Source organism: Lycium barbarum, chromosome 3, assembly GCF_019175385.1.
Source record: "Lycium barbarum isolate Lr01 chromosome 3, ASM1917538v2, whole genome shotgun sequence".
NCBI lineage: Eukaryota > Viridiplantae > Streptophyta > Magnoliopsida > Solanales > Solanaceae > Lycium > Lycium barbarum.
Genome location: NC_083339.1, coordinates 118,333,049 through 118,405,137, shown reverse-complemented (window position 1 = coordinate 118,405,137; position 72,089 = coordinate 118,333,049). Strand labels below are relative to the sequence as shown.

At 38.0% G+C, this 72,089-nt stretch overlaps 4 protein-coding genes and 1 long non-coding RNA gene across 5 annotated transcripts; 4 read left to right on the top strand and 1 right to left on the bottom strand.

Moving 5' to 3' along the window:
* The first annotated feature begins 9,296 nt into the window (after positions 1 to 9,296).
* LOC132632013 (uncharacterized) lies at positions 9,297 to 11,609 on the top strand. The gene is made up of 3 exons (XR_009579216.1): positions 9,297 to 9,853; positions 10,373 to 10,419; positions 11,183 to 11,609. It is a non-coding gene; the product is annotated as an uncharacterized LOC132632013 (long non-coding RNA).
* A 13,871-nt stretch (positions 11,610 to 25,480) lies between these two features.
* Positions 25,481 to 35,623, top strand: LOC132631183 (uncharacterized). The gene is made up of 2 exons (XM_060346781.1): positions 25,481 to 25,929; positions 35,593 to 35,623. Exons 1-2 carry the CDS (start codon positions 25,481 to 25,483, stop codon positions 35,621 to 35,623), a joined length of 480 nt encoding a protein of 159 aa, XP_060202764.1.
* Positions 34,785 to 41,761, top strand: LOC132632007 (ABC transporter C family member 10-like). The gene is made up of 12 exons (XM_060347787.1): positions 34,785 to 35,072; positions 35,669 to 37,740; positions 37,872 to 38,192; positions 38,271 to 38,357; positions 38,494 to 39,081; positions 39,183 to 39,347; positions 39,677 to 39,971; positions 40,089 to 40,303; positions 40,376 to 40,681; positions 40,810 to 40,873; positions 40,946 to 41,185; positions 41,275 to 41,761. The coding sequence occupies exons 2-12, from the start codon at positions 35,692 to 35,694 to the stop codon at positions 41,385 to 41,387; spliced, it is 4,443 nt and encodes a 1,480-aa protein (XP_060203770.1). The 5' UTR covers positions 34,785 to 35,072; positions 35,669 to 35,691; the 3' UTR covers positions 41,388 to 41,761.
* A 1,707-nt stretch (positions 41,762 to 43,468) lies between these two features.
* LOC132632012 (uncharacterized) lies at positions 43,469 to 46,626 on the bottom strand. Its single transcript, XM_060347791.1, has 2 exons — positions 46,063 to 46,626; positions 43,469 to 43,788 (listed from the first exon to the last, which is right to left on the bottom strand). The coding sequence occupies exons 1-2, from the start codon at positions 46,458 to 46,460 to the stop codon at positions 43,683 to 43,685; spliced, it is 504 nt and encodes a 167-aa protein (XP_060203774.1). The 5' UTR covers positions 46,461 to 46,626; the 3' UTR covers positions 43,469 to 43,682.
* Positions 46,627 to 47,581: 955 nt separating this feature from the next.
* On the top strand, positions 47,582 to 51,754 carry LOC132632008 (uncharacterized). Its single transcript, XM_060347788.1, has 3 exons — positions 47,582 to 49,984; positions 50,109 to 50,300; positions 51,052 to 51,754. The coding sequence occupies exons 1-3, from the start codon at positions 47,847 to 47,849 to the stop codon at positions 51,602 to 51,604; spliced, it is 2,883 nt and encodes a 960-aa protein (XP_060203771.1). The 5' UTR covers positions 47,582 to 47,846; the 3' UTR covers positions 51,605 to 51,754.
* The last annotated feature ends 20,335 nt before the right edge of the window (positions 51,755 to 72,089 follow it).

Genomic DNA, 72,089 nt, shown 5'->3' with positions numbered 1-72,089 from the left:
AGCTTCATCAAATAAAACCGATCCGGGATAGCTTCAGTGTTGAACCTGAACCTGTCCATGAATTCCTGGGCCATCTCTCCCCAACTGTGCCATCTCTGCGGGTCTTGGTATGTATACCAATCGAGTGCTTCTCCTGTTAAACATCTTATAAATAGTTTCATTCTGATAGCTTGATCTTTACCCACTCCGACAAGCTTATCGCAATATGATCTCAAATGAGCCCGAGGTTTCCCTTCCCGTCGAACATGTCAAACTTCGGCACTTTGTATCCAGCGGGTAATACAATGTCAGGGTGAATGCACAGATCTTCATATTCAAGCTCTTCACATCCCCTGTTGGTCTGGATATTTCTGACTGCTTCCCTCAGACTGCGAAGCTCTTTTGCCACATCCTCGTCTGTTCTTGCCCTGGCTTCCCTTTCCAACTCTTCATAAAGGTCAACCTCTGGATGCTGCAAGGCCTGTATCTGGGTAGTGAAAGGCTGAGCTTCTGCCACATATTGCGTGTTATGGCTAGCAATACGCGCCAGTGGTGTATGTTGAACTGCTTGGTAGTTTTGGGTATGTGGGTTAATTTGGGTAACTGCAGGTTGAGGAATGTAAGGAGTAGTGAAAGGTTGCGAATTGGTTTGTTGGAAGTTAATTTGCTGGAGGTTGGCTTGTTACTGGTCATTTGGTTGTGAGGTAGTTTGTTGTATGTTGGCTTGTTGCGGGATGGTTTGCTGTTGGACAGTTTGTTGTGGGATGATTGGTTGTGGGTGGATCTGGTGCGGAATGGCTTGTTGTGGATTCGATTGTTGTGAGGTGGATTGTTGTTGGTTAGTTTGTTGGGGGTTGGAGGTATTTGGATGGACTGTGTAAAGCGGAGGGTTTGAGGGAGAAGGTTGTGGAGCGGGCGAATCGACAGGCGAAAAGGATGGTGGAATTGTCGTGTTTGTTCTTTGTTCAGGGTGAGGGGCGTTCAGGGTGATGGACAGGTTGGTGAGATTTCGCAGTCGCTCAATTTCGGTTTGCATATTAGGCATTTGTTGCAACAGTTGGGCAATGAGTTCATCATTTCCCCCGCCTGCAGCCTCAGGTTCGTCTCTTAGAAGGGTGACGAGTCCCAAGCCAGTTTGTTCGGATGCCCCTGAATCATTCATATCGCCGGATGCTTGTGATTTTGATCTCGTGAAGTATGGGTGGTCTGCCAGTTCGCAGTCAACGCGAATCAACCTCTGGGGAATAATAAAAAGTAAAATAAACCTTTAAAGAATGAAGAAAACTGCGTTAGTATGGTGTGAATGATTGCTGCTTAAAATAATGTGAAAATTTAGCAAACAACGTTGAAAGAAGCACATATTGCATAGCAAACAAAACACATATTGCGTAGCAAACAAATCACAGAATAAAGGAAGATACACGGCGTCCTATTATGCAAAGGACCTCTCTTGTGCCAGAGGTAAGCCTAACGCCACATATTCGGAATCATGATAGAGTGATCCAAGCCATTTAATTATAACCATTCGAGTTTGGGGATAAAAAGGCCAAATACCATTGGATAAAATAAAAGCGAGTACAACAAAACAAAGATAACATAATACAGAGCAATCCATAATTTGGCCTAAATTTGATCATGCTGGTGGCTGAGCTGAAGATGATGCTCCATCACCGTTAGACCGTGCTCCCGTATTTCTGAAATATTGCATGATGTTCGTCATTTGATCCCACATCTCGGGAGTGACAACCATGGTCCCCAAGCGAGCATGTCTTATCCAGATTGTCTTTCGCCTGTCTTCAAAACCTGATTCGCCCGCTGGGCTAGGCTCTATGCTACCATAATCTTCTTGCAGCCATGCACGATATTCTGGACTACCTTCCGCCGGTCCAACCCCAATGTCTATTGGATTAATGTTAACCCATTCATCGAAAATTAAGCCAGCTCTAGGAATTCTAAAGTCCTGCCCAAAAAATATTTCAGAGCCGCTCATGTCAGCTTGGAGAGGGATTACCTGATCTATACCGAACTGCCGAAGCACGCGCACCGGGGCGTATGGCTGGATGCCCTTTAGTCCAATAAGCTTAAAGTAATAATTTTCCTTTCCTCTTACGTAAGCCGTGGTACGGGGTAACAAAGGATACTTCCATTGGATTTGATTTCCAGTGTGGGAAGGCAAGAACCCATACCAGTCGCGAGTGCCAACTGGAGATACGAACGCCTTCGTCCTTTCATAAAAACTAGTAATTCTGTTTGACTCACCTAAGCATATATCTGCCATATTCGGGCGCTGATAAAAATGTTCCATTGCCCACATCTGCAGGAGAGTATTGCAACCCTCAAAGAAACTCGTTTTTCCTCGTCTACATTTCCCTAAAGCCCGAAATATTTCTGCCAAAATCATTGGAACTAAAGCGAGTTGCGCACCATCAACCCCTTCAAAAGTGCTCGAGCCACAGAGCAAATGCAGGTGCTGATCTGGCCGTATTCACGTGGGAATACCAAAATCCCAAGTAAGGCTACAGCGAATACGACGGGTCGTCTAACTTGCCAATGAGCGGGAGTGCACGAAAATTATTTTTTGAACAATTTATACCCATCTTAACGTCCATACCTCTCATACAAATAGTCCAAAGATACCCAATTACCTTCGAAACACCGAAGTTCCTTTGTGTGGTTCAAACCCAAATAGCGGAGAAATTTCTTTCCCGATTGACTGTGCGGGATAATCTGACCCTTCCCTTGGTATTTCAAGTTTGTAAAGTAGCTTATCTCTTCTAGTGTGGACGTTAGCTCGAAGTCTTTAAATTTGAACACTACTCGGTCAGGGTCCCAAAATTGGAGTAAAGCCCTAATTATATGCCTGTCTGGAGTGATCTGAAACAACGAAGGGAGGAACTTTAACATCCTTGTGACCGCCAGTCTACCACCTAAGTCTAAATCTTCCCACCATACTATCAACTTGCTTGGGACGCCACTAACCATCTTGATTTTGGGGATCTGCGGGATGAAATCCATCCTACAAAAAGAAGAAAAAATAAAGATTTCCTCCAAACTCGAAGAGTCATGTTTAAGCTTGGACCCTTCTATCATTATCACGTTACACACAATATGCTTATGGTTGTTGGGTTATGAAACCCGTCAACATTCTGGTAGGTTTCCTAATCGTGGAGTCGATGCCAAGGACCGACCCACCTAAGGCTTATGCATGCATGATTTAAATAAATTGGTGGCAAAGCTCTATCTTAAGGTTTTCTGAGATTTGGCTTACTAGACACAAGGTTCCCGAGCGGACTACTCGAGTGAGAAGGCTACGCGGTCCCCGTTACTCGGGCACCCCGCGCATACGCCGACTCTCCTAGAATTTGGATTCTACGAAGAAAATTTGCGGGTGCGCAAAACACACCTCGCGTGTACGTGTGATAGTGTGAGTTTTCCAGAAGTGGAGGAAATATGAACGGAATGCCAATTTAAGGAAAGCAGTAACATATTATTACATAGAAAATTTCACATAATAAAACAATTACTTAAAACATAAGAGAAACAAATAAGGCAACAGTAAAGGCAAAAAATAAAATAAAAAACCAAACATCCAACGAATCAATTATTAACCTAAGTTGTTATGGCTAAGAACCTACTTAATCCCCAGCAGAGTCGCCAAGCTGTTATACCCCATTTTAACCGGGTTGAAGCGGAGTACAACATATTGGAGATTCCTATATTGCTTGTTTTAAGGAGTCGCCACCTAATTGATTTTACGGTGAATTAGGACACCTAGATATTAACTAAGGTAAAGCTAAAGCTAAACCTCTGTTAATGGTCTACTTAACCAGTGTGATTCTAGATAAGGGTTCTATATTATCCTAAAGGGAAGGGGTTAGACATCCTTTAGAATCCGTTAACTTACGGTTATCCGACCAAACTTGGGTTAATTAATCAATGTTGGATATAGTATTTCAATTTTAAGAAAATAGCTTGTGCAGATAAGACTTGTAAAATATAAAAGTTTGTGCAAAAGAGGATTTTAAATGTCATTTTATAAAAAAGGGACTTCAAATAATAATGTTGTTAAAATGGGACTAGTAATTCGCATAAAAGGGGATTTTAGAATGCTATTTAAAATAAAAGTTTATAAATGTTGCTAAGGTTCTTAAAATAAAATGCTAATAAAACCTATAGGAAAGAATATAATAATTTGTATAAAAGAAGATTCTAAATGCCATTAACAATAGAATTTATAAAAGTTGAATAGAATTTATAAAAAAGTTGATAAGGCTTTAAAAAAAGCTATTTAGAATGAGATTTGTGAAAAAACATAATGATTAGCATAAAAGGACGTTTCAAATACCATTTAAAATAAACTTATAAAATAACGCTATTTAAAATAAAATTTGCATAAAATAATAAATAGAAGAAAACGCAAGTTTGTGCAGCGTTTTGATGAAGATTTAAACAATTCTGAACGATGATGTATTAATTGACTTTGAGTTTTAAAAGTATAAATGAGATACAAAATAACTGATAAGCTTCTTCATCCCTTTTGTTATTTTTTATGAACTATGCTTAATTAAAGACATGCATGATTGATTCAAACTTTAAAGGGTTATTTAAAATATGCCTGAGTTTATATTTGCACATTAATGACTTCTTGGAAGTAATATAATAAGAATAAAATGTGATTCCTTTAACTCAAAATGAATTTATGCCACTAATTATTCTTGGGGTAACTATTATGGGTACCGTCAATATAAAGAAGAAAGATGAAACTTATGGGAGATTGATTTGTGAGTTTTTCTCCTAAATTTACTACCCAATATGTTAAAATTAACTCACTAAATTTACTAAGTTCATCTAAATCAGCAAGGATAAAACAAAAATACAAAACGTTAGTCACATAATACACAATCAAACGAAAATGAAATAAAAAAATGGATCAAATGGGCCCAGCCATTTTGGGGCTGTTGGGCCTTGTTCGCTATTGGGCTTCGGCCCAGCAGCTCTATTTTTTGCTGGGCCGCTGCTGCTTATTACTGGGTCACTGCTGGGTTTCGGCCCAGCAGCCTCTTTTTTTTTTTTTTTTGAACTGCTGTTGGGCTGACACGGAGAGGAGATTTACGTTGGGCCTTAGCCCAAACCGAATGCGGAGTAGAACGAGTCCCCCGGACTCATACGTGATGGTCATGCACAAAAAAATGGAAGAAAAGGGATTAGTGTATAATCAATAAATAAAGCCATATATAATGCAAGATTCAAAACAAACAGTTCAGCAACTTGTGTGAATACTATGTATATCCAGGTATATTTCATATATACACATTCGTACACAATACACTTGCAACACACGGATTCTCAATCTTTTTTTTTTATAGCCAATCGCACAAAATTAAGCAAAGATGAATACGTTAAGTTCATATATGATGGAACCAACAAATTGACATTTCAAGCAGCCTTAATCAATACAAGCAACTTCGATATATCTAAATAACTGCCAGTCGCATATAGCCTGTGAAAACACCTAAATCAATATTTCAGTTCATTGCTTCAGGGGCAGACAAATAGACCACAAGCATTTTATACCATAAATATAGAGACAACAGTTACAGATGGACTAGGTTCCTAATTCAGATCAGATTTAGTTAATCTATGCTTGGTAAAATAATACACAGAGCTGAGAGATAGTTATATTTCACCCAATAGATCTAAATGAAGATAGAGGGGCAGAAGTGCTCTAAACATTACTGGGCAAAATAAAATCAGCGAAAGAAGAGCAGAATCCAAAGAACATGAGGATCATTTAGCCTATACATGACATCCATGAAACTAGCAATTAAACAAACTGCATCGAAGTGACAGTGAGTAAAAGAAGGCAATCCCTGGGGCCTTTGAAAATGTTTCCATGAATACAACAATGAATCTTTAAGGCTCATGCTTATGATCACAATGTCTATTTCAAGAGGTTAAGCAAATCAGACCAGATTTCACCCTTTTAAGGTAACAACAAACCAAATTTCAATCATTTTTACCACAAATTATCATTCTTATCATAGTGCAAGACTGGATATACTTAACAAGTTAGAACCAGATATATGTATATCATCAAAGCTGCCATTTCAAAGTAGATGAGCATAGAAGTTACAAACACAGATTAATACAAGCAAGAGAGGAGAAAGGCATAACTAGTTATTTCAAATTTATCTTTAACACGTAGCGAACCTGAAGGCTAGATGAGATTAATATCTAATTCCTATTTGGATCATGGTTAACGAATGAACCAACAGAAGTCCAAACCTTTGTACTTAGAACATGCTTGCATAGACACAAGGTTTTTAACAACAAGTTCCAAAATAGGCAAATTAGGGTTCAAATACCTATATAGCTAATTAAAATTCCAGTTTAAATCTTCAACATGATCATGTCAAGCTATTTAATGAATGTCAGACACCAAATACAACAAAATAGGAGTGCTGCCAGCTCCAGAATAGCCTAGAACAAGGTATTAACATGAGCATGCATTTGGAAAGAATAACCAGGTCATTTTTTAATGGCAATATCATCTGTAAGCTAATGTGGATTTTCTGCAAGAAAACAGAGATGGCATGTTTCAAATCAAAACTTGACATTACCAGTTTAAGATTTTCTCTTTCAACCTCTCAAGAGAAATACCGAAAATGATTCAAGGTTTCTAAACTTTCTTCCAGAAAACAGCATTCGAAATTCAAAGAAAAAAAGAAACAAGTTGGAGTTCTTATTTTGGAAGAACAAATATAAATTAGCTTTAGATTAAAGCAGCCTCATACTAAACTTGTATATAACTTATCATCAAGGCTTAATATACAACAAATTTAAGCTCCTTAAGAATTAACATCATATGGAATAATCATTCTATATCGATCTACAACCAGACATACACATGCTTAACTATGACTTTATGCTATCAAATACCAAACAACTATTTAGGAATCATGTAAATCATCAAAAACAGGCTACATAAGTATTTTCGATAATCCTGATCAAACCAGATTTCAAGCTAACACAATATAATCAAAACCAGTCATTTACACAAGTAAACAAATTTCTAATGGACAGGGTGATAAACGCAGGAGCAGAAACAGCATACCCTTCTATATTTTATATGAGTTCACACAATTCCAACAAAAGCCATACACAAATTGGTTCTAGCTCATTAACTTAACTAACATGCAGATTCAAGTGATTCAAGACCAAACTTATACTTAACAAAATTTAAAACTGATAACGTCTAACCCATGTCACATAACAATTTAAACCGAAACTTAAACCATACTTAACCATAAAACATATTAATTTAACAAAAGAAAAACCAAACTACTAATGACAAAAGAAATTGAATGATAAAAAATGTAGAATAAATGAAAGGGGTTTACTGACCTTTCGCAGGTGCAGCGAAATGGGTACAGGGCTTCCAATCTACACTCGAAACATTTCAGATTTGACGTTGCGAAATTAACTCAAATTCTGGATTTTGTGTATTCACGGATCCGCGAAAATAGAACAAAAAAAAGAAAGGCGGTTTGGACTCGGATTCGGTATCAAGATGAGATTGCTACTGCTGAAGAAAAAAAAAATGATTTTTAGGGGGGTTTGGTTCAAGATCTGGTATATTTTTTAGGAGGTTTTTCAGCCTTTCGATAATTTCTCCCCCGATCGTCAAAAGAGACAATTCCATTGATGTCACGCCCCAAAACTCACCCTAGACGTGACCGATATCTGACGTCATGAACAACATCGGAAGAACCTAACAATACAATAATAACACTTGAACCCGCCAGGTTCAACATTCGCCTCCAACAGTTTATAAAATAAAGGTAAATAATTCATGCATATAAGAATTAAATCAGCGGAAGTCTTTAGTTATCTATACTTGTCAAACATATCGACGTGCCTAAGAGTTAATCAATAACTCAATAACTACCCACAAATGTATACTAGGGAGCTTTTAAGATAAATGAGTAATAGTCTGAATCATCGGGACGCAGCCCGAACAACTAATGTAATGAATAAGTAAATCAATAGGGTGTCCCACGAATGAATATGGCGGCTCACCAAATCAGCCGCAATAGCAAGTCCTTCCTAAACGCCTGGAGTATCAAGAACCTGCTCTTCTCCGTTACCTAACATACCATAAAAAACAACAATGGTATGCCTGAGTACTTCGTACTCAGTGAGTGCCTCGGGGACAATGAATAACACAAAAATAAAGTAAAATAATACATGAAGAAATCAGTCTTGAGAATCATATGAAACCAACGTAAGAACAATTATTCAGTCTATGTATCTCAATAATAAGTATCAAAACCCATTTATAAAGCCTCTTGTCAAGTTACAACTTCAAATATGCCTTTTAATCAATTAAGATAGTCATCAACAATTCCATAAGAGAATAAGAATGTCACACATGTCAATACAGGCCCAAGAATCAAGCATATCGCGCATAGCGCACCACACCGGAACATATAATTCTCGGTGGCTATCCTTCCTCCCGAATAGCTAGGCATAAATCACACCGGAATATGTAGTACGCGGTGGCTATCCTTCTTCCCGAATAGCTAGGCATAAATCACACCCCGGGTAGCGAACCCAGCGGTGGCCACTCTTCCTCCCGAAGGCAATGACACTGTAACACCTCGTACCTTGGCGTTAGGATATGTCGTAAATTTCGTACATGATTAAGGTCATTCATGAGGTTATAGAGGGTTTATAACGGTATTATTATAAGACCCAGTATGTTTGACAACCTTGATACCGTTAGATGTTATTTTGATATGGCATATATATTTTCTTTTAAGTAAAACCTTTTAGTAAATATTTGGCCACTATGATTTCGGGTAGTTACTATTATTACTACCTCCGAATATGTTTTAAATTATACACATTATATGAGGAAGATTATAAATGGGATTTCCTTTATTATAAAGGTAGAAATGATTTTCTCATGAGAAAAGAAAGTACTTTTTTCCATTTTGAGAATTTATAGAACAAAATTTGTACACTTGAGATCAGATTGGAGAATTAAAATGTGATGAAATATTTTTTTTTTGGATATAATGTTAGTATATGTGTAAATTTTTATGAGATATTTTTGAACTATTAGTATTTTAAATTGTGAATTTATTTTGTTACAATGTATAATAATTATCAATTAATAGATAAATTATATACATATATTATATGAGTAAGTGGGTAGGTGGAATTATATGCGTGCATGTAAGTGTAGGTGGCATAATTAGTAGTGAGTATTAAAGGGGGTTGGCCAAAAGGATGCCATGTGTAAAGGAAAAAGGACTTCCATTTATCTCTTTTCACTTTACTGAGAGGATTCATCTTTCAAGCAAATATAGGCAATATTTATTTCATAGTAGCATTAGAACGTGAGCTACATTTTCTTGGCAGTAGCACAACACAATCACGTCAATAGTGGGAGCTGATTTCTCACTTTGATTCACCAATCTACTTAGCAACGTTTTCCCCCACAAATACCTTGATAATTTGTGTTTTCTTCAACAAAAAGAAAAATAGATGCCACATAGGAGGGCACGTGTAAACAACAAGGGCAACACCTAAATACCCATTTGATGACTAAGTGGATCCATTATTTCATTCACAAAATTGGAATTTGAGAGAGAAGCAATTTATTTCCCAAAGTGAGCTAGAGAGAAGGACTCTCGGCCATGGTTGCTCTTAGTTGAGCTCAAGATTTTGATAACAAATAAAATGGTTTCTAAGGTGCTACATACATTCAAAGGGGGTGGCAGCATGAATTTAATTCTTGGAGCAACAAGAATCCTTGCAATCTTAATCTACAAAATGCAACAACGTTAGGTGTTCTCAATTTGCTAAGGTAAGATTCAATCCTTTCTACACATTTTGGAGAATGTTTAGACTTGTATAATTGATAGATGTATGTTGAATATGAAGTGTTATATATGTTGATGTGGGAGTTCAAGTTGGACCGTGTAGTAGGGTTGTGTTGAGTAAGGATGGTGAATTGATTTTAAGTTGCATTGTGGTTGTTACTATCATGGATTATATAGTAAAAGAATGAAAGAATTGGATAGTTAAGGTTAAAGTTGTGTTGTTATGAACATGTTGTTATCCTTGTCAAATTGGAAGGATTGAAGATATGACTATGTCCATATGTTATTGTTGGTATTTCTGTGTTAACAGGAGGATAATTGGAAAATCGGGTTAGGCGAATATATAGGGGAAATGCTGCCCGATTTTCATTAAGAATTTAACTAATAGAAACCCCTAAACGAGGAATATAAGTTAAAAGAATAAGTTCTATAAGAGATGGCCTACGGATTTATAAACTAGAAAATATAGTTACTAACGATAACGTTACTCTTATATTAAATAGGCTAAAAGAGCGACGAGGCGAACGGATTTACGAATAGTCGCTAACAGGTATGTAAAGTTAACCCTTCTTTCTTTTTGGCATGATCTTTATGAAACGAACAGACGATGTGTATATGGTTCCAAGGAAATTCCTATTCTTAGAGCCACTAGGATGGCTAATGTTATTGATTCCCAGAACTTACTTTATTATGTTTTGATACGTACATATGGTTCCAGAGTTCTATTTTGATATAATTCACAGTGACATTCGAAAAGTATTTGCTATGACTATTGTCTTGATTTGCAATTGATGGTTCGTTTTGATTATTCCAGTAAGTCTCAGATATGATTTAAATTGCATATAGTTGCTCACTACTCTGCTCGTGCGTGCCTCAATATGTCTTTCACTGAGTCCCGGGCCAGGACACGTTTTCGTGCACAGTTTCACTGCATTGTTCACCGAGTCCCTCACTAGAGGGCCGGGACACGTTATATATATATATATATATATGATGTGATGATATGATGGTGTGATGGTGTGATGATGTGATGGTGTGATGATGTGATTATGGCGCCAAGGATGGTATGTGGCAACCTTATTCACCGAGTCCCTCACTAGAGGGCCGGGACACGTTATATATATGATATATGATATTGATATGCATGATTTTCATTTCGTAAGGCAAGTGTATTGATGTTTAAAAAGTCATACTTGTTTATGGTAATCTCTATTTCAGTTACGATCCTTTGTACTGTATTTCATGCTTTATATACTCAGTACATATTCCGTACTGACCCCCTTTCCTCGGGGGGCTGCGTTTCATGCCCGCAGGTACAGATAGTCGGTTTGGTGACCCTTCAGCATAGGACTTCCACTCAGCTGTCTTGGAGAGCTCCGTTGTTCCGGAGTCTAGACTTTTAATACAGATCTCATGATATATATATGTATATGTTTATCCAGGGGTACGGCGGGGCCCTGTCCCGTCATATGTTACTGTTGATACTCTAAGAGGTCTGTAGACATATGTGTGGGTTGTGTATAAGCTCTGTTCAGCTGTGTCTATACGTTGTGCTATGTATATGTTCCTCTGTAATGACAGCCTTGTCGGCTAGCATATGACATGATATTGATGTGTAGTGGCAGCCTTGTCGGCTTGCGTATCGTTTTATTATTTGATCAGTTGTGACTCCTCAGGAGACAGTTTATCTCTGAATATACATATATGACGACGTTATGAACCGTTGGAGTTCTTTTGCAAGTTTCCATATTATTCATAGATTCAGTTTGATTATATGTAGCAGGTTCGTATACGGGTGTCCAGTTCGGGCACTAGTCATGGCCCACGGGGTTGGGTCGTGACAGACACACTAGGATCCATAGTGGCTACCCTTCCTCCCGAGTAGCTAGGCCAAACACAACACACAACAAAATTCACAGCATAGAAGCCGATTCACAAATTGTCTCAAAGTTGTCACACCATCAATAACATTAACGTTCATTATGCATATCGAAAGAATAAGTCATTTCAATCAATGTTTTGAAAACGTACAACTTCTTTACAAAGATTTCCATGTCTCAATTCATCAATGAAAATGTCATTACCAACTCTTAACTAGCATTAATAAGCATCTTTCATAGAGGGAAACATTCATAATAGCTCATACATATATAGGGTTTGTTACAATCTAGGTTTAATGTGGGTTTGTCCCCTCACACACATTAACCACCATTTAGACATGAACTAGGGTTCAAAAAACATGAAAAGATTATTTTTCCTTTCATTCATTAAAGAATCTTGAATAAAATTTATAGTTACCAATAATATTTTCAAAGAGTGATTTTCATTCAAAATAAGTTTTTAAAAGAGAGACATACATTAGGGTTTTGTATGAGAAGTCTACCTTTTTTATTCAATAAAGAACTTTCAAGAAAAGAAGTCATGCATTCCAAGATAAGATTTTTCAAAAGAGATATACCTTAATTTGTTAAACAAGGTTTAACAATTCACTTTTCTAATGAGAACACCCGAAAGCTTGAATCACTTTGGAAGGAATTATGTTGCAAATCCTAGTTTTTTGTCACAATAATCATGTTAAGAATCATGAATTTGATGTTAGAATGAATTAGTAATGTTAGGGATGTCCTTACCTTTGATTTGAAGACTTGGGGGAATGATTTTTGTCCTTAGGGTTGTTTAGAAGGTGGAGGAATAAACAAAACAAGGGTCCTTTTTATAATTTTCTGGTGAAAACGGGCCAAGGGACGCTTCTGAAGGATGGACCGTCCTTCGTGTTACGGACCGTCCTTTGGACCGTCCCTTTGTGAAAATTTTCAGAGAGTTTCTGGAAATTTTGGAGACGTTACGGTCCACATTACGGCCCGTAACACGTGTTACGATCCGTAACGTCTCATCGTAACACAGACAAAATTTTCAGCGAAGACAGGCTTCAGTAAAACGGGCATAACTCTTTGTAAAAAAACGTTTCTCGGGATGGGAGACCTACCGTTGGAAAGCTATTTCAAAGATCTACAACTTTCATTGAGGAAGTTTTTCTAAATTCCCAACACATTTTCACGAAAATCACCCAGAAGACAGACCTATCAAAACTTAGGCGAATCTAAGAGCCCTTAAGAACTTCACTAGTTGGTTTGACTTCAAAACGACCATTCTCCACCCGAATTCATCAAGAATGGATTCATATAGATAAAGTATCATCTTAATACTAGATTTTTTTTTACAAATTCACACCTAGTTCAAGTTTATGAGGTATTACAATTGATTTCTCATTTATCCCATTAAAAAGGAAACTACAAAATTCATGATGATAGTTATGGTATCCACTTCGAAAGTATATCTATCTACACTGGTTGAGTAACTGTACTTTCACTATTAGTTATATTACTTGAATTGTGTGAAGAACTAAATACAAACGGGTTAAAGGTTTGGGAAACATCCTCCCCAGGTCACTTTTATATGGATCCAGTTAACTTACAAAGTCACAACTTGTATACAATTTTTTTTACAAGTGTACAACAACAACAATCATATACTCATTGTAGTCCCACAAATGGGTAGTTATATGAAAGCAAAATTTTCATTCCACTCCTTTAATATTTTAACTTCCATTTTGATGAAATTATTTACTTCAAATCAAATGTAGAGCTAGAATTTGACATTTATAACTTATGTATCCTAATTTTCTGAAGTTATTTAGTTCTAAATAAATAATCTATACATAGTTAATGAACTTTTAAGACAAATACATAATTTAACTTGTGCAACAGATGGAGCTACTCCTCTCTTAATTAGGGATTAGGGGTTCGAACATGGATATGAAAAAAATCTTTGGAGGAAGCGCTCCCCCCGAATAAGCGTGATACAGTGCGAATTATCTGGATTAATTGGGCTCAAATGCGGATATCGAGCACCAACCAGAAAACCAAAGAACATGACAAATGGGGCAGGAGGTTCGATAGCTTTTCAAAAGTAGACCTTAAAAACAAAAAAACAAAAAAATTGACTTAAATAAATAAGATTAGGACCTAAAAGTAATTAATTAAAAAGTTTAAAAAAAATTTGGAAATTATTGTGAGGACTACAAAAGTCCCCAGGTTCGATAGCTTTTGAAAAGTAGACCTTAAAAATAAAAAATAAAATTGACTTAAATAAATAAGATTATGACCTAAAAGTAATTAATTAAAAGGTTTTAAAAAATTGGAAAATTATTGTGAGGATTACAAAAGTCTCCATATATATATATATATATTAGTAATGTGATCGATCTCAATCACGAAATATATGAATTGAAATTAATGTAAGCTCTGCTCATTCAACCACCTACATAAAATACAATCTGGACCCATGTCGACTGAATACAATAAATATATTAGTAATGTGATCGATCTCAATCACGAAATATATGAATTGAAATTAATGTAAGCTCTGCTCATTCAACCACCTACATAAAATACAATCTGGACCCATGTCGACTGGAATACAATACAATATTTCTAACTTTCTTTTGGGAAGAAAGCTACTTGCATTGTGTGACGACTTTGCAGTTATTTTGTCTTTTGAGTTCATTTATCATCACTCTAATGATTGAAAAAGAAATTATATCTAATTAATTAGTGTTTAAGCTAACTAAATAAATATACCTTGAGTGGTCGAGCCAGGAATTTAAGTAAGGGATTCAAAAATAAAATAAAATTTTTTGATAAGGCAATTCAACTACATATATATATGCAAAAAATTCATTTTTGCCCTATCTACACAGCATAATTTTTCAGCGAAAGGGGGTTCAATTGATCCCTTTGTACTCCTCTGGCTCCGCCGCTGACTACGTTATGTATAAAAGTTCTTACTACTTAATGATAATTGAATAATATTTTTTATTTGATTTATGACTCTTCACAATTATAATCTTCGCCACAAGTTTACCGTCTAGAGAATTTTTCATTTTTTTGTGTGAATAATATTGTTTACCTCGAATTTCGGTAACAATTGAATTTGTAAGTAAAGTATAGGAAATTGGATGATTTTTAATCTATTTTGGGTTTATGAGAAATTTTATGGATCTGCGTGTTGTAGTATGTGTATGTGAATATATGCATTAATGGCTTGAATAAAGATGTAGATATTTATGTTTAAGCTAATTATTTTGGATGAATAGGCATAAATGAAACATCACTGATCCGGACCAAAAGAGAGAGAGCTTCAATATATATACTTTCTATTACCATATTCTTGATCTCCAAAGCTAACCACTAAAAGTAGGGAAATGTCCTCTATTTATAGTTTTGCTTTATGGGCCTTACATACAACACAAAACCCTTTTAGAATAAAGAAGCCCTAAAAGGATAAGGTAGGACCGTACGGTTTGACACCCGTACGGTTATCAGTACAACGTGATAGAACGGTCTTGACGCGTGACAACTCTGCAACTGGTTAACCGGACCAACGACCACGATCAATTCGGTCATGGAGAAACCGGACTAATGGCCACGATCAATTCGGTCGTGGAGAAACCGGACTAATTGCGATGCAGAGTTTGGTTCGGAGATATCGGACCAAACAGATTTACTTCAATTTTTTCGGATCAACCGCATCTGTGCAATCCCCCCGGTCCGAAGGAAAGACTTCATACTCGTGCTTGTTTCTTCCTACCCTCGGTCCCCGATTTTACCGATTTTGCATAAGTCCGATTTTTACTGTATACAAATATGCTTCTACATAACCGGCTATTTTACTATATATTATTTAAAAATAAGAAGATGATGTATACCGATGAAAAGTTGAGATTTCATAATTCAAAACTCACGAGTTCAAATTTTTGGACAACTTTTGGAAGAGCTTTTTGAACAACTTTCGGGAAAAGTTTTTCGACGAAGTTAATGTTGTAAAAGAAACTTGCTAGTGCATACTTTTAAGTCTAAGGCCAATTCAGGAATGAATTTTAACTTTTATATTATATTGATAATGCAAGAAATTTACGGTAATAGATCGTTTAAAAAGTGATTACATATAATTACTCATAATAAGTGCATTTAATAACCTACAAAAATGAGATAAGTAACCTGCAGTAGATATTGTACAATTAGCACTGGTGATGCATAAGTTTGATTATATTATTATCCGTGAATAAATGTTGAAATCCGTAACAATATTAAACATTTACGGTAAACTCATACTCTCTTTGTTTCACTTTATTTGCGACTATTTTTATTAATCCGTTAAGAAAATGACGCATTCCTATATTTGAGAATAATTTAACCTTAGCTTCACATTTATTCTCAGTAGAAATTTTTTATAGTCATATAAATGTTATGATATGTTGGACTTCACAAGTTCTAAAAGTCTTATAAGCACACAAATCACTATTGAAAAATTACTATTTTCCCATTGATTTCCCACTGAATGTCGGTGGGAAAACCTAAATAGTAGAGTTTTCACACGAAAAAATTAGGAAGTTTCCCAGTATTTCAATGAGAACCTGTTTTTCACCATGCATTTCCCAGTGAGATCGTTCAGTGAGAATAAGGTGGGAAAATCATATTTTATAGCACAAATTCCCATAAAATGTTAATGGGAAAAACTTCTATTTCTAGTAGTAAACTAGTATTTGTACCCGCGCAATGTGCGGTCAATATAAAAAATAAGAATCATATCATATGTAGTTTGGCTTATTTGTGTATGTTGGATCATATTTCTTTATCAAAATCTCAATATCATCTTATTTAATACACTGTACTTAATAATAGAGCCTTTACAAAATTGCAAGAAGTGAATCATATCAATATTGAACAACTTTTATTATGTTCCTTATTTTTGTTTATTACATTTCTAATAAAAACTTTGTATTAACTTATCAATTGACTTTATATATCCTTGTCCACTGCTAGGGGTGTACAAAGTAAACCGACAAATCACACCAAATTGATAATCCGAGTCAAATCGAGAAAAAAACTCGACTAGTGGTTTTGTTTGACTTGGTTTGGTGTTGAAAAAAAAAACCCGACCATAATTGGTTTGGTGTGATTTTAGCTAAAAAAAATCAAACCGAACCAAGCCAAACCGACATTACATTTATTCAATTTTTAAAATATTTATTTGTAATGTAATTTATAAATATTTCTTAAATTTTTTCGTAGTTTTTAATCTATTATCATATTATTAAAGCTTGAACTTAGAATTTTGAATGCGAATAAGTTTTATATCCTATGGATGTTAGTAACTCGTATAAAGTCTAAACCAAAATCAAGTCAACACTAATATTAATAAAAGAAATTCAATTTACCACTAGGAATGACAATAATGTTGGATATCTATTCTTTAGTTTTGCATAATTGATTTAGAGGGTGAAAATACATAACTTAAGTTTTTTTTTCTTGTCATGTAAATAATACTTATTAGCCGTACTTATTTTAGTATGACTTAGTATTTTTAGATTATGGTTATTTTCTTTATGGTTTATTAATCAGCAATATTTATTTTAACCGATTTTGTTATCTTTTGTTGAATATTTTAATACAACGTCATCACTCTTCTCACATTTTGTGTTATTTTCTTATGAAACACCTTAATTACATAGTTGTATCTTACTAGGACTAAAGAAATATTTGAAGTAAAAGTTATATGTTTTGTATCAAGAATATTCCGGGAAAAAAAATCCGAATAACCCGAGACAACCCGAGGTTGAAAAACCCGAATCTTATTGGTTTGGTTTGGTGTATAAATTAAAAAACCCGACGCAATTAGTTTGATTTGGTGTTTTAAAAATCCGAACCAACCCGGTCCATGTACACCCTTATCCACTACACTTCTTATATAAATATATATTTCCTTACGTACCTCCTAAAATTTCTTTTAGTTTCAAACTTTTATTGTATTGTTTACAATGCATCAGTTTGTATATTTATGAAGAATATTTTTGTTCATTACTTACTTACTCATAGAGTTGTCTTTGCTTATTCTCGCCATGGTATTCACAATGCCTCCTTTCTAACCATACATAAAGAAGAAATAAATAAGAATTTGTATGTCTTGTAACTTTCATTTTTATTCAATTGTAACTTTCGTTACCTTTTTTTACCTTGCATTGTGCAAATCGATGTTATGTATAAAGTTTGAGTATTTTAATTAGCCAATTTCGTTTAACATTTTCCTCCAATTGTTTTCGTTTAATGGATTTTATGATTATATTCTTGCGATATTTTTCTCGTTATTTAATTTCAATTGTACCGATACTAAAATCATCAAAAATGAATAGAATCATATATAATGATTCATAATAGGATATAAAAAAGCGCACATACTCTTGAAGAGCTGTCGTGATTTTATGGCCTCTTCCAATGAATTTTCCTACCATTATAATAAATCCTTGCCTCCACTTGTGATATTATGGCACTTCAAATTCATTTTTTCTAAAATTTCAATTTGCAGAAAACAAAGAAATAGCCAAGTACGATTAATCATTAACTGACGGAAGGTTTTTATTTCTTAGAGTAACGGTGTAAGAAATAGAGAAATATGTGTTTTTATTTCTTACATGTATATTACTCTATATACAAATCAGATTTCAAAATTTTTATTTCTTACATGTATACCATCTCTATTCTCTATATACAAATCAGATGTCAAAAATTTTCACCAACAAATCACGAATACAGCCAAGTTGTAGCTAAACTTAGAACAAAATCTATGTGCTAGTAATGAACTACTTCCTCCGTTACTTTCATTTTACAATGTGGTGTTTGCCTGGTAAACGATATGTAATTAGAAAAAGAATGAAAAGCCTTTTGTCATATGACATAAATATTGTTAGAACTTGTGATATATTAAATATACAATGACAATTACGTGACTATAACAACATGTCATTAGAAGAATATAAAGTCGCCTTTAATAAGAAACTTTTGCACTTAAAGTAAGACTTCTCAATACGATTTCAAATTAACAGGGATACTGAGTGAAAAATCACAAAAAGATCAAATAGAAAGCTCATATTAAAGAGTTTTCAAACATAATAATATGTCATTTTTTTTAAAACAACCTAAAACGATAAAAGTGTTACATAAAATGAAACCGGCAGAGATAATTAGTTTTGTAAGACTTTGCTTATTTTGGAAGCCAATCCGCCGGTGCTTTTATGGAAGGACCATCTTCCAGTATGTTGGTTGCTTCATCTTTTAAATTTCTTAGATCTGTTGCGTACTCCTTTTGCATCTTCACCTTTCGTCACTTCAGCAACTTTAGTTGATATTTTCTTCTCTCCATTTGAGTTCGTGCTCCACTCTCATTTTTAGTCTCCCCGAATCAATCACTTACCAACAAATTTGTACTTTTTTTCGTGAAACTATACTTATGGGACAAATCAGGGGACTTTGAATATGGATGAAATATTGCTAGTGCATGGATTAAAAAAAAAATCGGACATGGATGCACTTTTTTAATTTTTTTTTTAATTTTTTTATGTGGTAGAGAATGTTTGGATATACTGGTGTTACTACTTCTCCAACGTTTTACTACTTGCCGCTTATAAGTTTGATTTCTTGAAATTTTCAAAACCTATTTTTTTTTTTTACAAAAATGTGTAATTTAATATCAAACACACCCTAAATATGGATTAGAAGAAATAATGATTTTACTAAATTTAAAAACAAATAAAAATCAGAAATATTGCTAATGCATGGATAAAAAAATAAGATCGGACATGGATGTACTTGTTTTTTTTCATATGTGGTAGAGAACGTTTGGATATACTGGTGTTACTACTTCTCCAACGTTCTACTACTTGCCGCTTTAAAGTTTGATTTCTTGAAATTTTCAAAACCTATTTTTTTACAAAAATATTTAATTTAATATCAAACACACCTTAAATATGGATTAGAATAAATAATGATTTTACTAAATTTAAAAACAAATAAAAATCAATCATTGGAGTTAGTTAATCTTCTTATTTATCAATCTCCTTATTCCTGAAAATACAAAATTTGGAAAGAATAAATCAAAACCAATTATAAAAAGTAAAGTCATCATAACAGTGATAAACACCATAATTCAAGTGCAGCAAGTAACTTAATTATGTAAACATACCTAGTGAAATCCCACAATGTGGGGTCTGGGGTGGGTAAAGTGTACGCCGGCCTTAGCTCTATCTTCCGAGATAGGGAGGCTATTTCCGAAAAACCCTCAGCTCAAGAGAAAACACAACGAGAAAGGTTAGATAAGCACAAGCAGTTCAAAGCAAAATGCAAATGAAACTAAAGAAAGCGAATAAGTCAAGATAGAGCAGATAAAAGGAAGCAGTAGCTACCACAAATAAATAAGATAAAACTTAATTATATTAAAAAAGAAAAAGTAAATTAATGTCAAATACATTAACCAAAATTGACATTAGAGTACCTTGAGAGATTTAGCACCTCGGGAAGTTGTTCAAAAATTACAGAAACTACTCGAATTACTGAGTCCGCAATCTATAGCTATGATTTTGAAATTGAAGTATTAATGTACCACCTGAGAGATAAAAGACTTGAAAAAGAATATAAGGACTATGATAAAGTATGACTTAGGCAGTGGACATTGTTCCAATTAGTTATAAACATTGAAATATTTAAAAATATCATTACCTTATCAATATGGTCATTATCTGCTCATATTATAGCACTATTTTGTTCATTAGGGATGAGGTCATGATGCTGCAAAATTACTTTAAATTTAAGATCTTAGTACAACAATAGTATTTGGTTGCACTTTCACTATAGAATATGTTCCTCTGCACAATTGGATTTTTCTTAACTTTCTCTGAAAGGAGGAAGAGAAAGGAATTTAATTAGATGTTGAGATCTCTTTTCAGTAGATAAGGCGGCTTCATTTTCTTTTCTTTGGAAGTGCAAGAGAAAAAACTCTGGACCTTCACTAAGAAAAGCACTCAAGGACGCTACCTTGGAAATTGGATGTAGCAGTTGTTGCACGTGTACATTTTATTTTAAAAAAGGTATTTTTGAATTTAAAAACTCTTACAATTACGATGAAATGGGAAAGTTATAAGCATTTCAAAAAAACTTTAAGTATTAAATTTTTTAATTTTAAATCTTTATCTGTCAATAAATTTTTATTTATCTTGGTGTTTGATTAAAATAATTCTTTTGCGAAAGGTATCTTTAAATTTTAAAACTCCTATAATTACGATAAAGTGGGGAAGTCGATGTTTGACCCGGTGAAGTAATTATCCAGACCAAGACAATTACCTAAGCATAGCACTACAAATATTCTTATAAATAATTCTTTATTGAAAGTGTAGAAAAAATAATTTGCTACAAAAAGGAGCCAAAAACGTATTTTTTTTTTACTTGTGCAGTTATCGTTTCTTAATTTTTTTTTTATCTTTTCTTTTCATTCCTTTTTCGTTTATTTTTTATCATTTTTTAAATACGAATTTTTTAGCGATACACTTGTTATCATATCATGTTTTTGTCTCTTCTATTCTATATAGATAGAATATAGATAGATATTATAACATATTTAAACTAATATTTTTTAACAAGAAAAATTTAAAATTGCGTGTCGTGTCAAATTATTCTCAACAAAGTAAAACGGGGAGAACACTAAATTCGCTAAGGTAACATTAGAATATTATTATGTGAAATTGGCCAGTAATCTAAAGAGTAAGACAAATTAAAATTCCATTGTAATCATCAATGAGGAGGTGCCAAGTGCCAACCTGCGAGAGGTTGGCAGTACTTTCCTTTTTACATTATTTTTTGCAAAGCTTTTGCTCTAGTAATTATGAAACCTGTATTCTTAAAAAACTTTTGGACTCCATTTGTGAGATCACACTGAGTAAGTTGTTGTTATATAATCATTAATGAATATATGTTAAAATCCTTTCTTAATTAGAAATTTCATTAATGATCGTCAGCAGAGGCGGAGTCAGGATTCGAAGCTTGTGGGTTCGGGGTTCTAATTCTTTAAAGTTGTTGGGTTCTTAATTAATAATTTGTACATATTTGACAAAAATTTTAATACAAATATATGGTTCGGACAAAAGCTACTGGGTTCGGCCGAACCCCCACCCGAAGGGCTGGCTCCGCCCCTGATCGTCAGCGAATAATATACAAGTTAAAATCCTTTCATAATTGTACATTTCGTCATAATCATCATTGAATATTGTTTACCCCGGATTCGGGTAATCAATTAAATTTATAGGTGGGTATAGGATATGTGTTTTGTTCTTGATGTGTACTAGACAAGGAAAACAAAATATTTGAAGGTTAGCGATATATAAAGGTTAGTGAGCAATGTATGATACTTGATAGATGAAATGCACTAATCACAATGACAGGCGGCCTTGGCCGAATTAAATGATGGAAGAATTAGTATACAAGAGTTCCTCTATTACAAATGTTCTTGGAAAGTAAGAAGAGTCCAACCCCCTTAAGGGAGGTGGATATGCCCTATTTATAGCAGTGAGCCCATGGGCCTCATACAATATGAATTAATAAAATAACAATAAAAAGGATAACCCCTGCACGGATTTGGTGGGATTGGACTGACGGCGCCGTTTGACACACGCATAGTTGGTGACCGACCATGACGTGACACCACTGGTGCGCTTCAGCAACGGTCATAACGGACCAACGGAAACACGGGAAAACGGTGTCCGGATCAACGGTGATGAACCCTCGGGAAGAGTCCCCGAACCATCGGTGGCATAGAGACCGGACCAAAGGGCGCCTCAGCTCAACTTCGATTAAAGCGCTTATCCGGGAAGGTGTGACGCCCCCCGTGCGAACTCCCGACCCTTTTCTTCCTCCGAGCCATAGTTTCTCCGGATATGACTCATATCCGGTTTTTACCGTATACAGATAGCCCCCACACTTCCCGGGTCAACGATCCATCGGAGTAACAGGAAGTGAATGAATCATACAACCGACCTCCCGGATGGCCTATTTTTATCTCCTTATTTTGGCGGGAATAGTTGCGTCATGCCTTTTCCTTCGACGGCCACGTGTCCTGCTCCGGATGGTCCGCTCCTGCCAACCGCCTTTTGCACGTCGTTTCGGGTCGCTTCGCATTAATGATGGGGCACGTGGCGATCCCCGATTGGCCCTCCTCGATAATCGTTCCCCTCCTTATGCCTATATAAAGCCCCTCATCTCCTCATTTTTTCACTTTTACGATCTTCCCTTTTGTTTCTTCTCTCCTCTGCGTTCTACCTTCATCCTTTCTACAGCAAATCTACTACCAAATCTTCGCTTATTTTTACGTGAAAGGGAGATTAATTTTGTCATCATTCTCGCCAACTGCCTTTTGCTCCAGTCGCTCTTCAAATCACCATTTCCTCTGTTTCCTTTGCATTATCTTCCGAAATTCCCTTCCCTTCATTCCTACAATATGTCTGAAACCACTTCTCCCGAAATTCCCTCCGTTTCATCCCCGAGGGCCGAGACTGTGTCTCCGACTAAACAAAGGAGCAACCCCGAGACCACGGCCTCAGATATTATACCGGCCAAATTTAACTTCAATAAAGACCTCGAGGCGGAAAAGCCCTCTGCCGTCTCAGACCGGGGTTACGACGTGATGCGATATCCTTCTTCCATAACCGAGGATAAGCTCGATACAGTCCGGGCAGACTGCGGGTGGAACACACGTCCAGTGAGGGTTTTTGCACCCGGGCCGGACGAATCCATTACCGACCACCGGGAAGGGTTCTTGTACGTGTACTCTTATCCCTTTACCCTTAAACTCGACCCCCCGATTGATACGGTCATACTGGATATGTGCCGGACCTATGGTGTGACTTTGGCACAGATCGGCCCAATCGTTTGGAGGGTCGTTGCTTGCCTCCGGCTGCTGGCCAACAGAGCCGAGAAGGAATTCTCGCTGGGCCACCTAATACGCCTGTATTGTCCGAGAATATTCCGGGGCGGTGTCATAAAACTAACCAAGCGTAGCCGGAACCCGTTCTTCTCGAAGATGGACGAAGACCGGGACAGGGGATGGATAGAACGCTATGTCCGGGTAAAAACCGAGGACATAATCCCGGCCGCCCATCTACCTTTTCCGGAGAAGTGGAACGATAAGCGTAAGTTCGATCCTTTGAGCAATCGTCCTTACTTGTTTAGCCGTTTTTAGTGTTGTTTCCTTATTGCCCTTTCCTTATTTTTCGCAGCAAACGGATTTGTTCCCCCGGTTATTCGTGATCTGAGTGAATGGGTCACGACACTCCTCGGCCAGCTTCCTTATGAGGACCGAACATGGGCCCATTTGTCACGTGGTCGATGGATTGCTCAAAATCATGGTAACGTTTGACTTTCCTCCGTTTCTGTTGCATCTTTAGCCATTCGCGGTCGTCAGTTTTCTCAGCCCTGCCTATGCCTTTGTCGTTCAGGTTTGCCGAAGGGCTCGGTGGCATCCAGATCGGAGTCGGGGGTAGCTTCCCCTGCTCCGGCGTTCGCGTTCGACACGGCGGGTTTTTCCCGTGTTCTTGCCGAGGCTGCCAAAAGGAAACGGCCCTCCGAAAAGGGGGAGCCGCCCAAACGGAAGAAGGCAAGAGGTGTTGCCCGGCCCCCGAGAGAAGGAGCGGAGCCCGACATCATAGTTCGGAGGGTAGACCCGGCTCCGTCAACGGCTTCAGTACCCGAGGAGACCGCCTCCGTTCCGCCTTTGCCTTCTGTCAACGAAGGTCTCTTGATTTCCGTTTTTCCTTCAGGTGCGGAAGAAATCCTTTCCCCGGCTCCTCTCCGGTCGGTTGACTTTGTCGACATTTCAGGCGAAACTTCTCCGGAAGATACTCCCCTGCAGAGGAGGAAGGGACCGGGGGAAACGGCTGTCACTGCAGCCGATCAAAGGATTGAACCAGTTCCGGAGACCGAAGCCCCCATTCACGCACATCCGTCTCCCGACCATGAACCTGTTTCCACTGCGGAGCCCCCGGTCTTTGCTAGAAACATTAAGTCCACGCCAAGTTCATCTACCCCGGCTCCGAGAGCTGAAGATTTTGAAGATATGTTTTCAACCACTCCTCCTGCTACCGGTGAAACTGCGGGTTTCGGACATCTGCCAATTCCTCGAGCCACGAGGCCGGCTAACCGACAGTCAGAATCTGGCTCTAGAGATAACCTGGTGACCATCTTCCCAGCCCCGAGCGTAGAATCAAGAAGGACTAGATCGACCGTAATCACCGTCCCCGAGGATTGCGGCTTTCTATCGCGCCCGGTGGGAGTAGCAAGCTACTTACGGCCTCTTGTCTCCGACTCGGACAAGCGTAAAATGACCGGGGTCACCTGGCAGTGCCTTATGAATGAAGGCATGCACGCGGGCAACCGGGTAAGACCCTCAGCCACCCTTATATATCATCAGACTTTATGCTCACTTTGTTTGATTCTTCATGTTTGTTTTTCTTGCAGAGTGTGATACTGGTCAATGAGGCCTTCATCCGTGCCCAACACGAGAGGGACGATCTTCGAGGCCAACTAGATGCCCAAGGCCGAGAAACGGAGAAATATAAGCATCTTCTCCGAGAAAGAGAGGAAGAGTTGGGTCGGGCGGCTGTTCTTGCCAACCTTCGTCCCGAGCTCGATGCGGCCAAGGACGAAAATCGTCGTTTGAAGAGCGAATTGGTCGCCATGACCGATTATAACCGAAGCCTCGAGGTTGAGAAGATTGGCCTTAGCCAAGACAAAGCCCATTTTTCGTCGAGGCTGGACGAGCTGGAGACCACCGTATCCCAACTCCGGGGGGAACTGGATTTGGTGAAGGCCGATGCAGCGGGCCTAGCCGAGAGGAACCAGCTACTGGAATCCGACACCGCTCTGTATAAAGAACGTATGAGAGTTTTTGAAGGGAAAGCCGAGGATCGGTCTCGGATATGTGAGGGCTTGAAAGCCGAGATGGAGGAGGCGGTGAGCGCCAACGATGTTCTTAAGGCTGAGCTAGAAGCTGCTGTTCACATGAGGAATATTGCTGTGGCGAACCGGGCCGAGCTGGAGACTAAGTTAGCTAAAGCCGAGGCTGATTTAGAAGAAGCCTGGAAAGGCGTTGAGGCTGCCGAGGCTCATACTGCCATCTTCGCCGAGTACGAGAAGTGGAAGTCTCGGCGGCTCACCCTCGAAGAAGCCGAGCACGAATTCTCCGATCTTCCGGCCCTGATAAACCAGGCCAAAGGAATGGAGGAGGAGGCAAACCACGCCCTCGGGTCCGATTCAGACGATTCCGAGAGAACCGAGTCCGATCATTCTGCCTCCAGTCATCTAACATAGGATTTTTACTTGGCTTTTGCCTTTTGCCTTTGCTGGCTTTTTGACCTTTGATGTGAAAGTGTTCTTTGTAAAAGTACCTTTTGTATATATGAAAGTTGCACTTTTCTTGTTTCTTCATTTGAGTGCTCGTTTTTATTTTTCTTTGAATTATCGGTCCATTTTTCGGACAAGATGACCCGTAGTCATTGATTAATTCTGCCCGTAGGGCCTACTAAGATGTTTTGTGACCTCGGATCTTTCCGTGCCCGTGACAGGCGCCTCTTTAAGACCGGCATTTTTTGTGACCGGTTCGTAATGACCTCGTTGACCTTGTTGAATTTCGACCACAGTGCCTGGTGTAGGGTGTATAAATTGAACAACGCCGAAATACGACCAATGCCATGGTCTTTGTATTGTAAATGTTCGTACATATGAGAATTTTTAATTCTTGTATCTTTGCCGCAGCAAACACTAAATGGGACACGATTCATTATGATCGTTTGGTCCTTACATTGAAGGCGATGACCGGTGGCCAGCCTTTATTTTTGCCGTGGCAAATGCTGAATGGGACACGATTCATTATGATCGTTTGGTCCTTACATCGAAGGCGATGGCCGGTGGTCAGCCTTCGTTTTTGTCGTGGCAAATGCTGAGCTTCTTCGTTTCTCTTTATCGTGGCGTGCTTCGATGTGGGTGTTGTGCCCCCCCCCCCCCCCCTAACACTTATCCGAGCTTCGAGGTCGGGTGAGTGTTATCAAGCCCCCACTCGGAAGGTGTGACCTCGTGTGTCCGAGTGCTGGCCCTTTATCTTTGTTGCGTAGCACGTTGTACTTGTTGACTCATTAAAAACTTCGTCAGAAAACCCATTTCGGGACAAAACCGCACTAAGGATAAGAGTGCAACACGTGCTTTCAGTCCTAAATTTCTGATTTTGTGTTGTCCTTGATTTCCTGCAAAAGAAAGATACGGTTAACAAAAAGCATGTGGGAAGATCATACCTTAGCAGTAGTATCTTTTTAGATGGGCTATGTTCCAGTTGTTGCGCAGGCATTGCCCATCCATGGACTCCAGCTGGTATGATCCTTTGCCCGTTACACCGGTTACCCTGTACGGTCCTTCCCAGTTCGGTCCTAGCTTTCCCTCGTTGGGGTTCTTTGTATGTAATGTGATTTTTCGAAGCACCAAGTCCCCCACTTGGAAATGCCGAAAGTTGGCTCTTCGGTTGTAATACCTTTCCATCCTCTGTTTTTGTGCCGCTATGCGGACCGACGCTCCTTCGCGTAGCTCATCCGCGAGGTCGAGCTTCACGGCCATAGCCTCCCCGTTTGATTCTTCGGTGGCATATCTGAAACGGAGGGTCGGTTCGCCAACCTCCACGGGGATGAGGTCTTCGGCTCCGTAAACCAATGAGAACGGGGTTTCCCCCGTGCTTGATTTGGATGTGGTTCTGTAAGCCCAGAGCACCTCCGGGAGTATTTCCCTCCAATTATGCTTCGATGCCTCAAGTCTCTTCCTCAGATTTTTGATTATCGTTTTGTTTGTTGATTCTGCCTGCCCGTTTGCACACGGGTGATACGGGGTTGACACGATTTTCTTGATCTTCAACCCTTCGAGGAAACTGTTGACCTTGCCACCCACGAACTGGGGGTCATTATCACAGGTTATTTCAGATGGGATGCCGAAGCGGCAGATGATGTGGCCCCATATGAAGTCGATGACTTCCTCTTCTCTTATCTTTTCGAAGGCCTGCGCTTCAACCCATTTAGAAAAATAGTCAGTCATAAACAAAATGAAACAGGCCTTACCTGGTGCCCCAGTTAACGGACCAACAATGTCCATTCCCCACTTCATGAAAGGCCAAGGTGAGATGACCGAATGCAGCAACTCCCCGGGCTGATGAATCATCGGAGCATGCCTCTAACACCCGTCACATTTTTGGACAAAATTTTTCGTTTCCTCGTCCATCCGGTTCCAGTAATAACCGGCCCTGACGATTTTCCGAACCAAAGCTTCTGCACCGGAGTGGTTGCCGCAGGTCGCCTCGTGCACCTCTCTTATCACATATTCCGTTTCACCGGGGCCCAAACACTTAGCTAAAGGGCCGAGGAAGGACCGTCGATACAGTTGACTATCCACTAAGCAAAACCAGGCAGCCTTGGTCCGCAGCGATCGTGACTCCTTCGGGTCCTTTGGGAGCTTCCCCTCACGCAGGTAGTCGATGTACTTATTGCGCCAATCCCAGGTCAAGCCCATTGTGTATATTTCGGCGTGGCCGGTTTCTATGGCCGTGTTTGATAAGTGCACCGTTGCCCCGAGGTTGATTTCCTCCCCCTCAACCGAGGAACCCAAGTTTGCTAATGCATCGGCTTCGCTGTTCTGCTCCCTCGGTATGTGCTGCATGGTCCACTTTTTAAATTGATGAAGCACCACCTGCGTTTTTTCGAGGTACCGCTGCATCCGTTCGTCCTTTACCTCGAATACGCCGTTCACCTGGTTCACGACCAGAAGCGAGTAGCACTTTGCCTCTATTGTTTTGGCTCCCATGCTTCGAGCCAATTCCAAACCTGCAATCATAGCCTCATACTCGGCTTCATTGTTAGTCAATCTAGCAGTTCTAATGGACTGTCGGATGACCTCCCCGGCCGGGGTCCTAAGGACAACCCCAAGGCCGGAACCTCTAAGATTCGAGGCCCCGTCCGTATGTAGAGACCAAATGCTCGCGGTCTTTCCCGAGGTCAGCAAAAGTTCTTTCTCGACCTCGGGGACCATGGCCGGGGTAAAATCTGCCACAAAATCGGCCAAGATTTGGGATTTGATGGCCGTCCGAGGCTTGTACTCGATATCGTAACCGCTAATTTCTATAGCCCATTTTGTTAACCTACCGGATAACTTAGGTTTATGCATGATGCTTTTTAAAGGGTAAGTGGTTACCACACATATGGGGTGGCATTGAAAATAAGGTTTGAGCTTTCTGGAAGCGCTTACCAATGCTAAGGCCAGTTTTTCCAAATGGGGATAACGTGTCTCCGCATCCCCCAAAGTTCTACTTACATAATAGATAGGGAATTGCGTACCTGATTCTTCTCGGACTAAAACGCCGCTTACCGCCATTTCGGAGACTGCTAAATAGAGGAAGAGTGGCTCATCGGACTTCGGCGTGTGCAACAACGGGGGGCTGGATAAATACTTCTTCAATTCCCTCAGGGCTTCTTGGCACTCCGGCGTCCAAACAAAGTCGTTCTTCTTTCTGAGCAAAGAGAAGAAACGGTGACTCCTGTCCGAGGACCTCGAAATGAAGCGACTCAGCGCCGCTATCCGCCCGGTGAGCTTCTGTACCCCCTTTATGTTGTTCACGACCTCGATGTCCTCGATGGCCCTGATCTTATCCGGGTTGATTTCAATTCCCCGGTTTGACACCATGAATCCCAGGAACTTACCAGACCTGACGTCGAAGGCACATTTCTCGGGGTTGAGCTTCATGTTGTATCTTCGGAGTACATCGAAGGTTTCCTGCAAATGCTTTAAATGGTCCTCTGTTTCCAGGGACTTAACAACCATATCGTCAACATAAACTTCCATCGTTTTTCCTATTTGTTCTTCGAACATCCCATTAACTAGGCGTTGGTAAGTTGCACCGGTGTTTTTTAACCCGAAAGGCATGACGTTATAACAGTAAGTCCCATAACGGGTGATGAAAGATGTTTTCTCTTGGTCCTCCGGGTGCATCCGGATCTGGTTGTACCCGGAGTAAGCATCGAGAAAACTTAACATTTCGTGCCCGACCGTCGCATCGATCATTCTGTCGATGTGAGGCAATGGAAATGAATCCTTCGGGTATGCCTTGTTTAAATCCTTATAATCGACACACATTCGAAATTTATTACCTTTTTTGGGCACCACCACCACGTTAGCAAGCCAATCCGGGTATTTCACTTCCCGGATGGAACCTATATTCAAAAGCTTCGTTATCTCGTCTTTCACGAAGGCGTGCTTTGGCTCTGACATGGGCCTTATTTTTTGCTTGACCAGGGGAAACTTCCCGTCCAAGCTGAGTTTGTGCGATGCTATTTCCGGTGATATACCTGTCATATCTATATGCGACCATGCAAAGCAATCGGCGTTAGCTCGAACAAATTCAATTAACTTACGCCTGAGCTCCGGGGTGAGCCCTGTGCCCAGGTATACCTTTCTGTCCGGTAAGAACTCAAACACGATGATCTGCTCCAGCTCCTCCACGGTTGACTTGGTCGCGTCCGAGTCATCCGGCATGACAAAGGATCTGGGCATCCCGAAGTCTTCCTCCTCGTGCACTGGACCCGGTCCAGTGTACTTTAGTTGCTATTGGGGGACCTCCCCTCCGGTTGTACCCTTCTCTTCCTGAGCCGGCTTCTCGGGCCGGGAAGCCGCCTCATCTACTGCGAACATTTCCTTTGCTGCGGGCTGCTCGCCCCGGATGGTTTTCACCCCCTCCGGAGTGGGGAATTTCAACAACTGATGCAGTGTTGAAGGAACCGCCTTCATGCCATGTATCCAAGGTCTGCCCAATAACGTGTTATATTTCATGTCCCCTTCGATCACATAGAACATCGTTTGTTGAATGGTGCCATCCACGTTTACGGGCAACGTGATCTCTCCCCTCGTGGTTTCACTTGCCATATTGAACCCGCTTAACACTCGGGCCACTGGTACGATCTGACCGAGCAGTCCCAGCTGTTCAACCACTCTCCATCGGATGATGTTGGCCGAGCTACCTGGGTCAACCAAAATACGTTTGACCTTAGTTTTAAAGACAAGTACAGAAATTACCAACGCATCATTGTGGGGTTGGATGATGCCCTCCGCGTCTTCGTCATTAAAGAAGATAGATCCCTCGGTCCAATGACCTCGAGTGCGCTTCTCACGAACAATAGAAATCTTCGTCCGCTTCATTACCGGCCCTCGAGGGGCGTCAATCCCCCCCACTATCATGTTGATTGTATGTTGGGGTTCGACAGGTTCGGGCCTTTGATAAGATTATCTTTCCTTATAATGATTTTTGGCCCACTCGCTCAGCAGATCTCGGAGGTGGCTATTTTTCAATAACCGGGCTACCTCCTCTCTCAATTGGCGGCAATCCTCGGTTCTATGACCGTGGGTTCCGTGATATTCACACACCACGCTCGGATCCCGCTGACCCGGGTCCGACCTCAATGGTTTAGGCCATCTTACATCGGGGACACGCCCAATAGCCGAGACAAGTCCCGAAGTACTAACGTTGAAGTTGTACTCCGAAATTTTTGGCGGAACCTTATTACTGGCGGAACTTCCGGCATCGCTCCTAAACGAGAGTCCCCGACTGTTCGACGGGCGCTCAACCAGCTTGCTGCCCCGTCCAGAGAAATGGCTTGGACTCTCGATTAATTTTTCTGACCTGACATTTTGTCTCTCCGAATGGGGATATGGCTGAAATCTTTCTTTCGATGATTCGGACTTCGTTTCGTATCCCTTCCTTGGTGCCTCGAAACCTCTATTTACTTTGATCCTTACCGGTGGGAGCTCGAATTGATCATCCTCCACCCGAATCTTTGACTCATACCGATTGTGGACGTCGGCCCATGTTACGGCCTCGTATTCTAGCAAACTTTCTTTCAATTTGGCCGAAGCCACCGAACTTAGCATGTTGAGGCCCTTTGTGAAAGCCTGCGCGGCTCACTCTTCTGGCACCGGGGGGAGTTCCATCCGTTCCCTCTGGAACCGGGTGACGAACTCCCGCAGTAGCTCGTCGTCCCTTTGGGTTATCCGGAAAATATCAACCTTACGGGCCTGCACTTTTATGGCACCGGCATGGGCTCTGACGAAGGCGTCGGCGAGCATTTCAAAAGAAGTGATCGAATGTTCGGGTAGATGGTCGTACCACGCTAATGCCCCCTTCGATAGAGTCCCTCCAAATATTTTCAACAATCCTGACTCTATCTCATCTTCCTCCATATCGTTGCCCTTTATAGCACAGGTGTATGAGGTCACATGCTCATGTGGGTCCGTGGTGCCGTCGTATTTCTGAATATCCGACATCTTGAATCTCTTCGGGATCAACTTGGGGGCCGCACTCGGAGGAAAAGGCCTTTGAATATACCTTTTTGAGTTTGGCCCTTTTAGCAAAGGTGGAGCCCCCGGTATCTGATCCACCCAAGAGTTGTACGTCTCGACCCTCTTTTCGGTGGAATCCACTCGCTGCGCCAAAGTTTCGAGCATCTTCAGAACCTCGGTGGAGGAACCGGCCCCAGAACCATTACTCTCGACCACCCGTGGCTCGTTCCTTCCGATTTCCGCTATACCCTTAGCCTTTTCAGGCCCAGCTTCACCCTTTCCGCTCTGCAGTTGGGCAATCGCTAATCCTTGCTCGGCGATTGCCGCCCTTTGTTCCTGCAACATTTCAAAGATTAATCGCAAGTTAATGCCATCGTTTGGTGCGTCCGGTTCTCTTCGGCCCCGATCCCGGGACAATGTAACGGAATGATGAGTGTTTAGGGGGTCGGTTGCCGGTGGGACGGCGTTCTCTTGATCTACGGTATTTTGCCGGTTGAGTCCTTCCTTCGAATCAACGGGGTTCGGATCAGCGGGGTTCGGCAATGCCCGCAGTCCGCTCCCTTCGTTTTCCGCCACAATCTCGGTATTATTGACATGACCGGATTGCTCGACGTCAGCCATTTGGACCGTTTTCACAGAGATGGGTAGGGACGTTTTTGGCTTTGATGAATATGGTAGAAATCAAGGCCAAAGACCACTATTATCCTAGCCCCACGGTGGGCGCCAAACTGTTTACCCCGGATTCGGATAATCAATTAAATTTATAGGTGGGTATAGGATATGTGTTTTGGTCTTGATGTGTACTAGATAAGGAAAACAAAATATTTGAAGGTTAGCGATATATAGAGGTTAGTGAGCAATGTATGATACTTGATAGATGAAATGCACTAATCACAATGACAGGCAGCCTTGGCCGAATTAAATGATGGAAGAATTAGTATACAAGAGTTCCTCTATTACAAATGTTCTTGGAAAGTAAGAAGAGCCCAACCCCCTTAAGGGAGGTGGATATGCCCTATTTATAGCAGTGAGCCCATGGGCCTCATACAATATGAATTAATAAAATAACAATAAAAAGAACAGCCCCTGCACGGATTTGGTGGGATTGGACTGACGGCGCCGTTTGACACACGCATAGTTGGTGACCGACCATGACGTGACACCACTGGTGCGCTTCAGCAACGGTCATAACGGACCAACGGATACACGGTGTCCGGATCAACGGTGATGAACCCTCGGGAAGAGTCCCCGAACCATCAGTGGCATAGAGACCGGACCAAAGGGCGCCTCAGCTCAACTTCGATTAAAGCGCTTATCCGGGAAGGTGTGACGCCCCCCCCCCCCCCCCCCCCACGGTATTTTGCCGGTTGAGTCCTTCCTTCGAATCAACGGGGTTCGGCAATGCCCGCAGTCCGCTCCCTTCGTTTTCCGCCACAATCTCGGTATTATTGACATGACCGGATTGCTCGACGTCAGCCATTTGGACCGTTTTCACAGAGATGGGTAGGGACGTTTTTGGCTTTGATGAATATGGTAGAAATCAAGGCCAAAGACCACTATTATCCTAGCCCCACGGTGGGCGCCAAACTGTTTACCCCGGATTCGGATAATCAATTAAATTTATAGGTGGGTATAGGATATGTGTTTTGGTCTTGATGTGTACTAGATAAGGAAAACAAAATATTTGAAGGTTAGCGATATATAGAGGTTAGTGAGCAATGTATGATACTTGATAGATGAAATGCACTAATCACAATGACAGGCAGCCTTGGCCGAATTAAATGATGGAAGAATTAGTATACAAGAGTTCCTCTATTACAAATGTTCTTGGAAAGTAAGAAGAGCCCAACCCCCTTAAGGGAGGTGGATATGCCCTATTTATAGCAGTGAGCCCATGGGCCTCATACAATATGAATTAATAAAATAACAATAAAAAGAACAGCCCCTGCACGGATTTGGTGGGATTGGACTGACGGCGCCGTTTGACACACGCATAGTTGGTGACCGACCATGACGTGACACCACTGGTGCGCTTCAGCAACGGTCATAACGGACCAACGGATACACGGTGTCCGGATCAACGGTGATGAACCCTCGGGAAGAGTCCCCGAACCATCAGTGGCATAGAGACCGGACCAAAGGGCGCCTCAGCTCAACTTCGATTAAAGCGCTTATCCGGGAAGGTGTGACGCCCCCCCCCCCCCCCCCCCCCCCCCCCCGGTGCGAACTCCCGGCCCTTTTCTTCCTCCGAGCCATAGTTTCTCCGGATATGACTCATATCCGGTTTTTACGTATACAAATATAAGTTAAATCCTTTCATAAATTGACAAAGAAATTAGACAATTATATGAAAACTCATAACATATTCCATAGAATATAATTAGAAAGTCATTATATTTATGTGGACTCAGTGAGTATAAAGAGAAAGCATATAAAAGGCCAAATATGGGAAGTGGAAAGGGGAATTTGCATCTGAATCGTCAATCAAATTGGTACCATTATGAAATGTGAATCGGATACGTCTCTTTAAGGAACTGAAGGAAAAAGACAACAACACTTGTTAGACGTGAGCGCTGACGCCATGCAATTCAACTCCTCTATCACATAACTACTTTACTGTATAACATCAAATTACACGTACTATTTCTCCATGACTCACACATAATTGTCAACTATACACCACCGTTTTCTTATGTCGAATTAAATAGTAGAATTTAAATTATAGTACTGCTTGTCTGTCGCTTTGCCTAACATAAATTACAAACTAGAAAAAAGAAACCTTAATTCTCAAATTTATGATGAACGACATGGTCACCAATCACCATTAGTTTTGGATTTTAAGAATTATATTGTTCTCCATTGGTGATATTTCCGAGACTTGCAACCTTTTTGTCGTACACCTTCTGCTTCTCTGGTTAGTTCTGTTTAATGTCTTCAATTTATTTATTTTTTGAAATGTGAACTATGTAAGCCGCCCAAAACTTCCCTGGTATCCTATGCGAACTCAGCAGATTACAGATATGCTGTTTGTTCTGGTTAATTATTAGTCTTTCTTAAATGCGTTTTGGATCTTGCAGCATGTGATTGTCTTGTTATGTTATATTATATTATATTATATTATATTATATTACATGATACTAAATAACTGCTCCCTATTCTTTTGGAACCGTTCAAGCTTGCAGTTTTTATTTTTATTTTTTGTGTTCTCTCAGTGTGTAGCATGAAAAGAGTTGAGTAGTGTGGACTGTGGATGTATTAATGATCATCTTTATCTGTGATCACTTTAACACTTTTATGTTGTAAAAAGAACATATTAAGGTACATCAAGTTCACTTTTGACCCTTTTTGGCTACTGTTTGCAATTGTTGATTCTGAAGTTGTGGCTTACAATAATTCTTCATTATACAATTGTTTTTTCTGTTTCTTTTTTCCAGTGGAATGTCTCTTCACCATGTTGCTACTTGAATTACAAATTAAAGTTTGAATCTTTGGACTGAAATTTCATTTCAGGGCTTAGAGATTGGCAGAAGGAGATGGTGGACATTTGGGCTGTATTTTGCGGGGCATCAGATTGCTTGAACGACGATGGAAAGCCTTGCAATACTGATTGGATGTCCGTAACACAACCATCATCGTGTATCAATCATGCATTGATAGTTTGCTCTGATGTTATACTCCTGCTGTTCTTCATATTCACTCTATTAACCAAGGCATCCTTAAAATACACCAACATTCCTTCCCGCTTTTCGGGGTTCTCACGTTTGCAGTTGACTTGTGCTATTTGTAATGGTTTCCTGGGAATACTGTATTTGTCCTTGTTCATTTGGGTGTTTGAAGACCAAGTGAAGAAAACCCATAGTACATTACCACTACATTGGTGGTTACTAATCTTGTTTCATGGTATTACCTGGTTATCAGTAAGTTTAACTGCAACCCTTAGGGGAAAACATTTTTCAAGAACCCCTCTCAGGCTCTTGTCAATTCTTGCTTTTGTCTTTACTGGAATTTTCTCTGGTATGTCACTCGTTGCGGCTATTCTTGATAAAGAGATAACAATGAAGATAGCTCTAGATGTATTGTCCTTTATAGGAGCATGTTTATTGTTGTTATGCACCTACAAGGGGCTGCAGCATGATGAACAGAGAGATCAAAATGATCTTTATGCTCCCTTAAATGGTTCTGCCAGTGGAATTAGTAAAAGTGATTTTGCTAGCTCTGTCACTCCCTTTGCTAAAGCTGGGTTTCTTAATATAATGTCGTTTTGGTGGATGAATCCACTGATGAAGAAGGGAAAGCAGAAAACTCTTGAGGATGAAGACATACCCAAATTGCGTGAGGCAGATCGTGCTGAATCATGTTACTTAATGTTTGTGGAGCTACTGAACAAACAGAAACAAGTTGATCCCTCTTCCCAGCCGTCCATTTTGAAGATAATAGTGTTATGTCACTGGAAGGAGCTAATTGTGTCAGGATTCTTCGCGCTACTGAAAATAACTACTCTGTCTGCTGGTCCTCTGCTTCTTAATGCATTCATTAAGGTTGCTGAAGGAGATGCAGCTTTTAAAAATGAGGGATTTCTATTGGTAATTCTGCTTTTTATATCAAAGAACTTGGAATCCTTGTCACAAAGGCAATGGTACTTCAGGTGCAGACTTATTGGTGTAAAAGTAAGGTCTTTACTTACAGCAGCGATTTATAAGAAGCAAATAAGATTATCCAATGCTGCTAAACTGATGCATTCTAGTGGTGAGATCATGAACTATGTTACGGTGGATGCTTATCGAATTGGAGAGTTCCCTTTCTGGCTGCATCAGACCTGGACAACGAGTGTCCAGCTTTGTTTTGCACTTATCATTCTCTTTCGTGCAGTTGGACTTGCAACTATTGCATCCTTGGTAGTGATTATACTCACCGTGCTGTGCAATACTCCGCTTGCAAAGTTGCAACATAAATTCCAGTCCAAGCTAATGGTTGCACAAGATGATAGGCTCAAGGCTATCTCAGAGGCCCTTGTGAATATGAAAGTTCTGAAATTATATGCATGGGAAACTCATTTTAAGAGTGTCATTGAAAATTTGAGGAGAGTAGAAGAGAAATGGTTATCAGCTGTTCAGTCACGCAAGGCATATAATAGCTTCCTTTTCTGGTCATCACCTGTTTTGGTATCTGCTGCAACATTTGGGGCCTGTTATTTCCTAGGTGTTCCATTATATGCAAGCAATGTTTTCACCTTTGTAGCGACTTTACGTCTGGTTCAGGATCCAATAAGAACCATTCCTGACGTTATTGGTGTGGTGATTCAAGCCAAGGTTTCCTTTGCAAGGATAGTCAAGTTCCTTGAGGCCCCCGAGCTGGAAAATGCAAATGTTAGGCAGAAGCACAACTTCGGATTTACAGATCATGCCATACTTATGAAATCAGCTAATCTCTCATGGGAAGAAAATCCACCTCGACCTACTCTGAGAAACATTAATTTGGAGGTTAGGCGCGGTCAGAAGATTGCTATATGTGGGGAGGTGGGCTCAGGAAAGTCAACTCTTCTGGCAACAATTCTTGGAGAGGTTCCAAGTATCCAAGGAACTGTAAGTTATTTTGGTTAGTTACTATATTTCTTGCTAGGTAGGAAATGACAAGCAGGTTCTTGAAATTTTTATTGTAGGCACATTCATAATTTTACTTTGGAAAAAATCTATAGATGCTTTGTGTTCTGCAGGTTCAAGTTTATGGAACAATCGCCTATGTCTCTCAGTCAGCATGGATTCAGACGGGGTCAATACGAGAAAATATTTTGTTCGGTTCTCCACTGGATAGCCAGAGATACCAGCAAACTTTGGAGAAGTGTTCATTGTTAAAAGATCTTGAGTTGCTACCATATGGCGATCTCACTGAAATAGGTGAAAGAGGAGTTAATCTTAGTGGTGGTCAAAAGCAGCGCATTCAACTTGCTCGTGCACTGTATCAGAATGCTGATATATATCTCTTGGATGATCCGTTCAGTGCTGTAGATGCCCATACTGCTAGTAGCCTATTCAATGTGAGAAATGCTGTTCATACTGTGTTTGATATCATTTCTTATTATTTGCAAGCTCAAACCTGAATTGATATCTTGCAGGAATACGTCATGGAAGCTCTCTCAGCGAAGACAGTCTTACTTGTGACCCACCAAGTTGATTTTCTTCCTGCTTTTGATATGGTTCTGGTTAGTCTTTCTTGATAAACTTTTTTTTCTAATACGACTTAGTAAACTCTTGAACTCCTGATATTTTTTCTGTACAAGTCTCATAAATCATTTGAACTGAATAGTTGGACTTATATGTGTCTACTTTTATTCACAGTTAATGTCAGATGGAGAAATTTTAAATGCAGCTCCTTATCATGAGTTATTGGCCTCAAGCAAAGAATTCCAGGACTTGGTTGATGCACACAAAGAGACTGCTGGTTCAGAAAGGGTTGCAGAGGTTAATTCATCATCAAGGCAGGAATCGCATACAAGAGAAATTCGTAAGACTGATACTGGAAAGAAATCTATAGTCCCTGTAGGTGATCAGTTGATTAAGCTAGAAGAGAGAGAAGTCGGAGACACTGGATTTACGCCTTATGTTCAGTATCTAAATCAGAACAAAGGGTACTTATTCTTTGTCATTGCTATCCTCTCGCACATAACATTTGTGATTGGTCAGGTAACTCAGAACTCCTGGATGGCTGCAAATGTTGATAATCCCCAAGTTAGCACTCTGAGACTGATTGTAGTTTACTTGGTAATTGGGGTTGTTTCGACGCTGTTTTTGCTCTCTAGATCCCTATCAACGGTTTTTTTGGGTTTGCAATCATCAAAGTCCTTGTTCTCGCAGCTATTAAATTCTCTTTTTCGTGCTCCTATGTCATTTTATGACTCTACACCTTTGGGGAGGATACTAAGCCGGGTAAGCTTCTCAAACATGAACATTGAAACAAGCTATAATGGGGATATTTAAGGATGTATATGGACCTAACCATTTTTGCTACCCCAACCCCGTGGATGCAGGTCTCAGCAGATTTGAGTATAGTTGATCTTGATATTCCATTCAACTTGATTTTTGCTTTTGGAGCTACCATAAACTTCTATTCTAATCTTATGGTGCTAGCTGTTGTGACTTGGCAAGTTCTGGTTATCTCAATCCCAATGGTTTATTTGGCGATTCAGTTGCAGGTAAGAGTTCGCTGTTTTATTTTTTCAAAATCCTTTATACACCACTGCACGTACACTCTCTCAATCACTATTTTTGAATTCATGTCTCCGCCCACGGGGTTCCTGTATGGAAGTAGGAGAGGATTTATTGCAGTTAAACACACTTAAACTCTTCATTTTCATTTATGCTCCGTCTCCAAACTGAATGGTATGGATATATGATACTCTGGAGATTCTCTAGCAATGGCTGGTGGATTTTAAAAGTTTTAATTTTCTGCAACACTATCCGCTTATGTGGCAGCAGTAACTGATAAACTGAGATTGCAAACTTTATCTCTTACTCTTGGCAGAAATACTACTATGCATCTGCCAAAGAGTTGATGCGGATAAATGGTACTACCAAATCATTTGTGGCCAACCATCTTGCTGAATCTATTGCTGGAGCTGTGACTATAAGGGCATTCAAAGAGGAAGATAGATTTTTCATCAAGACTTTTGAGCTAATTGATATAAATGCCAGTCCTTTCTTCCACAATTTTGCAGCAAATGAGTGGTTGATTCAACGATTGGAAACTATTAGTGCAACTGTTCTTGCAACTTCAGCACTCTGCATGGTTTTGCTTCCTACTGGGACTTTCAGCTCAGGTATGCCATGAACTAAAATTAATATTGAGACTAGATAAAGAATATTATTGTTTCTTCACTTTCCGCCTAATGTCAAACGCAAAAATATTTTCTGATAACAGCCTCATTCTTTTGCAGGATTTATTGGGATGGCTTTGTCCTATGGTCTTTCCTTAAACATGTCCCTTGTTTTCTCCATTAACAACCAGTGCACGCTAGCAAATTACATAATTTCTGTAGAAAGACTTAACCAGTATATGCACGTTCCAAGTGAAGCGCCTGAGATTGTTAAAGAGAACCGTCCACCAGTCAATTGGCCAACAAGGGGTAAAGTTGAAATTCAAGATTTGCAGGTAAACTTGGTCTCACCACCCTAATTTCTTATTTTCAGAATGTTCATGATACTGATCAGTGTTATCCAACAGATCAGATATAGGGAAGATTCCCCGCTTGTTCTTAGGGGGATCAGCTGTACATTTGAAGGGGGCCATAAAATTGGTATTGTTGGCCGGACTGGCAGTGGCAAGACTACACTCATCGGTGCACTATTCCGATTAGTGGAGCCAGTAGGTGGAAGGATTTTGGTAGATGGAATTGACATTTCTAAAATTGGTCTTCACGATTTAAGGTCCCGTTTTGGGATTATACCTCAGGACCCTACTCTATTCAATGGAACAGTAAGATACAACTTGGATCCCTTATGTCAGCATCCTGATGAGGAAATATGGGAGGTAATTTGCATTTACTTATTATGTATCGGGTCATTATTTTTTATTTTTTTAATTTGACGCAGAATGTGCATTGCACCAAAAGCGATCTTCTGATTTCTTGGTTTCATTCACATCTTTATTTGAAAAAGGTCCTTAGGAAGTGTCAGCTAAAAGAGCCAGTCGAGGAAAAAGAGAAGGGGCTTGACTCAATGGGTAAGTTTTCTAATAACACATCTGGTTGTTTTATCCAATTGGATTCTATTAATAATGGTAGTGTCATTTCAGTTGTAGAAGACGGATCAAACTGGAGCATGGGGCAGCGACAATTGTTCTGTTTGGGACGTGCTCTTTTGAGGAAAGCTAAGATTTTGGTGCTTGACGAAGCAACTGCATCTATTGACAATACCACTGATATGATATTGCAGAAAACTATCAGGACAGAATTTGCTAACAGTACTGTAATTACGGTAGCCCATAGGATACCCACAGTAATGGATTGTACAATGGTTCTCGCCATTAGTGATGGTAAGTCCTGTTTATTTACTTTTAAACACGACCACATATTTCCCAGATTGTTTCAGCTCTAATGACCTTAACTTTGGCTGTGAACACAGGAAAACTAGTGGAGTATGATGAACCGATGAAGTTGATGAAGAAGGAAGGTTCGCTCTTTGGGCAGCTTGTGAAGGAGTATTGGTCTCATTATCAGTCAGCGGAATCTCATTGAAGAGCTAACTGCGTATTTGAAATATCTTTTTTGGCCCAACACTTACTGCCCATGTAGTTACAACTGCATTTGATTCCCCAACGAGGCACCATTAGGACAGTGCTGAGCTCAATGTCGATCTGTTTTACATGAGCATGTGAATATAATCAAAGACTAGTAGTCTGGAATAGCATAAATCAATGTTTGGGGCATTCACTGAGCAAGAGAAGAAGTAACTAGTGCTCCAAATTCTATTGTATAGCCTGGATAGCTCAGTAGGTAACGAGCATGATCTGTAGCTTATACAAGTCTTCTTGACTTTGTACGCGTTCTTCATGGATGTATACTTACATGTATATCTTCCATCATTATAAGTTCTTTGCCACCTTCTCAAACCTCACTTGTGGTGTTATTGATGCACAATATCATCTTATGGTTCCTTCCCCAATAAAGAATTCTCGGAATGTCATCACACAGACACACAGTTATGTTAACTATTGTCAACTAATGAGCCTTAGTATTTCTCTGTCACCATTAAGGATGAAGCAAGCAATTCCATAGACCAGGGTTGCAATTTAATAAATAACGAAATAAAGATGACCCACTGTGATAGAACTAGTAATACTAGGCGACAAAAAACATTTAGGGCCTGTTTGGAAAGCCACTCAGGTAATTGGAATTGGGTGTAATTACACAGTTTGACCTGTTTGACCAAGTAATTATACAGTTAGGTGAGAATTGGGTGTAATTGAGAGGGTGTAATTACACTCTCCAATTCTCAAGGAGGTTGAGAATTGAGTGTAATTACACCCTGTAATTACAGTGTTACTTTTTAGTTTGTTTTTTTTTTTTTTTTTATTTCTATTATTTTAATTTCTTTTTTATTTCTACTTTTTAATTATTTTTATTTTTTAAAATGTATTTTTCTTTTTATATTATTTATTTTTCATTTCCTTTCTTCTCATTCCCAACCTTTACTTCTTGTGGTTCCATGTAATTGCTCGTATTTTTTTTATTCATTTAGCATAACCGTGTTATTAGTCTAATTTTTCAAACTACACCTCTTAATATTTGAAAAATTGAGTCATTAACAAACTTGGCATATAACGAGTGACGTTATTAAAGTAGAATTTCGTTGTGAATGAGGTTATAGACTTGTATTTTCCCTTTCTTTTGAATTATTTACTTAAGTTACATTGGAACTTAGTTAAGTAATGTTGAAATTTGATATAAGAGTATTATGTCAAACTTTCTTTTGGATTTTGAATTTAGGTTATATTTTGAATTTTAAGTTATTTGCTTTCACATTGCATGCTGTTTATTTTTCACTTACGTTTGATGAATATTTTGTGTCAAACATATGAATAATGTTATGGCATTATATTTATAATTTTTTTTTTTCAAACATCCAATCCATGACATTCTCACAAAAAAAGTCTTCTTTTAAGTTTTATAATTAATTAAAAATAAATATTATTAATTTGAAAAATATATATCAATTAATTTTTACAGTATTAGTTACAAATATATGATTATTAATTAATATATTATCAAGAAACAATGTGTAATTAAATAACTAATTTAATACATTTATAAAGGCAAATATTTTTTAAATATTAATTTTAAATTTTTTATAATTAAATTTTATTTTTAAATTAAACTAACTGTGTAATTACACTTCTACAACCAAACAACACCCTTGTAATTACACTGTAATTACGTTACGACAAATAAACAGGTCGTTGCAATTAAACTACTGTGTAATTACTACCCTAGTAATTACACCAATTCCATTTACCAGGAGGCTTTCCAAACAGGCCCTTAAAATTTTGTGCTAAAGGTTTTTTCTTTCTCCTCAAATGGAGGCAAATCGAACATTTGAGGTTACAACCAGATATGTACTACACCCTATATAGAACCAGTTACTTGTCAACCAATTTGGATGAGTGTGCCAAAAATGAGCATAAAAGGAAAAAAAAACACCATAGAATTCTGATAATATGAGTAGTTTTCTAGCAACAGTATGGAAACTAGTCAAAAGTCCTGGTTCTTATCAGTTTTTATACTGAACGGCAAACAACAATAGAAGTGGATGAGCATCATTATGAAAGTGAACAATGTTTCCCATAAATCATTATGAAACTTTAAACTTGATCCAATCCCACAATATATCTCTACAGATCCCTCCTAAAAGAATTCAGATCCCACTGTATGTGTATCTATATGAGTTTTTGGGAAACATTAGTCATTAGAGTTGCTTGGGATTCAGATGGAAGAGCTGAGGCTAACTAACATATGCATATAAAATGGTTGTCCTTATGGACCTCCAAGTATGGCATTTTCAATATCTTCCCTACTCAGTGCATAGCTGAATCTTCTTTCTACATCTTTCTCAAGATTTCCAGGTCCGCTCTTTAGATACCTGTATTTCAAGAAACATTCAGCTTGTATTAGATCGAAGTTCAAACAGGCGATGCAATATTCTTTGAACAATGCAATTAAATTTACCACGATAGAGCAATTACAAATTCTTTATCAAAGTTTGGTATGATCTAGTAATTATCGATCGCAGTGTGACTGTGAGGAGGCATCGTATTAATTTCAACATTTCTCATAACTATGGTTTGCATCAAAAGAGAGTTTTTTCTCTCAAAAGGATGAAACATTCTGATGGCCAAGCTCTTCTATAAGTAAAGACATACATCCAATAATATCTGTAATTATGCACGTTCAATGTTAGTCATTATGCTGCTAACCCCACTTTGTGGGATTTCACTGGGTATGTTGTTGTTATTGTTATGCTGCTAACTAATTCAGTTTCTCTTTTGAAAAGAAAATGCATGGAGTTCTGTTTTTTTTTTTTTTTTGTATCATACACCACAACATAAATATAAAACATTAAGAAGTGCTAGCAAGTTTTGATAGACTAATCAACGCCTACAATATACCCAAAAGGAAAAAAGAATGAGACAAACATCCTATTGTCACATTCACGACTGATAGTGTTTTAGAAGGGTTTTCAGTACCGAGTGTGATCGAGTAATTAAAATTTCTCTATGCCTGAATCTACATGCTGGTGATTTGAATAAATAAATTGCTTAGAAGGAAAATTAGAATCCAAACTACAAAAAGAAAAAGAGTTCAACTACAAGAACAGTGCAAACTTTTCCAGTGAACCTTGAGACCTTAATTCTAGAACTTGTGAATTAAGTACCAATCTGGGTCACTTATAAAATAGAAGTCTTTCTAAATTCTTAGAAGTTTGACTTCCTTATACATAGAGACACAGGTTAATAATTCCAAGACCTAAATATCAAATTCCACCATTCTATTCATCAGCCCACAAAGAGACATGCACCGGACTTCTTTTTTTTTTCATGAAGTGAGATATCCACCAGACTTAACTTAAGGCTGCGATCATGAGTTTTCCTTGCTAAGATGGAATCACACATGTAATCAATATAGCATCAAAAAAAAAAAATAAAAAAAAAATTCCACTCACCAGAAGAAAGGCACAACACAACAATAGATATCAATCAAACTTAAATTAGGTTTCTGAACACAGAACATAGACAGTAACCAATCAACTTCTCCAAACTCCTCTTATCATTTTCGTTGATAACAGTGGTGTCCAGCCAGGTTGCGCACCTCAACTATTCCACTAGGTACCTTCTATCTTCCACCAGCACAGGTACCGAGTAAGCTTAGATGGGAAGAAATCTCTACTTGGATTTGAACCCTGGTCTCCCATGATTTTCACCCACTTAATTGGCTGTCATGCCACAACCTTGGAGGCCAAACTTCTTATCATGAACATCTTGAAAACACAAAGTCAAGAAAAGACGGCAGGGAACATGCTAACTACATAGGATCTTAACTTCACAAAGTTAAACATTGTTACAATAAGAACTCCAGTATTTGATTATTATAGCCAGTAAAAGAATTCTCCTGCCACTAGGTTAAAAAAAGTCACGAAAACCTAATGTTGCTGGTGGATCTGTCTAACCTGATCCTCTATAAAATATTGCCTTTACCTTTCAACAGCAGAATGCAATTCAAACAACATAGCATGTATATGGAATTTTCTTAACATTAATCAACCCTTCTTGGTAAAACCAAATCTAAGTAGGCTTAACCTCTTCAATCTCCAATTATAATCACATGCAGCACATGCCAATGGCTAAGAAAACAACTGAGCCCATTGATAACACCCAAACCCAATCAATAGCTGGTGCTTTTTCAAGTTAACCTCAGTCCTGAATTTCACACCATAATCTGTTTCTTGTTACAGTACTCTAGAATCACAAAACATTAATACCAATCACTCAATTAACTAAGCCTTAATTGGGGTCAGCTACATGAATCCTCCATTCACATTCTTCTTTCATTACGCCCATCTCAATCACATTTCATTTTGCCTCAGCTGATTATTTAATAACTCTACCCTGTACCCTACTTATCATTATAACATTGTACGTTCATTCTTTAGATTGCCGATGTGTAGCATAAAGTGACGAAAAACGATACAATCTATCCAAACATTATATTCATCAAAACAATACAGATACATTACGAAGACTACATGTAACAACCATCCAAACAAGTTGTAAACTTAACCAAAGAAGACCCATTAAAAATACGATCTTTATCACAACTCTTCATCAAAACAGTACTATTAGTAGTAACAAAGACTAACCTTATATAAAGTTCAGTAATATCCAGTGACAACTGAGCCTGCCAATCAGTGTTCTCAACAAACCAAAGTGCTCTATCATCTCTACTCTGATAAAACCCCAAACTCCTCAACCAAGCTTCTATACAAGGCAAACTATGAGAATACAAAGGCTTCTTCTTATCTGGTAGTTTCTCAAGCCATTCATCGAGTGTCTCAGATACTTCTGCTTCTTCTGAAGATTTTGAACATGCCACAATTGTCCTTGAGGGTGAAGATGAAGTAAGAGTATAGGGACGTGAATGGAATTTGGGGAAAAGTAAAGGACCTGGATGAAAGAATCTTGAAAAAGAAGAAGGTGGTTGAGAAGCTATAGATAATAATTTGTATGTGCTAAGAAATGTTGAAGAAATTGTCGACATTTGTGTTCTGGTTGGGATGTGGGTTAAGGTACTGAATTTCACGTTTCAGTGTCCCAACAAAGCTCCCGAAGAAGAAGATAGGATATCAACGCCGTCGTTTTTTGTGCTTTTCACTGCAAACTCGACCGTCAATTCTCTATTTTTAATCATGAAATACTATTTGACATCATTCTTTGTTCTTCAATATTTGACATTTTTTAATAAGTTAAATTTTGATACAGTTTTTATAAATTTAAGAATTTGAAATAATGGCAAATTTTCGAATTTCAATGAATGGGTCAATTATATGAGTACTTTATATTCATTTCGTAATATTTTAGTTAATTTCATTTTACTAAACGGCTAATTACGAATTAGCTAAACTTAAACCAAATGAATAAAATAAGTCTGTTAATTCTAATTGATTTTAGTTTTTTTTTTTTTTTTTTAAAATAATTTTCTCATTTGTTAGTGTCTTAAATTGGTTGATGAAATTAAGTTGTCTCCTCATATAATTTTAAACAATCATTATCGACCCACACTTAAATAAGGCTTAAGGAAAGTTTCTTAATTAAAAAATGTGTAAGACGCGTCTCTATTTTTGATTTATTTAATATTGGATTCATATGTTATGTTATGGACGTTCCAAATATCCAAACTCAAGCATACAATGGGTTATTAAAATCATACATTGATAGAAGGAATGAAATATTGTGTATTTCTACGTCATAAGGAGAAACTATTTTAATATGACTCTCTCACATTCTTGGGATAAAATACTTTAGGAGATCAACCCCATCACGAACAACAACTTACTCAGTGAAATCCGATAAATGAGGTCTGAGGAGGGTAATGTTCACAAACTTTACCCGTGGACATAAGAGATATAGTTTCCGATAGTTCCTTGACTCAAGAAAAAATTTCAGAGATCATCAACTCTACCTAGTAACAAATTGAGAAATAACTAAAATCATTAATAATTTAGGTGGGCACTAATTAAATAAAATTTAATTTAAGGGAGTTCTAAGATAAAGGGTCTTCATCCCACCCATATCTAGTCTTAGCATATGGAATTATTAGAGATGGCGTGGCCGTCACATGCGTATATCTTTCTAATCACGTGGTTGAGATTCTTCCCGACGCAATTTAGCAATCATATTGCCCTTTTAATTTTGAAAGCAAAAAACAAAAACATTTCCCGCTTATTCCATTTCCCGCCACAACACTCTCGAACAACTCCCTAACTCCACTCAAACAATCAATCCAACACCTCCCGCGCAGGTTAGACTCCTCTCTCTACAATCAAAGATCCAACAGAAGGAGATCGCCGGTGTAGTACCAACAACTTTCCGTGTGTGGCGTCTCCGTTACACACACGGCGCAGGTTAGCACTCGGCATCTACAGCTATGGCGGAACCAATAGACTACTCGAAAACCCAACGAATTGTGCTCCTCATAGATCTACACCCTCTTCTCACTTTCCAGAACCCTAACCACTACCTCACCTCCATACTCGCCACCTCCACGCGCCTCCTCACTTTCCCATCTCTACGCAACTCGCTTTTCGCTTTCAAACTTTACTTCTCATCATTTTCACCTCTCCGTTCCACCTCAGCACTAAACCACCTCCACGCGCCTCCTCTCTCCGTCGCTTTCAATCACCCTGCTCAAACCCTAAATTCAATCACCGAAACCCTAAATTCGATCTCGATACCAATTACGGAATTGGAGGTGAATTGTTCTAAGGCTTGTTATACCGCGAGTTCGTTGTTACAGCTGGTACACGAGTATGTTTGGGAGACTGATATAGAGAGTCCTCCAGGTAAGTTAACTGGTGACATTATTCCGAAGGTATCGAGGAATTTGGTTATTTTGTTTTCGCCTATCTGTAGATCGTTGAGTGATGTAGGTGAATATATGAATGTGGATGTGAATTCTGAGAGTTTTAAGGATTTTGAAGGGTTTAAGGTTAAGTTTAGTGAGATTTTTGGTGTTTTGAGGAATACTTTTGAAAATAGAAATATTCATTTTAGTTGGATCGACGTGAAAGATGAAAAAAAGGATGATGATGGTGGTGAATGGTTGTCCATGTTAGAGAATGGAATTAGGAGTTTTGATTGGGGGATTAGTTCGACTGATAACGTTGTTTTAGGTTCCGCTTTGATTCCATTTGGCTTGATATATCCTGAAATTGGGCTGTCGTTTGATATTCTGAGAAGTACTGGTTCATCTGTCAGATGTTCGGCGCAGCTGAATCTTGAGATTGTTGATGTGAATGGGAAGCCTTTGGAATGTAAGTTTTGTGATCTTGAATTGGTTAATCCGACGACTTTGCCTAAGCTTAGATCTGAAGATATTCTGAATACGTTAGGACTTGGAGACGAGCGAAATAAAGGGTGTGATCAAGAAGATACATTTTGGTCTTTTTTCGGTGAAGGCTCGGTAAATATCTGTATCAAGGCTGTGAAGAAGTGCGATGTAGGAGAAAAGATTGAAGGATGCTCATCTAGTTATGTTCTAGTGCAGGAGTCTGGCAGATGCAAAACTAAATATTGTAATGGTGCTTGTGTGGATGGAGTCCTTCATGTATTATTTGGAGAAAAGGGTCAACATGCGCTAGGAAATTTCACATTCATATGGAAAATTGTTCTCAGTTTTTTGTATAAAGAAAGCTATTGGGCTTTAGTAACTGTATCAAATAGCAATGGAAGTACAATCACGGGTGTTCTAAGGCCTTTGACAGCGGAATTGGCTCTTCTTTCAAGAATAGAAAGTTGTCATAATGTAAAAAAAGAAGATAATTACGGATCAAAATTAAAGCAGATGAATGACATGATCTGTGGCAGCTCTAATGAAATGAATGACTCACAGCAGTTGATTGGATCCCAAACTGACTCTTCAACGTCTGCCAATTGTGAACCACTAGGGGATGGGAAAAGAAAAAAGAACAAGAAATGTTCAACTCGGGATTTGTCTCGGAGTTCATTCCTCAAGGCAGCATTTGAGTGTAATGATTTTGAATTGGTAGAGGTTTGTTTAGCCAGACATATTGAGAAACCAAAGAAGCTGAAGTTCTTGAAGTGCTGGATGAAACAAATCAAGAAGTCCAGCACCTGCTTGCTAACAGCCTCAGATTCATGTGAAAGACAGCCGGAACAGCCATTCTCTAAACATTTTCCCTCCGATTCAAGCCTCATACTGGAGGGAGATGCACAGCTTTTATGCTCAGAAACTGCAGAAGCCTTCTTCAATAATCTACCAAAGAAAATCCAGCATGCTCTTCAATCTGGAAGAGACTTGCACACTTTAGCAGAGCGACTAGTGAAGTCATCAATACATGCATTATCCAAAAAGTATGAGACAGATGACTATATAGGAGGTGAATCCCAAATTCCAAAAACAAATGATTCGTATTGCAAGACTGTCCTTCCTGAACTTATGAAGATCCTACTAAGAAAGCCCAAAGAAATGAAAGAGAAGCTGAAGCATGATAATCCCTCTGAAGTATCTGATTTCAGTTCAATCTCAGAAAATATTGTTCGAGAGTATCCTTTCATTAGTTTCTTCCTGCTTTTTTTTTTTTTTGTAAATTATTACATCTTAAATTCAGCTTTATGACATAAACGAATTGATATTGTACTATAGTGCATTTTCCTTAATTTGCATAAGATTTGAACTGCAGATATTGCTTCGGATGGAAATCCTTGGATCAACCGTTTCTGAGAGTATTAAGGAGTCCTCCAAGCAGAAGCTGGTTAAAGAGATCTGCTCCTTTTTGGAGATCATCCAATATCTTGTCGAAGGAGGCATTCATGGTCATGTTAGCCTATATGATTATGTTGAACGCACTATTCGGTTAAGGTAAATATTTTTGTTTTGAAACTAATGAGCTCGTTCTTTTCCTATAGGTATGATGATCTGATTCATGTCTGACTGCAAGTCTCATTTTAAATTCCCTTTTTGGTGTTTGTCCTGGCTAGAATTCAGCATGGAAATAGGTCTTCTATTTCACCAACCCCAATTATTTCTTTTCCTCGTTTTATCCTTCCTACTTCGCTTTATATTGCTTCCCCTGGCATATACTCCTTGCACAAGTTTTCTCAGCTCTCAGGTACTTTCCTTGTCAAGATACGCTAATTATATGGTCACTGACATAGATAGGATAATTCTCTAAGATGGACTTACCATAGCTTTATCGACCATCAAGGATTATTTTGATCTTATAATCATAAAATCCACTCCGTTAGTGTTCTGTTTCATGATTTTTTTCTCTTTTTAAAACATTGGATCTTCTTAAAAAGCTTTGTGCATTGGCTTAGGGATTTTTGCTATGTATGGTTTTGAGACCATGTAATTGTAAATTTACTATAAGATGATCAACTCTTAGTTCCATTACACTGAACTTCTCAGAGAACTCCATTACCTTCGCTACTTCTATTCATGAATTATACAAGTATGCAAATTTCGTTGTCTGTGCCATCAGAGTTGAAACCAATCACTCTGTTCTTTTTATTAGAATTGGCTGTCGTTTTCTCTTCATTGACAAGGAAACTCATGCGGCACCCTAGTACTGTTGCCTGGGATCTAATGTATAAATCCCCACATGATTCAGGTACCATAACATCATCGGAGATGTTGTCAATAGAATTTATACAGAAATGGATCTACTTCCGTTTGGTGATGAAGATGAAAAACAGGCTCATTTATTCAATAGTGAGGACAGTAATCAGTCCTGGAGGGAGAAACAAGAGAGGTATGAAACAGCTGAAGCCAACAACATTCGACGATCAGTCTCAGCAGAGGATGAGTCTTGCCAACCACCAGAAAACATTGATGGGAGCTCCCAAGCAATTGGAGGACAGGAACATGCCCGCAAGTTAAGTGAAGCTCGTGATCGGAGAGAGAAGGCTCGAAGATTTGGATCTTTCACAAGGATGCCAGATCTGCAAAGAGTTTGGGCCCCAAAGCAGCTTAAAATTGTAAAAACAAAGTACGACGATCAGAAGGAACTGAAAAGAAAAGAGCGGAAAAAAGGTCGTGATAGTGTAGTATACGAAACACCAATGAGTGGAAGATGGTCATTCTCTCAAAGTGCTGGCGATGATGATGAAAAGCTAAAAGGAAGCTCTTCTTCTGTTTCCAAGGCTCTCTTTCAAGATTGGTGATCAAATTGCACCAGTATTGTAGCTATGATACTCATTGGAGGAACACTGTTGTAGAAATATGAAGCATGCAATCTCTAATTAGAGTGAAAATCAAAGCATGATATTTAACTTTGTTGAATTATTTTTCAGATATAGAAAACGTTTCCCGCACTGACAGATGTTAATAACAAAAACTGGTTTCCACATTTAATGTAGAAATTGAGCAGTGCTGACTGTCATTGACAGCCAGCTAAATACAACTGTTAGTAATATCACTGGTTTCCTTTTAGATGGTGGAACTGTATTTGCAAGTGTTGTGTTGCATGGGAAATCAAACTTGGTTAACCATATGATGTTTTGCCATGTCGAAGAAATCAAGGATAGCATAGAATGCTTAAGCAATAGTCCATATACAGAGCAAGAAGTTGGTAAGTGTATTTTCATTTCATCTCAATGTTATAATATCCTGAAGTGGTAAACTTACTTGCTCCGGGCTAAAGGTGGCAACCGGTTCGGGCTAACCGGTAACCGGACCGGTTAAATCGGAACCGGAACCGGTAGAACCGGTTAACCGTGTAATTGTTTACCGGTCCGGTTCCAATATTTTGGAAACCGGAACCGGTAAAACCGGAACCGGACCGGTTAAATCGGTGAAAATTAAAAAAAAAAAAAAAAAAGGAAAGAGCCGTTGGGCCTTAATGGACCGTTGGCAACGGCCCATTTGCAAAAATGGCCGTTGCCAAACGGTTAGTTTTTTAATTTTTGGCCCCCAATTTTTTTTTTAACACTTTAACCCATCCTCACCCCTGTATAAACCCTTCTTCATTTTCATTTTAATTCACATCAATTCACTCTTCTTCATCTTTCTCTCAAATTTCAATCTCTCAATTATAGTTTCTTTGCAATAATTAGCCACAAAGTCTTATTATAGTTTCAACTTTCAATTATTAATTTTGCAATTATAATATTGTTGGTGGAGTTGGTGATTTTGCAACAATCCGAAGTAGCTTTGGTGGATTTGCAATTCTAGCTGCCTTCACTTTGTTGGAAATTAATCCGGCAATTTGGTACCTTCGTTCCAACTCTATCTTTATTTTTCGCAATTTAATTCTAGCAATTTATTTTTCGCAATTTAATTCTAGCAATTTAATTTGTTGTAATTTATTTTCTTGTGATTTATTTGATTGTGATTTAAATTAATTCTATTTAATAATGTCAAAGAGATTAAGACGTGGTGCCGGTAGTAGTAGTCGTACTGTTAGGGGTGCGCTTAATGAGGAAACATTTGTGGAAGAAACACCTAATTTAGGTATTGATGTTGGTGGAAATAATCCACTTTTAGGTCATGAGGCAATGCAACAACATTTTACCGACACTTTTAATGAAGACTTAGATGATGATGATGAAACACAACCCCCCGAAAATCCCATAGGAGATACATGTCCTGCACAATCACATACACAAGACAAACCGCCTAGAACTCGTAAGCCAACAGCTAAAGTTTGAAAATTTATGACTAAGAATAGGGAAAACCAAACAGCTACGTGTACCCTATGTGGACAAGTATTTAGTTTTAAGCAAGGAACTGGTAAGGATGGTGGAACGGGTATACTAAATGGTCATATGAGAACCAAACATATGGATATTTGGGGAGAACAAACGGGTTCAAATGTGGGGGGGGGGGGGGGGGGGGATTCAAATGACGATAGACCCACGAACCGGTAGAAATTTTAAGTATGACAAGAAAAAAGAACGCGTAGAAATAGCTAAAATGGTAGCTTATGATTGTTTACCATTTTCCTTTCCCTCGGGTTTGGGGTTTGTTACTTACATTCAACGTTGTTATAACCCGTTATTTGAGGGTATTCCTAGAAGTACTTGTAGAGCCGATGTTATAGATTTGTTTAAAAAATATAGATTTTATTTGCGCCATGTATTTAATTCTTTAAATTGTAATGTTTGTCTTACCGCTGATTTGGGTCTTAGTATTAACCATTTAGATTTTTTTGCTATTACATGTCATTGGATTGATGACAACTGGGTTATGCAAAAAAGAATTATAGCTTTTTTATATGACGAAGGAAAAGGTCGTCACGATGGAAAATTTTTAGCCGATTCAATGTCTACTATAATGAGATTTTTTAACATTTATAGAAAAACACTTTATATTGCTTTAGATAATGCTTCTAATAATACAAAGACAATTGATCTTTTAAAAAGAGAAATAAACCCTCCTCTAAGAAATATTTTTCATGTAAGATGTAGTTGTCACATTTTAAATTTAATTGTTAAAGATGGTCTTGTGCATTTTGATGATTCTGTTTAAAAAGTTAGAAATGCTGTTGCGTTTCTTTTTTGTAATGCTAATAGGGGACGAATTAGAGATTTTAAGAATGCTTGTGTGGAAAATAACCTTAGACCTAGGAAAATTCAAGTAGAAATTGAGACTAGGTGGAACTACACTTACATTATGCTACAACAAGCATATGAGTATAGGATTCCCATACAATAAGTTCACAACAAATATAATACTGATAGTGAGGATTGGTTAACCTTTAGGCATTGGGAAGATGTTAAAGAATGTATTGAACTCTTAGAATTTTTTTATAATGCAACTCTTGCTTTTTCTAGACAATTCTATCCCACGGTAACCGAAATTTTAGCCTACTTAGCGGAAATAGCTAGAGTTTTACAAGAGTATAAATATAAACCCGATTATCAAGTGGCTATTTTTGAAATGATAATCAAATTTAAGAAGTATTTTTTCCCATCCCAACTTTATTTATATTGGGTTCCCTTTTAAATCCTTGTTTAAAAGTGTCTTATACTAAAAATTTGGTTAGTCAAATTTATACATTTTTAGAAATTGAAGAGGGAGTTCAACCATCTTTAGCTGAAGCCGATCTCGCTATTGATGATGAGTTTAGAAGAGTTTTTACTCATTATTCTAGTTTGGAAGAACGTGCTACACCCGTTGCTCCACGCCCTACTACTTCTCAGAGTAGCAAAAAGGGCTTGTCGGGTTTAAAAGTTTTACATTCACAGTCAACTTCTTCTTCTACTGCAAACTTTGATGAATTTAACTTTTATTTGATGCAGCCAAATGTGGATATCAGCCAACTGGATGAGGTGGACGTCTTAGCATGGTGGAAGAAGTAAAAGGCAAGCTATTCTGTACTTTCAAGAATGGCTCGAGATATCCTTACGGTTCAAGTATCAACCGTGGCTTCGGAGAGCGCATTTAGCCAAGGAAGACAGCAAATTGGAGACCATAGACATTCATTATCCGGCTTTAGCTTGCAAGTACTAGTGTGCATTCGAGATTGGATTTGATCGGAGCGACGCAACCAAAACTCAGAAGCGGAGGAAGGCGAAGAGGAAGAAATTGAAGATTTGATAGCTAGTGGACCGGACCAAATGGAAGACTTTGAAGATATTTCCATGACCGAATATGATGTGGGGGAAATTAACGAAATGGTTCAAAATTGGTGATTTTATTATTCTACTATTTATGTACAACTCATGTATTATTTGCAAGTTAAAAAAAATACAACTTGCAAATAAATGTTATCCAAGAATGAATAAAATATATGGCTCATTGAGCTTTCTTCTATTTACTTGTGTTCATATTTTTACTTTTATTAAGTTAGGAATATACGTAAAATATACTAAGAATATACTTATAAGTATATTAAGTTATATAGTATACTTAAACATATATAAGTATATATAGTGCATATAGAAAAAATAGTATATATAGTATATAAGTATATATAGTATATAAGTAAGTATATATAGTATATAGTACATATATATAAGTATATATAGTGCATATAGAAAAAATAGTATATATAGTATATAAGTATATATAGTATATAAGTAAGTATATATAGTATATAAGTAAGTATATATAGTATATAGTACATATATAGTACATATATATAAGTACTATATATATTTAGTATATATAGTATATATAGTATATATGTATATATAGTATATATATTAAGTTATACCTATATATAAGTATATATAGTATATAGTACATATATATAGTATATATATATATATATATATATATATATATATATATATTAAGTTATACATATATTTAGTATATATATTAAGTATATATAGTATATATGTTTATACATATATATAAGTATATATATGTAAGTTATACATATATATGTATACGAAAATTACTATTCTGTATTGCTGACTTGCTGTTAGGCTGTTAGTCAGTAAATATTTAAACTTTAATTATAAAGTTGTATAACATATGTAAATATACCTACAATATACAAATAAATACTATAATATATATATATATATATAATACAAAAAAAAAAAAGATTTTAAGCACTCCAAACCGGACCGGTTCCTGTTTGGAGTTTAAAACCGGTAAACCGGAACCGGTTAAACCGGAAAGCGGTTCCGGTTTTTTAACCGGAACCGGCCGGTTAACTAACCGGTTACCGGTCCGGTTCCGGTTGGAACGGGTTAACACCTTTACTCCGGGCTATAAGCCTACTCAGTGCATCCCAAAATATTGTATTCTCAAACAAGGTTTAATGTCTTTGACCGTAAGATTTATATATTATTCAACGCATAAGTGTTAACACCTTGTACTTTTATGTAATGTAATCTTTTTAAGATCTGAATTTGTTTTGGGAAAAGAATTCAATTTTTTTTCTTATTTCATTTCTAATACTGGTCAAGCTAAATATTGACAACCAAAACAAAGTACAAGACGTGCTGGACGCATAAACGAGGCATACAATGTCATCAAGCAGATGACTATCGAAGCAGATTGATCACACTGTTTGCCCTCTGACAAAGTTTCCTTGAAGATTCGGTGGGGTACAGATGGTAGACACTACGAGCTGTTGAAGGGAAACTTTGGACCTCAGATGCTCATCCTGTGAGAGGCCTCCTTCCAGAATTAGATTTGTTATACATCAGCTGTAAATCTTGATTCTTTTCTTAACTTCAACATGAGAGAAATAGTTAAACAGCTCAATTGCACCACTTCAGGAGCTGTAACTTTTATCAGCGAACAGACGCCTATGCTATCCGTGAGAAATTAATATATAATGTCTTCAGTTTCATGCTCTTAATGCTAATCGATTTAACAGACATAATAACTCTGCCAGTATGCAATATCAGCATTCTACATGTAAATCTGAACTATAAGTTCGGAAAGAGTGCATTCTTGATCTAATTAATAATATAGTGTAACTAGTTGTTTGGAGTAAATATATGTCTTTCTGCTAAAAATGTGATTTCGGAGGCATCGGGTATATTAGCGGGCCCAGAAAGAAATTATGTACTCTTACATGTTTAGAGTTTACTATAGGGTTCTCAATCTACAAAGATGTAGTAATGTGCTAAAACAAACATATGTTAGTGGTGTGCCACATACCTTGTGACAGCAATTCACATTCATTTTGATTTTTGACTACTCATGAAATAAAGAGGGAGTTAACTTGGTTTTCTTTATTCTAATTGTTAAAATATACGAGTCTACCAAACAGTATAGAGAACCATGTTCTCTATCTGTTCCCCTGAGTACAACAAAAAGTAAATAATATAAGATATTTACGTGGAAAACTCCTTGCTCAAGGGATTAAAAATCATGACCTACCAGAGTCTCAAACTTCAGTAAACTGAGCAACTTCAGATTACAACCTATTACAACTTAGGAATTAAACTCTTAATCCCCGCGGCTTACAATAACTCTATTGCAAGACCTTTATAATAACTCTATTGCAAAGAACACACCTTGACTAACTCTAGCCAAGTGAACAAACTCAGAATGGTTGTAGATCTGTCCTACTATTACACTTCTTGAAAGCCATGTAGGAATACAAGTTAAGAACAAAAGACAAAGTCGTGCGGGCACCTACCTTTTCCATCTCGATAAGCGAACCCTTATCCCAACAATCATAAAACATAAATAGAGCGGAAGATGATAGAACAACGTAAGTCTTGCAATAATAATATAAGAAAAATCCGAAAGTAAATGAAATACACCCCAGTATCTGGTCTGGTCATACAAAAACATCTAACTAAATACTACAAGTCTGAATAATAATAATACATCAATAGTCTCAAAATCATGTCTTGGAACGGAAAGCAAGACATAATAATATAAAGAGTCTTCGGGCAACGAACGTCCTCATGCTCACCCTGACAAGACTCGAATCAGCAATCCTCTAATATCAGCCATGAGGGGTAGACGTAGATCTATCCAGGTACTCTACATTCATAAAAGAATGCAGCAAGTGCAGGCCAGTACAAACAACAAGTACTAGTAGGTATCATAGGCCGTCCTCAGTTAACTAACATATATACAGAAAGTAAATGAAAGATAGGCATGCCCACAATCAAGTACACGTATAATTCATTCCCATCAATACCTATCAAGTCCTCAAGTGTCAATAGTTCAAATAAGTATTCAAACCATCAACTACCGACAAGGTTTCATAACCGATCAAGTCTATAGTGAAGTACCTAAACCCAAGTGTTCCCAGCCTCATCATATCTGATCAAGCCTATTGTTAAGCATCTAATCGCAAGTGTTCCAAGTACTCATCATAACCGGTAAATATTCAATCAAGTATCCACAACACAATGACAATCCAATCACAATGATGATAACAAGTGCAATGATACCACTTTTTCACACCCCAATCCTGATAGGGCATGATGGGCACCCGACCCTTACTTAGAGCCGAGCGAACCCGCTGGTTCTCGTTATACTCATAATCTTACTGGACTCTTAATCATGAAATGATATGCATAATGAAAGCTTTTCAAAACATTCTTTTCGTATTTCTTAAATCAAGTAAAATCTGTAATAATATGAATCTGTAAAGTAATGCAAAACGATATGTCGGCTTACATAGCTGCTTACAAGACTGACATACTGTATACATGACTCTGTCTGCAAAAGTCTCTAACGTAAGATATGATATCAAAACCTAAGTTAGGACAGGGCCCCAACTTACCCATAATGCATATGACTCAACTCGTAAGGAAATACTCCGACGTGGCATTACTCTGAACATAATGGAGTTTACCAATCCAGCTGATAGCCTAGGACATCCTATAGTCAAACTCCTGTATAACTTTCCTGCAAAGCAATATGGGACTGTGTGGCATGAAACACAGCGCCCCCAGGCAAATGGACGTCAGTATGAACAAGTACCGAGTATGTAAGGCAGCAGTAATCATAAAGAATGAATCATAAATCATAATGAAAGTACGAGAAACAACCTGTACGGTGAATAGCCCTGAAGGCAGAGAACAATAATGTAAATAGCCCCGAAGGCAAAGACTAGTAATGTAATTATATACCGTACCCGGCCCTTTAGTAAGGGACTCGGTGAAATATAAATATATACCGTACCCGGCCCTTTAGTAAGGGACTCGATGAAATGTAAATATATACCATACCCGGCCCTTTAGTAAGGGACTCGGTGAAATGCAAATATATACACCGTACCCGGCCCTTTAGTAAGGGACTCGGTGAAATATAAATATATACCGTACCCGGCCTTTTAGTAAGAGACTCGGTGAAATGTAAATATATGTACCATACCCGGCCCGTTAGTAAGGGACTCGGTGAAATGTAAATATATATACCGTACCCAACCCTTTAGTAAGGGACTCGGTGAAATGTAAATATATATCGTACCCGACCCTTTAGAAGCAAATGAATGCAAGTGAGACGCATAAGATTATTTCTGAAACTCTTTGAATAACCTGGAAGCACCCTCGAATGTCACTATAGATTATATCAAAATAGGACTTCAGAAATTATAGACACGTATCAGGACATAATGAAATAGCTTCTGGAAATCAAGAACATTAGCCATTCTAGTATTTCTAAGAATATGAGCTTCTTTGGAGTTTATACGTTCGTCGTCCGTTTGTTTCATATAGACCATGCCAAAAGAAGAAAAGGGAATAGCCTTAACATACCTTGTTCGCTTCTTAAGCTAATCCAAAATTAAGTCTCGGGCTTCCTAAGATCTACAACAACGTCAGTAGATACCAAACATTAGCTATAAGTACTTAGGAATCCAACCCTAAGCTAGCACGTCATTTATAGAAATTCGAACAACATTTCCTTTATAAATTCAACAAACCCCGAGAATTCAACTCGGCCAAATCATTAACAACAATACCAACAACCATATTAACAATATCAACACTAATAACAAGTACATTCCGTTCAAAATCAGTCCACAAAGTTTCCATCTCAACAACTTGATTTATAAGCTTTATAACATGTTTTTCCTTCATTTAAACTAGAAAATCCATCCATAAACAACCTCGTAACAAAGATATCTTACCTTAACCCACCAAGAATAAGCTTTATCTTAGGTCACTTCGACCTAAAGAAACATCCAATGCAACCACAACACGACGGAGCTTGCTCTACTAGCACCACACAATTCTCGACATTAGATTTACGACATCTACCTTTCTTTTTGTTGAAGAAGATACAATTTATCAAGGTATTTGAGGGGAAAACGTTGCTACAAATCCAAATAAGTGTTGCTGCTTGTTCTTTGGTGGAAAAAAAATGGTAATACTAAATTGTTGGATGAAGAGATTGATGTATTTTCTTGAAAAAAAATGCTAGTACGTTTTGTTGCTATACATAAATATGATGCAATGTTTGTTGCTGCTATATTTTGCAACTATGTTGCTAATGTCATTTAACTCGCACGCTTTTCAACGTATGAAAACACGGGATGCAACATCCTTCCCCCCTTTAGAACATTCGTCCTCGAATGTTAAACTAGTCCTGTATAAGAATGCTGGTTATGGTGATCTCATAACGAATCAATTGTAACTTGAACTCATCTATCATGCTATGCCTCTCTTTACTTAGCCTAATTCCATTCTTCACTTGACATCTATTAATATTGAATTTCCAAAGAAAGTGGTCATAATTCAGCTACTTTCGTAATTGACTGCAATTTACTATATCCATCTACGTTTGAACCTCAGGTCGAGTTTTTCTTGTTTTGGAGTCATCTTTCCAGTAACACTGTAGAATAGGAGTTGTCTTTCCTTTGGGTAGGTTTACCATCGCATATTGGTTCCTCTTGTTCTCTCTTCTAATTCTTATAGGTCTACTTTCATTCTTTGTTTAGGTCGCATAGTCCGTAGTGTACCTCTTTCTTGGAGTCATCATTTTAATCTTCTGACATGCACTATCTATAACATTCCCTTCGAATAGTTGAAAATGAGTTTCCTTCTTAGTAATGACTCTCGGTTCCAATACTCCCTTGACACCTCAGGTATATGCTTTCAAGATATATAAGTGAGTCACTCTTCTGGTATGATCCTCCTTGATACTCGGACTCGTCGATCCTTTTTCTTGCTCAATAATGGTATTAAGTCTCACTTGGTTTGCAAATCTCTCCCACTTCGCTTCTTCCATGTGACCATGATAATGGTATTGATTCACACCTGTAGAGTCTAGATAAATTCAATCCGCGATGTCATGTCGTAGGTGTCCCTCGTCGACTCATTAAAGGTTTCATAATTTTCGAGAATTTCATAATCCTCTCGAAAACTGTTGGAACTTCGCTATAACCACAATGATACAAAAATGAACGTTCCAAGGCGTAATATTCTTCTGGTAAAACCCCCTTTATTCAATGATCCCGTCGAATTCGTAAGTAATCTAACACACCCCAGGGCTATCGTAGGAAACATATAACATATACTTATGTCATATTCAGAGTAATTGTCCTATTTTTCCTTAATGATAATTCCAACTCAACATTTCGACTCAATTTACCACATATTTTCCCTCAACTGACCCGGAGTATCACAAACACACTATTCTTGCTTACCTCTTACTCCTCTTTTTAAGTACCCAATTGGTTTCATTCTCGACATGTAAATACTTGCAGGTTACATAACCGTTCTTTTATGATTCGTGTATGAACATCTAATCTTATTCGTAAACTTCCATTTCTTTGGTTCGTTCTATTTTACATATCTCATACATACCAAAACTCCTTTGTCTATCTGTTGTAACGTATCTCGTCATACTCTTTCTTTCCTTTATTTGTCCCTTGATTATCACATCTTATATTCTACTATAGAAAACTTTTATGTCCCTTCTTATTTGTCACTTATAAATCGCAATATCATTAACAACGACTCTACTGTCAATTCCTTTACCTCTATTCCAGTATAGCATCACTATACTTTACAATATTCCTTGAGTTATTTGCTTTCAAGGACTTCACGAATGATTTTCAGTACGTCTCAGATAACCGCTCGATTCTTGTTCATTTATTTACTAGCTATTAGACTCATTTTTGCATAACTCTCACTTTTTGTTTTAGAGTCTATATCTGTCACATCTTAGGATTCATCATTTCAATCTCTACACTTGTATTTTCCTTCTTGCTTCCCCCCTTTAAGGGTCTTACTTATACCATTCTCAAATCTGTTACCTCATTTCCAATATTGAATTTGTATATCCCTTTCGTCAATTCTTTTATTATACTGTATCATATTCATGCCATTCCCATAATTTATAGCTACAGTAATTCATGTGTGAAGTCTTAACACACTCATCTTGTAGTTTTGTAAACCAACATAGCAATCAAAACAAAGATGTATTTTACTTAGCTCAATTGTTAGTTATGAGTCAATGTCTACATCCGCTCCAACTAACAACTTTTGTCCCATAGGGATGCTTGAAATAGTAGTATGTCTAGCTATCCGTACTATCCATGTAATGTCACTTATCCCATCCTTCGATACTCAGAGTTCACTTATAGCGTCATCCTTCCCTTTTCTTCCCATCTCAAGTTATTCCTCTCTTTCCCGTAATCGACTTATAGTAACCGTAAATGCATTTTCCCTTAAACCCGCTATCTTTGTTTTCAAGGATCTAAGTCTCATGCGCAACTAATACCTCTTATGCCTTATACTCTTTTACTCTTGTGTTGCACTCAACATTGATTTCAAAACCAAATCCTAATTATATCGTATTTGTCGTTGATGATAGCCTTGCTTTATCGCTTTATCGTCGCACGGTAAACTCATAACTCATGGCCACATTCTTCTTTCCAACTTATTCCTTTATATACTTTACTCGTTCTGTCTTGGTATAGGATATTCGTAGGAGATGCATCTTCGTTTTTTCATAATACGACTACTTCTTAAGCGCGCGTACTTCACATATTTCCTTTTCTTTCTATACGGATGACGTGAATGCAATGGCCATATATCAATACCGTGTACACACATGCCTTGAGCGGAATATCACGTCTCGACGGTCAAGACTCATGGGGGACCCGCGAAGTCCATGTACTATGTCGCTCCGTAACACAGCCTGGAGACGACCTTTCCACCCTTCATGCCTGCCGACCATCCCGTATCACACAACATAGAATGGTCGCGCAATTAATATAAAGCCTCCCAAGTAATTTCAAAAACAACATATGCCACATCGTCAACCCCGGTCAAATGTGCCTTTTATATATATATATATATATATATATATATATATATATATATATATATATATATATATATATATATATATATATATATATATGCAAGATAAGTGTTCAATGTATGATTCAAGTATGTAGATGACAACAACAAGATCTCTAATCAACACTCCTTCCGCTCTGCTAAATGACCTTGGATCACGGACTCTCATCTCTCTTTCACGCTCTCCGGCAAAGACCACAGAGGCTACACTCTCTCACTTATCATCATCAGTACCATAACCATGCAATATCAATGTATCATGAAAATGAGTATGAATACGATGCAATGTAATCTTAACAACCAATTCAATCCCAAACAGTACCACACAGGGCACACAAGTAATATCAATAATAAGGCTACACAATAAGCCATAATGGAATCACAATTCTCACCCCTAGTCTCAATCAAGTATGGTACCACAATATTATACTCATGATATATCACTAGTCACAAATACCCAATGTCTCAACGTGGCAACGGGCCAGTAAGGAAATAAATCAAGGTAAGTCAACAACAAAACGAGGTGGCTAGCCCCCAAATCATACAACAAGGCCCAACCTAAGTCAATATTCAACCCAACTTCATACCCGAAGGTTTACATATTTTTTCCAACACAAACTAACTATACATATGCTTCGCTAACCGAAGTCTAACCAGAAGGTAAGCGGTAACCTACCTGCAAGGCCGAACAACAAACTTAAAGTGGCAATCGTGCGCCTTGCCCTTTCGTTGCGCCTCAAGGTAATGAAAGTCTAGCCATATCTGAACATGGAATTAGAATCAAGAAGAATCATCATTCAAAGCTTACTTCTATTCAAGTTCCAAATCCTAACCCATGGAATGAGATTTATGAACTAGAAAGGAGAAATTAGGGATTCTAAGCTTAAACATGAAAATATTACTCTAGGTAATCAATTCCCATCAATTAGAAGCTATATTAACTCATGAAATACTCAAATTCGGATTCTAGGTGAAACCCCCAATTTTTGATATAAACCCTAACTTTAAAGCTCACAAATTGCCACTAATAATGAAGGAATCATGTTTATATAGTTACTACTCAACAATTCCATGCTTAATCAAGCTTAATCCACCAACATATCAAGGTTTTATGATTAACAAATTATTCTAGAAAGACACCCAAAACCCTCTCTTATTGTCCAAATTCTATGGGGTAACTAGCATGGATTCTTACTTAGGAAAGGTAATGGAAGAGATTAAGATTAGAGAACTTACCCTCAAGAGAAATCTGACCAAACCATCCTCAAATTGCCTCCAAGATGCTAAGAAATATAATATAAGGAATGGGAGGAAATAAAGGTTTCCAAAGGCCGCTATAGCGCCACCGATATAGCGCTCACCAGACACTAGAATTCTGGTGTCTTCCAAACTTGAAATCGACATCCGGAACCACCCCGGAACCTTTCGGACACAAACCAAATATGAAAATATACATAAAAACGCCCTACGAATGCACTCGTGGCCTCGGAATTCCCAACAGAGGTCTCGTTGTCCAAGTCAACTCCCCAATGACCTAAAATCAACTTTCCAACACAAGTCCCAAAACACAGCCGAGTACATTGGGAACTGAATCGAGCCTAGCAATCAGTCACAAATGATCATCCAGACCTCTTGAAATCGACGGATTTTTGAAAAGGTCCGTTTACCCAAAAGTCAACTGTGAGTCAAGCAATTTTCACTTAAAAGCCAAATTTTCCAAAAACTACATCAAAGCCCAAACCAAAGCCTAGGAACCGTGCCACCTGTCCCTTCGGGTCAAAATAGTACTAATAAGGCTCGGAGACGGGTCAACAGGAGAAAAATAGTCAAAAACGCAATAAAGATCGAAAGGGTCATTACATGTTTAGAGTAGACTATAGAGTTCTCAATCTACAAAGTTGTAGTCATGTGCTAAAACAATATAACATGTGTCTGTAGTGTGCCCCAGACCTTGTGACAACAATTCATATTCATTTTGATTTTTGGCTACTCATGAACTAAAGAGGGAGTTCACTTGGTTTTTTTTATTCTAATGCACATGGCTGATTATATAAAAAATGATATAGGTGTACGTTAAGGAAACAATTGGGTTTTTAAAAGATGGGGCAGCAAAAAAAGGTTAAAAGTATTGATTGAAATTGTCTCTCTATAATTTTATTAAACATAGGAGGGTTTTAAATAGTCAACTTGATAACAGAAAATCTGCATAAAATCTGTAGGACAATTTTAAAAAGCTTAATAAAACTCAACAACCTAATCTCTTTTTAAATTTTAAATTCAAATAAAGTAGACTCATCCTATAACTAATCTACCAATTATTCCAACAAGAAAATTACTGCAGTAACTAAAAGTAATATTCAACACTCCTCCTTTGCTTCAGTTGTTGCAATTTTAAAAAGTTGCTCCTCCTTAATTTCTGCTTCTGTTTTTGCGCCTGAGAATTGTTTTGAGCATCTCTCGATTTGCACACTTTTGTGACATGATTTTTTTTGGGGGGTTTGTGCATAAAAAGAACCCTCAATAACCTTGCTTTGTTTAAAAGCTCTTTTGAAAGTTCTTCAATTTGAAGAATTGTAGGATTTGCAAAAAATTGTTGTAAGGATTTTTCTTCCATCACAACATCATATAAATGATAGGTTTCAAAGTAGCGCTTGAACTTCATTAACCAAATTTAGAGAGACTGTTGCTTGCCATGTTTGAAAATAGATTAAAACTAATATTGGTAAAAAATTGATATTGATTGAAAATAGCCCTGTGCGTTGAAAATAGGTGTCACACCCTAGCCTTGCCGGGGTGTGATGGGCACCCGACACCACATTCGGAGTCGAGCGAACCCTCGGACTCTTATTTCATACATACTCTTTTCAGACTTTCAAATCAAATAAACATGAAACTCATAGTGAGGCTTTCAGAACTTTCTTTCTTGCATTTTCAAATCAAACAAAATTTGTAGTCACATGGAATCTGTAACATATCACAAAATGTCACATCGGCTGATGGAGCCGCTTACAAAACTGATGTTCTGTACCCACAACTCTGTCTGCAAAGTCTCTAACACAAATCAGAAATCACAACTTATATACGCTCTGACTCGGCAACACTCCGGAAGGAAGTGGAGTTCGCCAATCTCGTTGAAACACCTCCTAGCAAAGTCTTCTACATCATCTGGGTGTACCTGCGTGGCATGAAACGCAGCCCCCGAAGAAAGGGGGTCAGTACGAAGTATGTACTGAGTATGTAAAGCATGGAGTAATATGAACAGAATCGCAAACGGAATAAATAGTACAAAAGATTAGTACAGAAAGTAAGCACGATATGCAAAGTAATAAAAACACTTACTGGAACACAAACCATGCATGCCAAGAACGGTATCCGGTCCCTTGCGGGACCCGGGGAAACGTAGCGCCACCCTGCCTTTGGCGCCACACACATCTAACTCCAGAAGTTTTGCTCCGTAATCTCCGTCACACATCATAATAGCACATCATAATATCACATCATATGTGGTTCGGCGAACCATAAACACATCATAACACCGTAACACATCTAACTCCGGAATACATATATGGCACCCGACCCTCAAGCGGGGACCCGACGAACCATACACACGATGCATACCGGTCCGGGACTCGGCGAAAGAAGTAATGACACATGCACGAGCATAGTAGTGAGAAACTAAATGCACATAATCAAGACTCGATGGACAAGTACCCTGAAGGCTCAGAAATGAGTTTCGGGTCAATCCGACTTAGTATGAGAAAGTTATGAGCGTTTGAAGTACAGAACGTTCTATAAGCGTTTCAGAAGCCATTTTTGGAAAATCGAGGTCATAATCATGTCAAGTACTTTTCGGATATCGTTATGGATCAAATCGGATAGAGCTTTTGGAAGCATAGGTACGTATCAAAATAGATCACAGACCCAATGGAATACTCAAACGTGTTATCATTTGACAATCAAGACATTAGCCATATCACTTATCTCTCGAGTACCATTCGGGTACATATCAAATAGGTCTTCAGACATCATAGATACGCATCAAAATCATATGAAACAGCTTATGGAAATCAAGAACGTTAGCCATCCTAGTGGCTCTAAGAATGGGAGTTTCTTTGAAATCATACATATACTTTGTCATATTGGTTTCACAAAGATCATGCCAAAAGAAAGAAAGGGTAAGCCTTACATACCTGCTCCACGTACTATTAGCTACGCTTACTTATCCAAGCTTGCTAGTCTACATTCAAAAGAATTCACATAATCATTAGATTCGTCGTCATACACTTGCCTTAGTTTCTCACATAAATTCACTTTATAATCTACCGAAATTTCGGCAGCATTTCCCCTGTAAATACACCATCCCCGAGAATCTAACTCGGCCAATTTTAACAACAACAAACCCGAGAATGCAACTCGGCCAAATTATCAACAACAATACCAACAATCATATCTCCAACTTCAACAATTATTTCAAAACACATTCTAACATTAACAATTCTTTCCACACAATCCAACGACATTCCATTTATATTCAATGCAATCACATGTAATCAAGCCAATATCAATGATCTCACATTCAAGTACTAATCCGAAACCTTTTCTAACATGATTCAAGAATACTCCAAACAATTCACATAACATTCAAAACAACCCAATCAACATTCTACTTCATGTAACGACCCATTTGGTCGTTTAGCACTTTTAGGCCTAATGTCCCTAAAACACCCTTTTCGTGGTCTAATCTTGCTGTCTATAGCTTGTGATAACGGGTGATTCGGTTATTTAATTGACGAGTAAATTTTAGAACATATGTATTTAATGTATGAGTCTAGACCAGGTCTTGGGAATTTCTTATAATAAAAGTATTTATTCCGCATGTTGTATCAAATTAAGGTAGTTACCTGAAGGGTTCGCCCACCAAGGAGGGTTAGTATGGGTGGCCGCATGATCCATGATTTGGGTCGTGACAAGTTGGTATTAGAGGCTAGGTTACCCGGTCTATAAGTACAAGAGAAATGTCTAGTAGAGTCCTACTTATGGGTGTGTTGCGCGCCACACTTATAATTGGGAGGCTATGGGACATCTAGGAAACTTCAGATTCTTTTATTATTTCGTGCTACTTCATTCAAATTGGTATCTAGTTGATCCCAATTGGTATCTGAACTTCTCTGTTTTACCTTCTCCCGGATGATGGGAGCTCGTCCTTAAATTCTTGCGCGAACGGTTGTTTACGACATGTTGTGGTACGGTACGAGCTGTGTTGTCCTAATTTAGATGCGTAACTAAGTTCGGTTTCTAGCTATGACTTGAGGTTTCAGCTGTGTGGAGTCGTGATTAGGCTCGTTATTGTGAGGTTGGTTGAAGAGATGGGAGAGGCGATTCATAGGTCATAGGATCTCCATATTTATAGTATTGGGTTTTCTCGTAAGGGGCAAGAGTGCATTTATGGCTTAATAAGAGCGATTTGTTTGATGATATAATCGGTTTTGGGAAGCGTATAGCAAAGTAAGAGTTCTTATGGTATTTTGGTAAGAGTGTTATTATGATGACGTGACAAAGGCGAAAAAAAAAATACACGGTTAGTTAGATGTGTATGGTTCGGTGTAGTTAAGTAAGGGTTGGTATTTCATATGTGAGCACCTTTTTGAGGACTATCGAATAAGGCATGGGTCAATGGAATTATTTACGGTAACAAAATGATGATGGTGTGACTAGTACTAATGGTGAAAGACTTTTGGATATCGGTGATCACGTTAGTGAATTTATATAAAAAAATAATAATAATAATAAAGAAATTATTTCCATTAAGAATTTTTGGCAAGGGTACTTCGACGAAAGAATATGAGAATATTAACAGGTTTGAGCAGGGATCGGTCGTTTTGAAAATCGATTCTCTTTTTGGCGTATTGTCCATTCTAGAAGCCCCGTAGTATTTATTTTGACCTGCTTGCAAAATTTGAAGTCAACGGATATCATTTGATTCACTTTGGGAGAAGGTTTCACTATGAAAATTTTGGAATTCAATTATTTGGATAAATTATTTATTTTGGGGAAACGTGTTTCGACTGAACCGTTAGATCCGTATCGTAATTTCGGAGCTGTAGCAGCAAGTCTCCTCGCGTTTCGCCATCATATGAGGGAGATATGACAATCTTACTAAAAAACTTCATTGCTGGTTTTTTTTTTTTCTGGTGTAATTTTGCTTAAAAGTTGCGAAATGGCTACTGAAATTCGTATTAAAAATCTGCATTCTTTCCAAAACTAGAAACCACCATATCTCATTCATTATAAGGTCAAATTGAGTGATTCAAAAGCCTAACTTGAGTGAAATTTCACAAGGAATCTGTTGGAAGCATCAAAAGCGAGTTTTAGGATCAGTTGGCCCGAGAAACGAGACGGAACAGCCAGACATTTTTGTTATTAATGTTGGATTGTAGTGGGGATAAAGGATAAAAATAATTTGATTAATGTATTAGTGCTATGACTTTTCCTTTCTAAAGGTTGGTGGCAGTGGAACATAATTATGAAAAGGTGGGAATAGGGTATAGATGTAGTGGAGCGGTCATTTAACAAACAAATTAATTCTAAATTGTTGGACAACAATTAGTGGATGAAACATTATAAGAAGTTGGGCAGTAGCTTTAATTGGGTAAGCAACCACGTTTTATATATATATACACATATATATATATATATATATATATATATCTACTCCCTTCTCAACGTGTGAAGGGAGGAGTAGTTCTTGGCATTATTAGGACAAGTATATTATTTGGTGACTAATTATGATATTAAGTGGTAGTGGTAGAATATCATGGACAAGTATAAGTGTGTCTCCCTATGATGTTCACGTGTAAAAAGGAAGAGGTTGGCCACTACACTTTGTTGAACTTTGGAATACATATCACTATGGATGATGAATAATTTTCAGCAAACAAAACAAAGAATACCAAGAAAAACGTACAGTACTTATATATCTATATTTAAGGCAACGTTGTTTTATCTTCTTAGAGATTAACTGCAACGTATGGAAATTTAATTAAGGATTTAATATATGAAATTGTGTATGAATTAGTGGAGTAAGTAAGTGGGCCAAGCTCACTACCCCTTGTTTTGTGCACGTTATGTTCCAAAAGAAAGATGAAAAAGTAGAAGGAACTTAAATAATTATAACTAGAATGGTGACTTGTTGTCAACCACACCTACACGTGAAATTATAGGAAATGGGCAACAAAGTGGGACTATGTACTTATAGTGGTGTGGTAGCAGTGATTACAAGTCATTATGTAAATATATACAAGTAGGAATCATTAGGATAGGAATAGAGTATAGTAAAGTAATGACTATGATGTACAGCTCACGGTCCATTATATGGAGTCCAATTCTTTATCTAAGAAATGAGAGTTATTTATTTAAGAGGAGTAGAAATGTTGGCAACAACTTTAACTTTGAGAATGAAATTGAAAAGCAATACGTTGGCAGCAACATCTTTAGCTTTGGAATAATTTTTTTTTTTAATTTTTTTTAGAGCAGAAACGTTCCAACAAGAATTCTAGGAACTCAACTGTACAAGTAAGGATTTCTTCCAATTATTGATTCTTGGTGTAATATAATTAATCCTCCATGTGCTTAGTAGTTAGGTTATAGTGTTCATGTCAAAGATGATATTAGTAATGATTGTGGGTTCAATTTGTTTTTTATGAATATGGAGAATTGCAGCATCTGTTCATAGCTTTTCTTGGCAAAGCGGATAACTCCCTTTTCTTGTCCATTTATCTTTTCATATAACCATTAATATAGTATTAAGCCTTGGTAGAATTTTTCATTTTGTAATTACGTTATGTGCTACAGGTCAACTTTAATATTTCCATGAATGACATAAAATAAGTGTTCTAATTTACCATTTTGATTGAGAAATTGACTAAGTGGTGGACATGGGCCAAATAAAGCCAAATGTAAAGTGGATTCCATCATTATCTTTATTTCCACGTTTTTAGGCATAATGAGAGGAAAAGTGGCCAGCTTGTATTTAAAAAAAAAAAAAGCCACAACGTGTTGTTGTGTTTTGTTGGCAGCCTTAAGTGATCATAATTTCAGAGATTGTGAACAAGGAATTATATAATAATTGTAGTAGGATGACAAATGACTCATATATATATACGAATCTAGTGGCATCAACTAGTGGCATATGTGTCATATTCATGTAGGTGACATATTTAGATGAGAGGGTTATTATTGAAGTAAATTATGAAAGTGGACCCCAAGGTCCACTATGAAAGGATTCATATTTATAAAAGAAAGGTCATTTACTTATGAAAGGAATATGCAGCAACCTTTTGTCTTCATTTTAATGGAACAAAGTTCCACAAATGGGGACCACTTTCCACTAAGGTAAAGGAGAGCAGTAAAAAAAAAAAAATACATGGTTGAATGATATATTTCTATCTATAGGAAAAGAATTAATATGACCTTCCAAGCCAATTTCCCATAGCAGCAACTAACGTCCCTGCTCTTTCTTTTTTTCAAGAATTCATTTTCTTTTCTTTCTACTTCTAGGAAAAACATGGGTGCTGCACGTTGGTATTTATATATAGATACCTATACAGGTTTCAAAACATATGTAATTGGGGTTTATCCATGAAAGAAGGGTTAGTGGAATGAGAATACTTTACCAGTTCAGAGTGGGCAAGGTTTGTGTCTTAGTCTAAGGTTGGTGTGGTTCTAAGGAAAATTGTGGGGCCTATCGATAACGTTCATAGGTTTGGTTATATAGGATTAGAACATTTTGACAAAAGCAGTGCTTATATTCGGAAACCGAGGATGGGGGAAAATTTAAATTTGGAAATATGAAAATTAGGTCTTTTATCTAAGTCAGAGGGAGTTCCGGCTAGTAAGGCGAGAGAGAAATGTTTATGATGCATTCCGTAGAGGTTTCCCGCATTGTCCTATTAAAGATTCTTTA

Coding starts and splice junctions, on each gene's coding strand:
- LOC132632008 (XM_060347788.1), top strand. CDS start 47,847: ATGGCGGAACCAATAGACTACTCGAAAACCCAACGAATTGTGCTCCTC. Junction 49,985..50,108: donor TCAGAAAATATTGTTCGAGA/GTATCCTTTCAT, acceptor AATTTGCATAAG/ATTTGAACTGCAGATATTGC. Junction 50,301..51,051: donor GAACGCACTATTCGGTTAAG/GTAAATATTTTT, acceptor CACATGATTCAG/GTACCATAACATCATCGGAG.
- LOC132631183 (XM_060346781.1), top strand. CDS start 25,481: ATGACCGATTATAACCGAAGCCTCGAGGTTGAGAAGATTGGCCTTAGC. Junction 25,930..35,592: donor CATACTGCCATCTTCGCCGA/GTACGAGAAGTG, acceptor TCTTTTTTCCAG/TGGAATGTCTCTTCACCATG.
- LOC132632007 (XM_060347787.1), top strand. CDS start 35,692: ATGGTGGACATTTGGGCTGTATTTTGCGGGGCATCAGATTGCTTGAAC. Junction 39,348..39,676: donor ATTTGGCGATTCAGTTGCAG/GTAAGAGTTCGC, acceptor TACTCTTGGCAG/AAATACTACTATGCATCTGC. Junction 40,682..40,809: donor CTGATGAGGAAATATGGGAG/GTAATTTGCATT, acceptor TATTTGAAAAAG/GTCCTTAGGAAGTGTCAGCT.
- LOC132632012 (XM_060347791.1), bottom strand. CDS start 46,460: ATGTCGACAATTTCTTCAACATTTCTTAGCACATACAAATTATTATCT. Junction 43,789..46,062: donor ATTACTGAACTTTATATAAG/GTTAGTCTTTGT, acceptor CTTGAAATACAG/GTATCTAAAGAGCGGACCTG.